The 72089-nt window shown below is 33.8% G+C and overlaps 1 protein-coding gene across 1 annotated transcript; it reads left to right on the forward strand.

The window, feature by feature from the left end:
• Positions 1-3988: 3988 nt before the first annotated feature.
• On the forward strand, positions 3989-46057 carry LOC132744923 (uncharacterized). Its single transcript, XM_060733716.1, has 6 exons — positions 3989-4060; positions 27259-27853; positions 29454-29612; positions 30628-30774; positions 37319-37388; positions 38685-46057. The coding sequence occupies exons 2-6, from the start codon at positions 27278-27280 to the stop codon at positions 42002-42004; spliced, it is 4272 nt and encodes a 1423-aa protein (XP_060589699.1). The 5' UTR covers positions 3989-4060; positions 27259-27277; the 3' UTR covers positions 42005-46057.
• The last annotated feature ends 26032 nt before the right edge of the window (positions 46058-72089 follow it).

The following is a 72089-nucleotide window of genomic DNA, read 5'->3' on the forward strand; positions in this document are numbered from 1 at the left end:
ATACTGCTTTAGAAGGCGCTAGAGGATTGAGATAATAATGTTAACAAAGTCTGAATATACTGCTTTAGACGGTGTTAGAGGATTGAGATAATTATGTTAATAACGGCTGAATATACTGCTTAAGACGGTGCTAGAGGATTGAGATAATTATTTTAACAAAGACTGAATATACTGCTTCAGACGGTGCTAGAGGATTGAGATAATTATGTTAATAACGACTGAATATACTGCTTTAGACGGTGCTAGAGGATTGAGAAAATTATTTTAACAAAGACTGAATATACTGCTTTAGACGGTGCTAGAGGATTGAGATAATAATGTTAACAAAGTCTGAATATGCTGCTTTAGACGGTGCTAGAGGATTGAGATAATTATTTTAACAAAGACTGAATATACTGCTTTAGACGGTGCTAGAGGATTGAGATAATTATTTTAACAAAGACTGAATATACTGCTTTAGACGGTGCAAGAGGATTGAGATAAATATTTTAACAAAGACTGAATATACTGCTTCAGACGGTGCTAGAGGTTTGAGATTATAATGTTAACAAAGTCTGAATATGCTGCTTCAGACGGTGCTAGACGATTGAGATAATTATGTTAACAAAGTCTGAATATACTGCTTTAGACGGTGCTAGAGGATTGAGATAATTATCTTGATAAAGTCTGAATATACTGCTTCAGACGGTGCTAAAGGATTGAGATAATTATGTTAATAAAGACTGAATATACTGATTTAGGCAGCGCTAGAGAATTGAGATAATTAAGTTAAAAGTTGGGAAAATTTCTTTTAGGCGGGGCTAAAGGAAATTTGGGAAAAATTATGTTAAAAAGACTTTAATATACTGTTAGGCGGGCTAGAGGAATTTGGGTAATTATTTTAAAAGCTGAATATAAATGCTTTTGAGGGCTAAGGATTTTAGATAATTTTGTTAAAAAAGAGAAAATACTGATTTTGGCGGGGGAAAAGAATTGGATAAATTTTTTGTTCAAAATCTGAATATTTCTCCCCCCCCTTTGCGGTGCAAAAGGATTGAAATTATTTTTAAAAGACTGAAAAAATCTTTTAGGGGGGGGGCCAGAGAATTGAGATAATTTATTTTTTAAAGAATGAATTTTACTGTTTGGGCGGGGCTAAAAAATTGGTTTTTGTTAAAAAGGGGTAATTTTAAGGAAATTTTAAAAGGGGGCCAAGAAGGGGGATATCTAGCTCGAGGGTAACTGTTTACAGCGGTAACGAGGCTCTGCCGAGTTTCCGCTAAAACAGTTACCCGAGAGCTAGATATTCCCGTCTGTACCAACTGCCGGTGTTTGATTCTTTTTCTTGCATATTACATGTCAATTATTTTCGGAAACAGAAATTATGAAAACTCATATTCTCATTACGCACTTTTTTCTTATAGTAGCGTATGAACATACAACTTCATTCATAACGGAAAAATGACGTCATCCTAAGAACGCGATTCATTCATAAAAGTCGCGCGTCAATGACGTCATTTAAAGCACGCGACTTGTCTTACATGGGGGGTGTAAGACAGAGTTTTCTAGCACCGGTGTAAACGGTAGATAATCCTGTCTGAGATGCAAGAAAGGCGAATATTGTACCCTATACATGCATGTGTTAACATTTTTACAAATAAAGTAAAAATTAATAGCTAAAATCTTTTTATCATCTATACAACATAACATTAAAGTACACCCATTTTTGTTGTAGCTACTTAAGTAGTTACGGGAAAACTATATGTTTACTAAAGTAAGTGTAGGAAAATATTTAGTGTTGTGAAATCTTTTTATAATTTAGTAGTGGTAGTTTACAGGATCGTAGGACAGGGCGGACCGTGAGACTGGGTGGGCCGAACTAGGGTGGACCTTATGTTTGGACAGGGTGGACCATATTTTTGGACAGTGCGAAGCATGACTGGAGACGAGGCGGACCGAGCTTGGTTTCAAATTTAATATTGCTTTTTTATTTATTTATTGATATCTTCATATCAATGTCATCCTAAAAACATGTATATTTAAGCATTTTCATATTGAACAGATTCATGTTTAGAAATTTAAACATCTAGCTAGTTAAACATGTATACATTTATCATGTGCGCACGACATACGGCACCCGAAGGCCTGAGAATGAGAAGATATGAAAACCCGAAGGCCTGCTCCCAATGCGAGCCTTACGGTAACGCGAGTACATGCTTTTGAAATCTTTTGCCAGAAGTATTTCCAAATTTTGGGAAATAGACCAATTGCAACTTTTCGAATAAAAGCCGAACAATTCTAATTTAAAAACGGATGCGTGGACTGGTCTCCTTTGCACTTCTATGGGAGCCATAATAGGAGAGGGAACCAGGATAAAAGGAATTAGTGCATAAAATATCGATTTTTGGTTTCCTGTCCTGTTATGGTTCTAATCTCTGTTCTCTGATGGGTGGATTCAATTTAAGAATTATATAAAACATGAAATGGCCGTATATAGTGTGTGGTTGTGTTAAGTGCGGCCAAACGTGTGCAATCCAAACTGTTCTGAAAACATGAAATGACTTATATTTATGTGCATGTACTATAATTTCTGCCAAAGACTTCGTTTCGAGGCTTTGCCTTATTCATATTATAACTTTATATTTATTATTATTATTAACATTTACCCATGCAATTTTACGTATAAAACAGCTAGCGTAAGATATAGTGAGGAAGGATTAAAAAAGCTCATAAATAAAGCATATATTTTTCCTTCTGCGCTGATGTTGATAAACTTAACTATAATATTTTTATATAATTATACCATTCATAACATTTAAGCTGTATAGAGGAATAATTATTTATTATTAAAATTATAGTTAATTCGTTACTATAGGAAAACCAAAAACTAGTTAATATACAATAAATACATATGTGTATCAATTCACTAAGCTGACAGCATCTTAATTATTAAATATATATCATGCTCATCTTTGAGTGAATTTTTTTATTGCTGAAATGTATTGAAATCTATAAAATTCTTACTGGAATAGGTCTTATTTGAATTAAATAGCGTACAAACTACATGTATGGGAATCTATGTTTCCTACTACGGGTCAAGTAAAGTTGGGATTTTTTAATGACATTATATATTCATAGTGTGTCCATTTATATTGTGTAGGATTTAAAGCATAAAATATCTGCTTTGTGTGAGTCAAATTATTTTTATTTTATATTTACAAAGAGACTGTTTAGCAATTAGATCTATCAATGTTTTCAAATATCAAATTTGAGCATAGCATATCTTTTAGACAAAGCACAAAATATATTTCTTATACAAACTAACTGGTCGAAATTGGGGAGAGGTCAATTAACGAGGAGCATGCAGTCAAAATTGGTAATGTTATATATGGATAGAATATTTCAACATGACACTTTCTACCAAAAAATCCTTGATCTAACTGCGCAAGCCTTAATGGCCCTGTGTAATTGTGTTATATTGTATGCGTATAAATTAATATATGTTAAAATGTAAATATCGATAAACATACGTTTTTTTTAAGTTTTGTACATGTTTACATGTATATGTTTGTCTGACTTTGTCATCATATAAAATAATGAATAAGTAATCTTTTCTGTGTACGATGCAAATTTTGTCTACCTTTTGTGGGCATTTTTGTAAAGTCACTCATCATCATTTTACGCTATTATGTTCTATTGTGTTTCAAATGTCACACGTGAATTGCAAGCCTTTTCTATATCGTATTGTTAAAGAAGTTAATTTTACCCTCTTAAATTATATTTAATGTACATGTAATGTTAAAATAATCGGTCAGTTATCACCTGCATAATGTCCAACTCGATGCAGTTAGTAGAATTATAATTTCATTAAACAAATTTATTCTACATTTATATATGTATATTTTTATAATACTATTACAACAAAAAAGAAGAAGAAAACAAAAATACAGTCCGCCCTGTCTCACGGTCCGTCCTGTCCGTAAATACGTTTTCAGTACGCATGCGCTATAAATTTTGAGAAATATCAGTATGGCGGAAGAAAGTCCAGGGTAATATTTTCTCAAAATTTGAAGAAATTGCAGTAAGTACCTTGTGAAGTTTAAAACCAATAAGTAAATTATTTCGTACTTAGATGAAATGATAACATAATAAACAAAAATAAGTAACTCGCCCAGGTAAATTACCAAAGTTTTTTTCAATTGAAAACGAAACTAGGAAGTAAAATAAATTTGGGGGTATTTCCGCGTTTTAAAATGCAACAAGCATTAATCAGACTTTTGTAAAGCTCTTCTTCAAATGAATTCCTTATATTAATTGATGATTGTAAAACGGCCAGTCCTATTGTGTGTGGGTAGGATTATCAAAACGCGTGTGTACCGAAAACGAAAGTAGAAATGGCAATCACAGCATAGCCTTAGGAGTTTGGCGCGTTGATTGGTCACTACCCCCGGGCCAACCCTCCCCCCCCCCGTCACCCACTCTACAACCCTCCTACCTCTCAAAATCATGTAAACTGCAGTATTTTTCATTTTATACATGTGAAATTATTTAATACCCTAGTTAGGCCTCATCTAGAATATGGAAACATTATTTGGAATCCTCGTTTTAAGAAAGACATCAATGCAATTGAATCAGTACAAAGACGTGCAACAAAACTAGTTGGTCAACTAAGAAATCTGTCATATGAACAACGACTTAAAACACTGAAATTGCCTTCACTAGCATATCGTCGATTTAGAGGTGACATGATTGAAGTTTTTAAATTGTTACATCATAAGGAGGATATTAACTATGAAGTGTTTTTTGAATTAAATAACAATGCAAATACAAGAGGTCATGGGTATAAACTGAAAGTGAAATCATGTAGAACTGAGATTAGAAAGCATTTCTTTTCTCTACGGGTTATCTCGGACTGGAACAATTTACCAGAAGTGGTTGTGAATGCTCCTTCACTTAATAGCTTTAAAAACAGGTTAGACAAATTCATGGGAGAAACACAGTATACCACCATACCGGATCAGAACTGGGTACAAAACCATGGGGGGGTTATAGAAGACGATGATGACGTCTTGCGACCTCAACTCCAGTAAAGTAAAGTAAAGTAAAGTTTTAATATTTGGTATATGCTTTTAATTCAATTACCTTCATCTCCCACAAAAAATAAAAAAAATGATATATATACATATATTTAGTAAAGGTATGCAACTCGCCGCTCATTTTTCAGCAAGGGGGTAGTGACCAATCAATGCACTGAACACCAATGTCCTCGAGTGACCAGTTTCGACGCCCTTAAGGATTGTTTTGAATGCGTCTATAAAAACCATGTGATTGTATTGTATAAAATGTTGTAAGTTTTTAAAAAATCTCTAACCTTCATGAAATGGGTAAATTTCAGCTGATTTTCCAGCTATTCCTTTTCATGAACAATCCTACTTTCACTTCTTCCAGGAGAGGCCATTTTTATTGAGAATGCCCTAAAACGACGCCATTGATTGGCTAATTTAATTACACAGTACAGGAGACTGTACACCATAATACTTTTACTAACGTTGTTCACCAATATCAAGAGCATAAACCTGCAAAGTATCAACAAGTGAAAACTAGTTATTCTATTCTTTATTTCTTTAATAAATAAAGCATAATTATCATAGGAACTCGAGAACGGGGCCGCAGATTGCGGCGCATATTTTCGATCGTGTAACTGTTTTTAAAAACGTTTTTGCTACATCTAAATATCTTTTAGTATTATCCTAGTATGGCTGCTTTTCCTTAAGTCGTGGGTTTTCCTTGAGTCGTGGGTGGGTTAAATCGTAAATGACTATTTGTATGGTTAAAAATGTATTTTAGAAGTTAATATTTCTTATAATTTGTTGTTAAAAAGTTGTAAATACTGTAATAATCGAATAATTTGGACATTTGTAGGGTTTGTTTACATTTTTTGACAACAACAACAACAACCTACTGGTTTCCGGGGTTTGGAACAGGTGCGACTTAATTTCGCGCCAAAATTGGGCCCACAGAAAGTCTCACTGAGCTTTTAATTGAAATATAAACTTACACTTGGTCATTGGCATCATGATATCTTATATCGATCCATTATCCATCTTGAATAAAATTTTGAAATCATTTGTTGTATCTCTGTCTTTTTGCAATTAGTTATGTTTGTTTATAAAGCAAAATTAACGGAATAGGATACATATGAAAACCACATTGTTTTATTAAAATATCATTTGCAATTGTTGCTACAATTTTGTTAATATATAAAAGATTTTGGAAGCAGAATGAAAGTTGCCCTGATGTTTTATTTTAGTTTCATTACAAACTTTAATAGATCTTATTGAGGACTGTTTAGTACTGAATAAATTAATCAAATCTGACTTTAAATCGATAAAGATAGAAGGCTCTAGTCATATACGGCCGTTCTCAGTTAGAATTTACACCCTTAGTTTTTACTTGTCGCCACCGTCTATCCTCATTATTGCAGGTTATTTGCCTGTAAGTCTATGCTGGTTAAAGGAGGTTGATTTTACCTTAAATAACACACAATAACTCGCCATTTGATCATGAATAATTGTTTAATAATATTCATCTAAAGTTACGAAAATGACAGGTTCGTGATTGTCGCCGACCAATTTATAAAAGTGAACGTGTATTTAGATGCATGCTTTAATTGTGTTGTTTTCGTTTTGTTTGATGCCGTATTATTTTGGAACTATTCAAGATTATAAATTTGTAAATTAGATCTCAGTTACAATAACTCATAAGGTTAGTGTTTGTCGCCGGATGGTATGAAATGTTCGTTATCATTTTAACCATATATTGCAAGTGAAGTGTTTTTATCATTGAAACAACATTACATGTTCTTTTTTGTATTAATATCACAATATAATACTTTCATATTACCACCATGTTCATAGTGTGCACACTTTTTGTATTATTTATGACGAATTTATCGTTGTGATGTGGTTTGGGTTAAAATTGAAAGGTTCGTTATCTGATTTTAAGGGTTTATGACTGCAATATGTACTTCCAGCACATGCAATGTTCTAAGATGCGTAAAAAATAGTATATTATGCCAAAAATGAAACATTTTGTAGATGTATAAACGACATTATTGAAACTTAAATATGCTGAGAAAAGGTTATTGATGAAAGGTTCGTGCGGTGATATATTTTACTCGATGCCGCATACACTATGTTTGTTTGTAAACGGCTGCAGTTCACAAACATATGTACTATGAAGTCATTTGGGTTGAAACGTTTCAATTATTTCTATAATGGTGGCTTATTATTCGCAGCGCATGTTATAAACATGATCGAGAATTCCCATCAAAATCCTTTGGCAAGTGATTTTGATACTTTTCATGATTATTAAATTTCAAGAAAATTTTCTGTTGCCTACTGAATCACAAACGATGTTGCTTTCAAATAAAATAAGCGAATTTATATTTTTATGATGTTTATCAATACCATGTCGGATTACAAACAAGGAAAGGTTCGTGACCATTAGTCACGAACCTTTCCTATGATAATTTATAAGAATAAAATAATATATCTAATCCTGTAATGTATATAATATTTTTAAGAAAAATCTTGTGATTATATCTTGTTTATACAGAAAAAGAACATCAAAAGAATGTCTGAATTTTACAAGACGGTACAATTGAAAAAGATGTAGGTAAAAGAATAAACTACGTACTCGCCTGAAAAGCTTGTTTTATATAAAAACATATAAACATTATATTTGTGTGATTATAAATTCAAAATATGAAGTGAATTTAAAACAATAATATAAAAATAGATAATAATGATGAGGGAAACACGATATATTAAAATAAACATTTAACTCAATGAAATGTTCGTTGTCTTGGGCCACGAACCTTTCAATAAAAAAACGTCTTTTTCAAGCTGGACAAATGTAGCTTTGGATTACTTTTATTACAGACAATTATGCCAAAGTCTAAACCTGAAAACATGCGGGAATTCAGTAAAAGAATAAAACAAGAAGATTCGTAAAAAATATCAAGTATATATTATTACAAGCATGAAAAAATCGTTGCTTCTTCAATGTAGTGAAATTGTAATTAACCTTTTGAAAACTAATACTTGCGTGACATTACATTGTCCAGTAGGTGAAGAAAAGATATGGCTCAACCCAAGGACACACCCTAAAAGGTTATGAAGCCAAGAGAAACAAGATATTCACGGAGGTCATTTAAATAATTGGGAAGTGACGTTACATTGAATTGGTCAATTCTTTGTTTGCTGCAAAAAAGTAGTTTCAGTGAATAACGAACATATCATTAGCGAAATTTGACACCGATCCTATAACTTGATATGCTTGCGTTATATAGCTAATATTTTATCAGGCCTCGACATTAGCGGTGGTCCATTGGTCCGAGACCACCTGATTTTTTCAAGGACCACCTAATTGTACAGGCAACTGGTCCGTTAGACCACTTGAATTTTCCAAATGGTGCAGGGCTCATCTAAGAGAATGGTTATTTGGTCGAAAAACGTGTTCTTTAATTGTCGTTTTAAACCTTTTCTCCGATGTACTGGTATATGTTCATTCATCTCATAAGTTCAAAAAGATCTTACGACATCCATAACCTTTTATTAACTCGCTAACAGTGTAGTTAAAAAAGTAGAAAATTATTTTAATAATTAAAGTATAAAATTCATTCAAATGTCTCTTGTACTGCATTGAATTTATGACATTGTATCACTATGGGATATCGGATAAACACATGAATAATGTTGCAAACAAAGGCAAAGGAAAAATTAAATATCTAGTAATCTTTGGCTACTTTTTTAAACGATCAGAGATCCATTTTTTCTTATTTAAAGTACTTTAAAAGGTTATAAATACTTTGTCAAAAATAAATAAATTTCAACAAACAAGCATGTATAATAAATCTGTGAGGAAGATAAGCTCAATTATAATGTAGGAATTTTTCTGTTTATCAATAATATGTCATTGTTTCAAAGACAAGAAAATAATAACTTAATAGTTTAATTAAAAATGTTAATCTATAAAAAGCAATTATTATTCTTATCAGACGTACCAGGAAACAGCAATGAGTATTTGAATAACAGTAAGGAAATAAGTCATACACAGATGGTTTCACTATTCATTAACTTGAGTTGCGGAAGAAGTCACTTAACCGAAGCATGAGTACTGTCATGTATTTTTCAACGAGATAATAAATACTTAATAGGAATAACAATGACTTTCTATCTGATCTAAAATTGAGATAGAAAATATACATGTTTTCTTCAGTTGTTATAAATCTAATAATAAATATGTCTCTGTCACCAATTTTAAGTGTAGTTCTTCTAAATCTGGAGTTTCCTTAAAAACAAATGAGTAAAAAAAAGATGGACCACCTTTGTTCAGAAAGGACCACCTGAATTTTGGATCCAGTGGTCCGGCATACCACCTGCTGAAAAAGTTAGTGTCGAGACCTGTTTATACTAGCTGAATGCTTCTCTTCGTAAAAAGCTTATGTTTATTTGTTATAAAAATAGAATCTAGTATTATTATCATATTGATACGTTTTCATTGGATTGAATTAGTTGTTATAGAGTTCAGAAAACATTTATAAATTGTTTTACTACAGATGCCATTCCAATTTAATATACCGGTAATTGTATTCGAATGTCTATATCCAAACCTTATATCTGAATATAAATGTATCTATATTAGCATCAAAATTTTGATTTGACAATGAAAGGTTCGTTATTTTATATACCATATCTGAATTGAAAAAGTTAGTGAATATATGATTAAAAACTTAGCACCAGCAATGTATTTGATCTGTTCTACTGCTTGATACATGTTCATCTATTAATTAAGGTGTTGTTGTTTCATTTGTTTTAGACTGATATGCTGTATTTCTATGTCTTAATTTACTATTATTTTACATTAAATACTATTCGATGCTTTATTTTACTACAAATTGTGAACTAGTATACTATAAAGTCAAGAAAGATAATGGGTTTTATACTAAATACCATTGTCTGATGTCTATAGTATGCTTTGGGGTATTAAGTGGGCTTCTTTTTTGTTTGCGTTTATGGTTGAAAGGTTCGTTAGCTTTACATAAATACTTACATTTTAGCAAGGTGATCATTTACCTAATAATAAAGCATATACATTGCATACAATTGCTAGCAGTGATACTACGGTTTTTATTTATGACAAGAACTATACTAATTACAATGGGTCGTAGCTCTTATAATAATGAGACAAATCGTAATCACAGTTAAACAGTATATCTTGATTTGCACTTTTTGCATATGAGTTTTTAAAAAAGTATATAAGCTTAATTAGGCAAGTAATTCGTGATATCAATTGTACAATTAGAAATATATGTGTCATGTGATATTTAAACGTAAATTCCAATAAGATATCATCAATGTTATTATAAGCAGCCATTTTTAAAGTAAAAGGTACTTTGTCACGAACATTTCTGGCATTTTAAAAAGGTAAAATGGATACACTTTTCAAACCGCCTATTCACAAAAACTACTTATATGATGTTGAAAATAATTTCAGTAGAACTTCACAGATGGTTTCAGATTGTAAAAAGACTAAAAGTTTTGCGTTTTTTCGAATCTGTATTTTTTATCAAATTTTGATAGGGGTGTAAATTCTAACTGAGAATGGCCGATAATGATGTTTTATAAATTGGTAAGGTAACTTGAAATAGTTCACTGAGATTTGACCAATGTATTCTTACACTACTGTTGACATACATGTTAGCCACGACTCAAGGAAAAGCAAAATGCATGTGAATGCAAAATGGTACCTATATAAAATGAGCTAAATAATCCGAAATAAGTCTTAAGAGATGCATTAAAGATCATGACAGTGCAAAATACAAATAGTTCAGCATTTTCTGGTAATTTTCATGCTTGTTCCTGTGACGTCATCATACGTCACTGGTCTATTTTTAGAAATGCCCACGACTCTTGGTAAATAAAGCATATATGGCCTCAAAAATATATTATAAATTGAACCCAATATGTCTCTTTTAAAATTGGTCAAATTTTACGTTATTATAAAAAAGACAAGGAGTGACACCCGCCATTCGCTGCAACATTTTTGGCATGAGTTTTTCCCCTTAGGCTACAATTGATTACTATTTTTTCAGAATTTTGTTCCCGTTATTTTTGTCAACTATCGAGTATCGTGCCGATATAACGTTCACGGTTTATGGTTTACACGTGTTGACATGTATTATATAATGGGCATTATAACGGGCGTATTGGTGTTTTGATTTGTGAATATGGATGGACTTTAGTAATATGGTCCAACTGATTTTGCCTAACTGATTAAAAGGAATATTAAAACATGATCCATAGATAAATATTTTAGGCACTCATCTGGTATTCATTTCTAGGAAATGTGAAAGTTTTCCATGTATTGAGTGACATAAAGAGAGTACTAAAAAAATTAAAACAAAAATCAAGCATATAAGGGGGGATAACTTACGCCGAATGTTGCGGTAAATGGCGGATGTCACTCCTTTTCTTTTTTAGCTCACCTGAGCTTGCTCAGGGTGAGCTTTTAGGATCGGTGAACGTCCGTCGTCCGTCCACAATTGCTTGTGAGCACTCTAGCGGTCGCATTTTTGCCTCAATCATCATCAAACTTGGTCAGGATGCTTATCTAGTTGAAAGCTCGGATGAGTTCGAACATGGGTCATCTCGAATGAAAAAGTAGGTCACAGGAGCTATAAATAGAAAAACCTTGTAAACACTCTAGTGGTCACATTTTTGAACCAATCATCATCAAACTTGGTCAGAATGCTTGTCTAGTCAATTGCTTGGATGAGTTCGAACATTGGTCATCTCTGATGAAAAACTAGGTCACAGGAGCTAAAAAAAGAAAAACCTTGTGAACACTCTAGTGGTCACATTTTTGACCTAATTATCATCAAACTTTGTCAGGATGCTTGTTTAGATAATAGCTCGGATGAGTTCGAATATGGGTCAAAAATCGGATGAAAAACTAAGACACCAGAGCTATAAATAGAAAAACCTTGTTAACACTCTAGCGGTCACATTTTTGCATCAATCATCATCAAACTTGGTCAGGATGCTTATCTAGTTGATAGCTTGGATGAGTTTGAATATGGGTTATCTCGGATGAAAAAGTAGGTCACCGGAGCTAAAAATAGAAAAACCTTGTGAACACTCTAGTGGTCACATTTTTGCATCAATCATCATCAAACTTGGTCAAGATGCTTTTCTAGGTGATAGCTCGGATGAGTTTGAACATGGGTCATCTCGGATGAAAAAGTAGGTCACAGGAGCTAAAAATAGAAAAACCTTGTTTACACTCTAGCGGTCACATTTTTGCATCAGTCATCATCAAACTTTGTCAAGATGTTTGTCTAGGTGATAGCTCGGATGAGTTTGAACATGGGTCATCTCGGATGAAAAAGTAGGTCACCGGAGCTAAAAATAGAAAAACCTTGTTAACACTCTAGCGGTCACATTTTTGCATCAATCATCATCAAACTTTATCAAGATGCTTGTCTAGGTGATAGCTCGGATGAGTTCGAACATGGGTCATCTCGGATGAAAAACTAGGTCACAGGAGCTAAAAATAGAAAAACCTTGTTAACACTCTAGTGGTCACAATTTTGACTCAATTGTCATCAAACTTGGTCAGGAAACTTGTCTAGGTCATTGCTGGGAATAAATCAAACATGGGACATCTCGGATGAAAAGCTAGGTCACAGGAGCTAAAAATAGAAAAATCTTGTTAACACTCTAGTGGCTACTGTTGTGATCCAAATATTCTGTTAATTGGTCTAAAAGTTTGTTTTGATGATTTCTAAGTCAAGATCCAACATGGGTCATCTTGGATGAAAAACTAGGTCACACTGCCCAAATATGGAAAAACCTTGTTAATATTCTAGTGGTCACATTTTCGACTCAATTATCATCAAACTTGGTCAGGATGCTTGTCTAGTTAATTGCTTGGATGAGTTCGAAATCGCTGTGAAACTAGGTCACCGGAGCAAAAAATAGAAAAATCTTGTTAACACTAGTTGCTACTGTTTTGATCCAAGTATCCTGGAAATTGGTCTGAAAGTTTGTTTTGATGATTTCTAGGTCAAGTTTGAATATGTGTCACCTGGGTAAAAAACTAGGTCGCACTGCTCAAATATGGATAATCCTTGTTAACACTGTAGTGGTCACATTTTTGACTCACCTGTCATGAGACTTGGTCAGAATGCTTGTCTAGGAAATTGTTTGGATGAGTTTGATAAGTCAGGTGAGCAATCTGGGGCCATCATGGCCCTCTTGTTTAATATACCGTAAATTTGACTGATTTTGAAATTAGCAGATTATATTAAATTGAGATTAGATAATTAAAGACCACCCGCTCACATAATATGAAAAGATATTCAAAAGTTGAAAGCTGGTACGGATTCGGATTTATGCGCCGCAATATGCGGTCCTGTTCCAGAGTTCCTATGATAATTATATGCGGTAAAATGATACTGTTGTATTTTTACAATGGTTTGGATGGTTGACCTCCACTGCTGAAAAAATATAGGTTGGAAAATAGCACCTTTACTCTCTTTGTCGAACCTGCAAAAAAAAAAAATAATACACTTAGTGCAGCAACTAATTAAAATATGGAAATTCAATCCATTCATATAGATAAACATATCCAATTTATTTTCAATTAACATTCATTCATGGATTAATAACCGTAAAAAAACACGTACAGGTTGCTTTAGAGTGAAAAAATGTGCCCAAAACAACACTATTGGGTAATTTTACTGCCATGTGACCTGAGAATAAGGAAATGAGGTCAACAGACAGGAAGGTATATTCCAGCACATTTTTGCAAGGAAAACAGGACATCGTAAAGTGAAGGTCAAAATTGCATTAGTGAAATCATACAAAAATCTCTTGAATAAAGTATAACATGCTAAATTTTACCTTCCGGTGTCTTACTTACTACATATTGTTACTTAACCTTAATCTGCTTTGGTGAAGACATTTTAGAAACTCTGTATACGTGATAAAGCCTGTGTATCAAGACCTTTCATTGGTTCTTGCTCAAGGCAATAATGGAATGAAACGTCTCGATACACCGGCTTTATCACATGACCAAAGTTTCCAAAATGTCTTCGCCGAAGCAGATTTATGCTTGCAATTTAAGATAAAGATATGATAATATTTGTTGTCTACATTTTTTAAGGGTATAATTTTGTTGAAATTTCGTCCATTGTATTATTTAAAAAATAATATATATAGCTTTAATGGAGTATACTGTACATACTGTATTTGGGTATATTTTGGTTCAAAACACAATGATAAGAAAATTAATATTTGGGTATGTTCTATCAATTTTAGTGAAAATGTATATTGTATTTCATAATTAAGACAGCACTTTTTAGTACAAAACATTTACCTTACGTATATTTGGGCAATATTTGGGCAAATTTTTGCAATATTTGGGTATATATTTTTGCAATATTTGTGTGTATTTGGGTATATTTGGGTATTTCATGCTGCCCCCTATGTTTATTCACGGGAGCTTGACATTCTATCAATAATTGAAAAATATGAGCAAATAATTAGAAAATAAAGGTAAATATACCCCTCTATACAATAAATAAGCATATTGACAACTCAATTAAAATATTATTCAATTATACACAAACACAATGTATGTATGGAAAATCAATTTCAACAAACCTGGTATACAAAATTATACTGAAAACCTTAGGCTAAACTCCGTTTTCCGGTACTTTCTGTACATACCTCTGGGGAATTTCATCAAATGGAGCGTAATATTAACAAATGTTTTTATCCTTTTTTAAATTAAAGGGAAATAAAACAATTATTTCTTAATTTGTATGAAAATAATTAAATATCATTATATGAATAATTCCATACAAAAAATAAAGTAAATACACAAGTTCATGCAGTTCTCGTCTGTCCGTACGAGGTTAACCTAGAATGGCAAGTTGGATTTTCTTAAGTTCTACCTGTACCAATGGCTTCATAATTTACACACTTACTAATCCATACAAAGTATATGATCTGGGCAAGATACATAACTATGGTTTCAATTTGCACAAAGTTATGGCCGTTTTCAGCACTTAGAAAATGAATAATGGTTAACCTAAGGCAGCAAGTTGGAATTATCTTATGTTCTATCTAAACTAATGGCTTAATGATTTTCACACTTATCAATACAATGTACAATTGATATTGCCAAGTTATATAAATGTGCCATCCATTTTCCCAGTAATTTCCCTTTTATCACTTTGAAAATAGGGCCTTGTATGGTTAACCTATTCCGCCAAGTTGGATTTATCAAAAAAATTCACCTAATTACTTAATTTATTTAATGATATCTTTCATTAACGGTCCTCTATTTTTTGTGGCGTTAGGCGTCTCTAGGTAAAGGTCAAGGTCACTTGTGTAAAAAAATAAATCTAAACATTTATGCTTTTACAGCCGTTATTTTTAAGTTAATATCTTTCATGTTTATAATAGTCATACCAAGGGAGGTCCTCTTCCTTTTCCTTTAGTAAGGGGTCATTTTGGTCAAGGTCACCATTGTCAAAAATAGATTTTTTTACACTTTTACATGTGTATTAACCTTATTCTATCGACAGATGTCTTGTATATTTTGTAGGAACATAAAATTGAGGTATTCTCATTTAGATGGAGGTAGGGGTCAGTTGGGTCAAAGTCACCAGTGCTAAAAATAGATTTTTACACTTTTGCTCATACAGCCTTTATTTATTGACAGATTTGTATTATAATTGGTAGGAAGATAACTTACATGGTATTCTTCCTTTGGATGGAGTTAGGGGTCAGTTGGGTCAAGGTCAACAGTGCTAAAAATAGATTTTTACACTTTTGCCCATACAGCCTTTATCAGGGTTCCCACGCTGTCCGGGAAAACGGGAAATGTCCGTGAATTTGAACACAGGAGCTCCCGGCCTTGAAAAGGCAGGGAATTAGTGTTGATACATAAAAAGTCCGGGAAGGTACGGGAATTAGTCTGGAAAAGGGGAGGTAAATCAAAAAACCAAAATGGCGGTCTTTGCACAGTATATTGACTTCCGCATCTTGAATGTTGATAATTTTTGATTTACAACTGTTTTGGGAGGCCAAGTTTGACATTTATGAGATTTATCATTTATTTTCTGGTTACTATGGCGTTTTTGTTTGGAAAATCTATGAAGACAGTCATATAGTAAAACTACAATGGTAAATGGGAACTTACAATATAGTACACAAAGGATGTGAATGGATAATCTTTAAAGCTTCTGATACGTCCGCTCTGCAAGAAGACCAGATTAGAAGTCAGACAGGAACACTGCCATGTCACTCGCGCATCACTTCCGGTTCAGGTCAGCCACCACTATTGGGATTGACTGGCAGCTACCACTACACTCCTCCCCTTCCTATTTTTGAAGTCTGGCCATCCGATCAGACTGTGAGAATCTGACCCTGCACTCAACTCGTGAGGCTACAGACCTATTTTCTGGTTTCAAACCAGTACTGGCACGGTACCTGAACCTTTTGGTACAATGCCTAAGAGTGACCGATTTTAATCGATCACCCCAGCCTCCGAAGAGACTTAAACGGGCTCCCCCTCCGAAGACACTGAGAGCGCTGGGGGATGTCTCTCAATGTACAGTCTTCTAGCATTGGCGGAGGCCACTCGGAGGAGTTCACTCCAAGTTTCGGTTCGTGCCTTTGCTATCTTGGCCGCCACCCACCCAATCATATATGGTGTGGATACTTTACAACGGGGGGGATTAAAGTAGGGGGCATCGGTTTCCAATAGAAACCGAGACTGTTCAACCAGGCGTATGGTCTCCAAGTATTTACCTGACCCACAGGATATGGCTGTAAAACCTACATAAGTGTTAGGAAAAGTACCTATCCACTTTTGCAAGATCGCTGGTGACCCCGTAAAGCAGTGCAAATGAATCAGCTGCTCCCGGTGAACTGAGGGATGTGCCGTAAGCAAATGAAGCATAGATAGAATTGCTTCATCCGCCAATTTTGAAATACTATGGAAATGAAGTACCAGAACATGTTCGGGCAAGAGATAATTGAGGATTCTCTCTACCGTCAGCATCTGGTCAGCCCACTTCTCAGGATCCTCAGTACGATCCAAGCCAATTTCCCCGAGACCTGCTACCCCTGGATATTTTAAGACCTCCCCCAGCTTCCTTAGATTGGATTCACTGGGAGTCAATCTCGGATGGAAACCAATTACTGGTACAACCCCCTGATCCACCCATGCCCGAACCCCTTCTCTAGTAGGATACTGTAACCCAACGAATATTCGCGACCAATTAATATTCGCTTTATTCGCGGATGGCCACGAAACGCGAATATTTGTTTGCGCGAATAAGTCCGCACGATTTCGCGAATAAATTGGAGAGAAATTTTTATTTTAGACGTTGTTCATGCAAAGCTACTTGACCGGATATATTCGAATTTTACGGGCACCTGTTAGGAAGTAATGAATTGTTATGAATATTGCCATAAAGCAATAAAAACACAAACTAAGTAAACTACTACTATTTTATAAATATCAAAAGAACTCTATGTCAAAATAACAATCAAAATAAACATCCACATTTTAATACAGTTTATGAAATACTAGTAGGCCTATTGTCAATCACGTTCCGTAAAGGGTACTATACGGAGCATGTGTCAGTTTTAAGTTTCTAAATATTTACACTTCTATACTAAGTATATGCATACAAAGTACTCGCACTTATTTTAAAATAAATGTTTGTCAAAAGTGGGAAATCTTATAATCGAGCATTACAAAAGGCTATTGTTTTTTTTGGATCCTATAAAATAATTGTTTGAGTGAATTGTTAAGATAAAGGTGGTATAAACCTATCGAGTATCACAAAAGGGTATTGGATGACAGTGAAATACAAGATGGTTTCATTTTACCGTCAAACTTAACAGCCTGTATAGCTCAATTGGTTAGATTGCGGACTCATATAACATAATTTTCTCGGTTCGATCCCTGATTGGAGAAGGTATTTTTTTATGAAACGCATAAATTGAATTTCTTAAAGACATTTCTAGATAAAATGAAGATGAACGATGTGTACAAGTACATATATAGAGAAAATGGTTTGCTGAATTGTGATCACAATTCACTTACCAATACAATATAAGGCTTGCGTATTGTTAATCCCATTTAAGACACCAATAATGACCTCAATTATTGAAGATTAATAGTCGGCTAATGGATTTACTGCCCCCATCTGACTTTCCAATCCGCGAATTTTTTTTCGGAAATCAAGAAAACGCGGAAATTAATATATAGTAATCAATGCACCAGCGCACCGAGCCATCTTTCTTCCAAATAAGCACCGGAGCATAGGCCCAATCTGAATTTGACTCCTGAATAACCCCTGCCCTAAGCATCTTATTGAGACGGGCTTCTTCTTCGCCAGCGAAACACACTGGTGTTCGCCGCATACCCTGTTTAATCAGCCTTGCATCACCCGTCTCAATAACATGCTCCATTTATTAGCAGTAAAATTCCCAAGGTCAAATTCATCTTGCGCAAAAACATCTTTATATTCTATAAGCAACTGAGCTAGATGACCCTGCTGCTCTTTATCAAGATGTTTACAGGATTCGGAATATAATTGCTGAAGATACGGCGGTAAAACATAATGCTCTTTACCATTAAGCTCAATGCTATTTCCTACCCCCTTATCTCCCAAAACTTGACGTATAAAATATTCCTCATCCTCCTCCCCCACCTGTTTAATATTAGATACCGGATAAGCCCTCCCTATCTCAGTACCCTTCCTATATGTTCTATATCCATCCGTGGGGTTTATGATACACATAACAGGATCAGTGAAACCTTTTCTAAGAACTCTAGGCTTAAAGGCCTTAGTCTGTTCTAGAGGTTCAATGATATAATCTGTTAATTTGTGATCCATATTGCATTTTACATGAGCCACTGAATAAGGGGGAATAACTCTTCGTTTTGCAACAGTAACTCTAGACACTGCAGGACTGGTGCACCCTTACTTGAATCAATATCTAGAGTGATGTGCATACCATCGAAAATCATAACCCCTTGACCCATATCCAAAATAGACTGACCCTTAGTATAAAGAATATCAAACCCCAATAACATTTGCTGTTCAATTGGAGCAACATATATATTCTCAGAATACCATTTTGAGCCAATCCTTAATCTTACCGGCCCCACAATAAATCCAGCCATTGGCATATCTTTCCCAGCAGTATATAACTTAACATCCTTGAGTTTATTAGGCTTATCTGCGGATGTTTCTAAATTCAAAATTTTACTATTTCATGTTTAAATGTTGAATTCTGCTTAAGCCGGTGCTAGGGGGCGTGGACGGTAACTTGCACTTTCCAGTACCGTCCATGAACAGGCTCAATCAAACCGAGCCTGCAACATTTACAATTTTGTCGTGTTGGGCTTTCTTTAGGGATTCTGTATTTATCTATTTTATGTTTAAGCTGATTAAATATACTCTCAGATATAATAGTAACCTGTGCTGCTGTATCCACAATAGCTTTGACCGGTAATTCCCCCACCTGTACCTTTAAGGAAAATTGTGACGCTGACCTGATTTGACAAACTATAACCTGCTCAGATTCAGTTTCACATTGAATATCTTCCATATTCTTACAGGGGTTCACACAGTGGTCTTGAATAGACTCATTAACCGGAGAATATTCTAGGATCGGGGGGCCACTGACTTTCCCGACCCCTCCTGGTTTAACCGTTCTTGAATAGGGGCTTTATCCTGAGGGCAATCTTTTCTAAAATGCCCATACTTCCCACAGCCATAGCACTTAAACCTTTTTATGCCACCGCAGCATCTGCGATGCGGTGGCATATAGTGATTCATCTGTGTGTTTGTTTGTGTGTGTGTGTGTGTTATATAGATTATATAGTGAACTTAAAAAATCTTCTTGTGAAAAACCACTAGTCCAATTTAAACCAAACTTGGCAGGATTGATCCTTGGGTGAAGGGCTTCCAAAGTTGTTCAAAAAATTTCATTCCATGCAGAAATCTGGTTGCCATGGCAACCGAAAGGAATTATAAGACTAAATTTAAAAAATCTTCTTGTAAAGGCCTAGAGCTTAGATATTTTGCATAAGGCTTTGTCTGGTAGACCTCTACCAAGATTGTTCAAATTATAGCCCTGGGGTCAAAATCGGCCCCGCCCCAGGGGTCATTAATTTTAACTATATGTACATATAGTAAAAACTAAAAATACCTTCTTGTAAAGACCCAAAAGGCGTAGAGCTTAGATATTTTTCATAAGGCATTGTCTGGTAGACCTCTACCCAGATTGTTCAAATTATAGCCCTGGGGTCAAAATGGGCCCCGCCCCGGGGGTCATTGATTTTCACTGTATGTACATATAGTAAAAACTTAAAATACCTTCTTGTAAAGACCCAAAAGGGCTAGAGCTTAGATATTTTGCATAAGGCATTGTCTGGTAGACCTCTACCAAGATTGTTCAAATTATAGCCCTGGGGTCAAAAAATTGGCCCCGCCCCAGGGGTCATTGATTTTCACTAGTTAAAACTTAAAATACCTTCTTATAAGGACCCAAAAGGGCTAGAGCTTAGATATTTTGCATAAGGCATTGTCTGGTAGACCCTTACCAAGATTGTTCAAATTATAGCCCTGGGGTCAAAATCGGCCCCGCCCCAGGGGTCATTGATTTTCACTATATGTACATATAGTTAAAACTTAAAATACCTTCTTATAAGGACCCAAAAGGGCTAGAGCTTAGATATTTTGCATAAGGCATTGTCTGGTAGACCCTTACCAAGATTGTTCAAATTATAGCCCTGGGGTCAAAATCGGCCCCGCCCCAGGGGTCATTGATTTTCACTATATGTACATATAGTTAAAACTTAAAATACCTTCTTATAAGGACCCAAAAGGCATAGAGCTTAGATATTTTGCATAAGGCATTGTCTGGTAGACCTCTACCCAGATTGTTCAAATTATAGCCCTGGGGTCAAAATCGACCCCGCCCCGGGGGTCATTGGTTATCCTTATATGTAAAACTTACAGTAAAAACTTTAAAAAAATCTTCTAGTAATTGACAAATGCTAAAGGTAAGATATTTTGCATGAAACATTGTGTAGTGAAGCTCTAGCAAGATTGTTCAAATTATAGCCCTGGGGTAAAAATTGGCCCCACCCCTAGGGGTCATTGATTTTCACTATGAACATAGAGTAAAAAATTAAAAAATCTTCTTATCTGAAGGTACAAGGCTTAAAGCTTTGATATTTGGTATATAATATCATCTTTGGGTCCTCTACTAAAGTTGTTTTAATTATGCCCCTTGTGTTGAAATTGCCCTGCCCCAGAGGCGCTAGATTTCCTTATATGTATAAAGTAAAAACTTGAAAAATCTTCTTCTCTGAATTGACAAAGGCTAGAGTTTAAATATATGGCATGAGACTTTGCGAAGTGAACCTCTACCAACATTGTTCAAATTTTAGCCCTGGGGTCAAAATTGGTTCTACCCCGGGGGTCATTGATTTACACTATGTATATCTAGTTGTTTGGTGGACCTGTATCAAGATTGTTTTGGATTAAACCCTTGGGTCAATATTTTGCCTTGACCAATGGGACAGTGACCTACTTTCTTGTCCTTTGATGTACAGCAATGAAATTTTGACCATGTGCACAGTTTTAGTTGTAAAATTGAACTTTGATATCAGGTGACCTAGATTTTGATAATGTGACCTACTTTCTTGTGCTTTGATCTACAGCTATGGAATTTGAACCATGTGCACAGATTAAAATGTAAAGTGGACTTTGATATCAGCTTACCTAGATTTTGACAAAGTGTCTTACTGTGTTGTCCTTTGATGTAGTCATGAAATTTAGTCTGCATGAAATATGACCTTCACCACCAAATTCACTAGACTCAAGTGCATTGATATATTCCTGCTCTGATCTTTTATTTGATTAACAATAGATTTAATCACTAATCTGATAATAAGAATTAGATAGGTCAGGGATCTATGCATTATGACAATCTTCAATTGTATAGAAACAAAAAAAATATGTTCCTACACTACTATTTAGTGTTGTATTAATGCGGTGGCATAGCATTTTTCTCAAATGCAATCTTGTTTTAGTTTTGGGCTTCTCCCTAGGAACGTTAGACTTTTGATCTACTGTAATTTTTTTATCAAGCTAATATCAAACCTATTTTCAAGGTTTTTGATAGCACTCATTACAGTATCCATATTAAAAGAGTTATCTTTCGGTGTATGACTGATACGTTTATCAGTTCTAACCGCAGCAACCCTCTCCTCTTCACGCCGTTTATCGCGTTTACTTTTACCATACAAAGCTTGATAACTTTGTTGATATTTACGCACGATCAACTTAGCTTGTTGAATAGACTCGGGGTTATGCATATAAACATAATGTCCCGCGTCCTTATCCAACAAGCTATAACAAAACCTATTCATGACTTGGTCAATCACGAATGACTCTCGTAGGTCACTATATGCTTGACCTGCCAAAGAAAGAAATCTGTCCACAAAATCATCAATCGACTCGCCCGAGTTCTGATTCGTCTGATGAAATTGTGCCTGTGCAGCACCTGGCAAAATTTGTTCACCAAATCTTGCCTCTAACTTATCACATAGTGACATATACGAGCGCCCCTCACCGTTTTTATGCAAAATAACATAATAATCCAACGCTTTACACTCTAGAGCCCAACATAGCGCATCAAATTTATCATCAGATGACCATTGACAGCGTTCTGCTAAATGCGAAAACTTTAAATGAAAAGCTTCCCAGCTGCCACGACCATCAAACATTATATTTCTTGGTAAAGCACTTGCAGGTAACTTTGACCGTAACGGCGTTCCATAGTCTTTATCATAACCACCCACCATACTAGGCGTGTTAAATTTAACATCAGGGGTTAGAACACCTGCAGTAGTTGTAGACGGCATATATTGCCTATAACCCCCTGCCATATAAGGCGTGTTATGTTTAACAGGGGTTGTTGATACATCTACATCCGAAGCAGACGGCATAAATTGCCTATAGCCAGATGGAATACTCCGGGGAAATTTCGGTGTAGAAAAATCTAACATCGAATACCCCAAAGTACCCCTCTGCACCTTAGGCATAAATTCTTTAGGCCGAACTACAGGATCATTTACTTTTCCCGAAGTCCCAGTTGGCATTAATTGTTTAGGCCGAACTACAGGATCTTGTAATGTTCCTGAGGTCCCAGTAGGCTCAACCGCTTTGTTTTCAGCAATATTCAATTCAGATGTTTCTGAATGATCAGACCCTGAAAATTCACTCATAGACCTAAATGATCTGTCTGCCGAATTGTCCCTTTCCGAAACTTCATCGATTGAAGTTCCCTTATTGAAAAGAGACTTTTCCACTTTTTCTTTTAGTGAAAAATCGATATTACCCAATTCTTCACCGGTAAAATGTTTACGACATACTGCCAACAATATTTCTGGGGTAATATTACCACCAGCTTCCCTAATTGAAAAGAGAATGGTAGCTAACTTATCACTTACCCCTGGAATCTTAGCCAATTCTTCCTAATAGAAGCAAAATTAATTGCAACTTTGGCATGAGTTGACTCTGTCAAATCTGGAAATTCTTTGTACGTCGCCATATTCAATAATAAAGCAATACAATGTTTATAGAAACACTTTATTTATAAAACTTCACAGATAATTGACAGAAAAAACACCGATTGAAAGTATCCCGAGATACCTTATAAAAATTCCCGATATAAAATTCAATTTATACCCAATAATACACAATATAAAGAAATATCGTGCTTAAAATATTCCTCTGCAATTCAATTTAATGAATTGCTAGGCTTAGGGAACAAAAATTGATACCGGTATACAATTTTTAAGGGGAAAATCCACGAGGAAAAAAAATGGAGGAAACCACAAAAAAAAAATAAACAAGAAAAAAATTGACGTGGATTCTGACTGGTAGCGTCAAAAATACAGGCCGCAGCTAGAATTAAATCACCGCTGCCACCATTATAGTAAAACTACAATGGTAAATGGGAACTTACAATATAGTACACAAAGGATGTGAATGGATAATCTTCAAAGCTTCTGATACGTCCGCTCTGCAAGAAGACCAGATTAGAAGAGACAGGAACACTGCGATGTCACTCGCGCATCACTTCCAGTTCAGGTCAGCCACCACTATTGGGATTGACGGGCAGCTACCACTACAGTCACAAATCAACCTCAAGTTTGCTTGATTGGCCTGGTTGTTTCCTTTGGCAAATTTTTGTATCCTAATTGCTCACTACCATGCTAAAAGCCAAAGGTAAATCAATATAAAATAAAAAAAATAGTATTACATGCATGAACTATTGTCAAGGCAGAGCACAGCCAATTGGCCACACCATATCTGGGTAGCACAAAATACCCAAATATAACAAAAAAATACTAAAAATAAATGTGTTTTACTAAAAAAGTGCTGTTTTAATCATGAATACAATATACACTTTCACTAAGATGTAATGAAACATACCCAAATATACATTTTTGAACCAAAATATACCCAAATACAGTATACTCCATTAAATCTATTAAATTAAAAAAATAATACGAATGAACTTGTATGAAATTTCAACAAAATTATACCCTACAAATTTAAATGTAGACAACAAATATTATCATATCTTGCAAGTACATTTGCCTATTCATTAATGAACCTAACAGTTAGATAAGCAAATGTCACTCTTTTTTTTCTTACAACATCTGAACTGCCAATTTCAATGGAATGATCGAAAGTTATAGTTGGCTAAGTCATATTATTTTGTAAATATCAATTCATTTTCTCATTAAAATCAACATTGTATACAAACCAAAATGAACATTGCTATAATTTAGTGTGTTTGGGTATATTTGGGTATTTCATGCTGCCGCCATATTTGTAGATGGTTTAAAAAAATTGTAAGATCAAATCAAAAGATATGTCATTGAAATACAAAAAAGAATCCCTAAATAACATCCAAAATGGCAAAATTGAAAATGTTGTAGACTAGGGCTTGATATATGGTACTGGAAGTGCACCCTGTAGCACTGGCTTAAGCAGAATACAATATTTTAACATGAAAGTCGTGAAATTTTGAATGTAGAAACACCTGCAGGCAGTTTTCATATACCCTTCAGTGTGACATGCTTTTGCCATTCTATGAAGCCTTAGTGGACTGAGGTCAAATGTGAGGTTACTAATTAAAGTACTATGAATATCTGGTATAAAAAGTTATCCCTTGGAAGCATTAAAAACAGCAAAATTACATGAAAATTGCAGACAACCTGCAAAAACAGTTGCTGTCACAAAGTACATTTCATTATTTATAGACACTGAATGTATTTCTTAGAAAGAATTAGATTTATGTCATGAACTACATGTATTATATTGGTGTTATTAAATGTTGTTCTAAACATTACCATGAACATATTCATAGGACAAAAAATCAAATACATGTAGCTTGAAATTTAATCTTCTAAAAAGTCCTTAAAAAATCAAAAAAGGTCCTTGATATGTCCTGGAAAAGTCCATAAATTTTCAAAATATCTAAGAGTGGGAACCCTGCTTTATATATTGACAGATTTATTGCATATTTGGTAGGAAAATAAGTTGCATGATATTCTTCCTTTGGATGGAGTTAGGGGTCAGTTGGGTCAAGGTCACCAGTGCTAGAAATAGATTTTTTATACTTTTGCCCATACAGCCTTTATTTATTGACAGATTTATTTCATATTTGGTATGAAAATATCTTGCATGATATTCTTCCTTTTGATAGAGGTAGGGGTCAGTTGGTCAAGGTCAAAGGTGCCAATAACAGATTTCTACACATGATTGGTTTTCTTCCATACAAATTAGCTACTTCACTCTCTCTAAAGTTAAATTATTGATAACAGTGAGCGCGTGGGCATTTGTGTTTATCAAGCACAGATTCTTGTTTCACCTTAAACTGTTAAACAATGATAGAAAAATAAAAATATCATGTAATTGTATTAAGTACTTCATTTGGTGTAATTCCCAAGAGCTGAATCCGTAATGTACCGGAAAACGATGTTTAGCTAGGTTTTCAAAAAGGTCAATTACAATCCCTGATATTTTAGATCAAAGCATAACATAATAATATATTGCAAATGTCAGCAAAATATTTTGACTGTGCGAAATTATTATTTTGATGGACCAGCGGGGGAGAAATATAGTGAATGAAAAGCAAATGTAGGCGGTTTTCACAGGACTATTGAAAATAATGCTTAAAACACTTTGAAATAAATAAGACACTCTTATAGATGTAAATGATTTTTTCCCCTTCAACCCCCCCCCCCATAAATGATACAAAAATAAATTGGTACGAACAATTGTTATGTGGAAAATGCTTGCAGTATTAAGTGAAATGCCAAGTTGTTAAACTCAGATTTTTATTGCCGATCACATCGAATATGGTAGCATTAACATTAAGGGTGTAACGGTATACCCTAGGACTGTGTAATTATATCATAACTGATTCCACACTGTACAGTTCACGGTACAACAAAACGCGTATACGCTAGGACACAATACAGCATTTTAAACCATTTTCAAGCGAATTTAATTATTTCAGAAAAAACTGCAGACAATGAATATAAATCTGTTTGAGAAAATCCACTGTCCTGCTAGCATTTGCTAGTAGAAGTTTGGATTGTGAAAGAAAAAATCAAACACGGCCGCCAGGGCGTAAAAGATTCTCACGATCCAACTGATGTTTCTAAATATTTGATATAAATGAAGTGACTTGGTAAAAAAATCAAACCGCAGACGCCATTTGTATTGTAGTACATGTAGATCTACTTTCAAACGGAAAAAAAAATTTCCTGCAATTTAAATGACCAAATTATTTTCTGCTGATGATTGTCGACATGCCTTGATGAGATAAAAGGTCTGTCAGGTCTTTTGAACTTTGTCAAAATAAATTAATTAAATGTCTTTGTGTGATTTTTATTTCAGCAAATCTACTGTATATCATTGATTGTTTAGTTCACCTGAGCACAAAATGTTCAAGGTGAGCTTTTGTAATCACAATTTGTCCAGTGTCTATCGTCCGTCCGTGCGTCATTCAGATGGTTACAAAACTCTTAACACTAAACTATTTATATAAGATTTTAACAAAAATGTTTTGTTTGTTTGTTTAGATATCGGTAGTTCATCAGGATGACACATCAACTTCAGTTAGAGAAGAAAAACTACAGACAGTGGGTAAAGGCTGGTTTAGGACTTGGGTATTTAAAGGAGGGACTGGTACCATTCTGTAATGACATAGCTGACCAACAACATAAGGATATCTTACAGAACATAAGGTCTACAAAATCATTACCATCAACTGTGACATGTGGCAGCTGTCAAGTTGATACTCTCAAGCCAGACCATAAGCCAGCAGGGACTGCTGGAAACAAAGTTTGTCCTCTTGGGCAAGTAAGATGCAGCTGTTGCTTTACTAAGGGCAAAACTGCTTGTCCGAACAACATATGTGGCGCCATCTATGACTTTATTGTGAAACATCATGCATCTTCACCACCTGCACCTTACTGGAAAAACAGCGATGCTCAACAGTGGTCAACAGACCCTTGGAGCATTTGTCAGTGTTTTATAAATGCTCCAGGGTACAAGCAGAAGCAATCTGCTAGTGAAACTGATTGTACTGGGTTATTACACCTATTGATAAATAACCAGTATTTTCATAGCCACATTGCATGCAATGTCACTGGAACAAACAACCTGTTTTCAAAGGTAAATCATTATTATAATTTCTCTTACTTATCTTTAATCAGCTCTATTGTAATGTCAATGATGTATATTCAGCATCAAAGTAAAAGAGAAAATGAAAATTTAACTATGAAGGTAATGGAGTAATTCACTAATGATTGACAACAAATGTATAAAAATTCACCAATCGTTTTTATTGCAAAATTTGATGTAACAATTCACAAGGCTTGTTGTTAATATTTACTGTAAACATGTACAAGTGTAGATTTGTATATAGAACTGTTTGTATACAGGCTTTTTTTCCCCTATCCCATGGGTCCATATAAGGCTCCATTCCCAATTCATTTTTAGCTCACCTGTCACAAAGTGACATGGTGTGCTTTTGTGGTCGCTTTTCGTCCGGCTTCCATCTGTCTGTAAACTTTTACTTTAAACGACATCTCCTCATAAACAACTAAGCCAATTTCATCCAAACTCCACAGGAATGTTCCTTAGGTAGTCAATTTCAAAAATGTTCAAAGAATTTAATTCCAAGCAGAACTCTGGTTGCCATGGCAACAGAAAGAAAAAACATTGAATATCTTCTTTCAGAAAACTGTAAGATCTAGAGCTTAAATATTTGGCATGAAACATCAACTAGTCAGTGTCTACCAAGTTTGTTCAAATGAATGCTTTGGAGTCAAAAATGGCCCAATCCCGGGTGGTCATTGATTTTCCTTATTTGTATATAGTAAAAACCTAAAAAATCTTCTTTTAATGCCCAAAATAGCTAGAACTTAGATATTAGTCAAAATTGACTCCGTCCCAGGGGGTCATTGTTTTTCCCTTTATCATCAGTATATAGTAAAAACTTAAAAAGTCTTCTTTTAAAAAACCCTAAGAGCTAGAGCTAAGATATTTAGCATGAGACATCTTCAAATGGGTGTCTACCATTTTTGTTCAAATAAGGGCCATGGGGTTAAAATTGCCCCACCCTGGGGATCATTGATTTTCCTTATATGTATTTAGTAAAAACTTAAAAAATCCAAAGAGCTAGAGTTTAGATATTAAGCATGAACTATCTTCTTGTGAGTGACTACCAAGTTTGTTCAAATAAAAGCCTTTGGGATAATATTGGCCCCGTCCTGAGGGGGGGGGGGGTCATTGTTTTTCCCTATATATTACTGTATAGTAAAAACTTAAAAAATGTTCTTACAGCTAGCGCTTAGATATTTATCATGAAACATCTTCAAATGGGTGTTTACCAAGTTTGTTCAAATAAAAGTCATTAGGTTAAAATTCGCTCACTGTTTTGGACGTTTCGGACATCTTTAATTTCTGATCGGTTTCAATAAGATTTATTTAGCTTTGTTTAAAGAATTTTAACATCTTGAATTATTGCTGGCATATTTTCCCCAAATGATAAATTTCACAATTAATTTTTTGTCCCAAATTGAAAAGAAAATTAAAGACACAATTATCCCAAATTTGCCATGTGGCATTTTCCCAAAATACAGGTATAATTCATAATTGCATTTTATATGTAGGTAAGTACGAAAACAATTTTCAACAAAACAATTAGTATTGCTTAACACTGTATATTTATGCATAGAACAATATTGAACTTGTGTTTTCTATTTGATAGGTGCGTCAGTATAGGAATGATATTTTTCACTCAAGTAGTATGGAATTAAAAGAAAGTGAGGCAAATACTTATATTGACGATATGATTAAAGTTTTACAAGATGGTAAGGAGCTATTCCAACGATCAGATGCCCAGATAGCGGTGAAGAAACTTGAAGATGTAAGTTAAATAAATTGAATTATGTCAGTTTGAAATCTTTATGGTGTTAACTTATAATGATTTAAGATAACAAGCCGCTTAATTTAGGACAAGGTTTAGGTAACAAAGTTTGAACTGGTAAATTATAGTCAAATTCAAAAGATAATTTCCTTAAGTTAATTGATAAAGTCACATTAAAATACATAATTATGTACCTTTTAACTGTTACAATATAAAGAAAAGAGATCTTATTGATTAGTACAGAGTAACTTACAAAATCTTGAACTTATAAAATTGGATAAACTTCTAAAATCCGAACAATTTTCAAGGTTCCGAAATTCTATATAATTCATACCTTTGAATTTCAGGACTTCTTAATTCTGAATTCCTAACAGTTTTGTGTTTAAGTTTGGGTAATATCAATTGAACATTTACTTCCAATTATATCCGAAAATTGAAAAAGGGTGTGAAGGTTTATTATACTTGAGATAATAAAACCTGAAAACATTTGTATCTTCCAATTAGCTGTGACCTGTATAATTCATACCTCTGAATTTTTGTACTTGTAAATTGTGAAGTCAAAACAATTTTGCAAAATTTAAATATCTTTCAATTAGCTGTGACAACAATTTATCTTTACCGCTATTAAAATCTCAACCAGTCAAGCATATCAAACCCTTGATTTAAGTGTGAAATTAAGATACTGAGAACATGAAACCTTCTTAAAATTCAAACTTTCGCAGCTAGTCCCAGGTTACACTGAAATATAATATTATATAACATTATGTAGAAATCAACAAAAGTAAGAAAATAAGAGGCTGATAGCCAGATATCTATAACAAACACCCTATATAACGGTAGAATTAAAAAGTCCACTGAAAAAGTGTAGGAGTTAAAATAAAGGAGCAAAGCAGATAATATTGAAATAAAGTTTGACCTTACATATAATATGTTGTATAGAAGAGTAAATATTATAATTCCCTTCGCTACATTTTATTTCTCTGAACGAAAATATAACAAAAATATTTTTCATCAGCTGAAGGAGAAAGACTTCATTATAACTACTGAAGGGTTTGAAGAAATTCTGAAACAAATCAAGGAAGAAATGGAAAATGCTCCAACTAAAGAGGAATATGAGGAGCTCAAAAATAAACTTGAAACACAGATGTCCAAACTGAAAGAGGTAAATCTTCAAGTTTCAATTGTTTGTTTCCAGTTAATATACCGGTACATGTATTACTTACATCCATAGTTTTTTTGTATGGCAGACCGGTATTATTAGCTTGTCAAGGCACGCAGAAAGGTTTGCAATCTATGTGAAATCATATTGCCAGTTGTCTGTTGTTACAAGTCTCTTTTAAAGAACCCAAAGAGCTAGAGCTAAGATTTTTAGCATGAAACATTTTCTAATGAGTGTCTACCAAGTTTGTTCAAATATAAGTCCTGGGGTCAAAATTGGCCCCGCCCCAGGGGGTCATTAATTTTCGTTATATGTGTATGGCATAAACCTAAAAAAACTTCTTTGAAAAAAACCAAATAGCTAGAGTTTAGATATAAAGAATGAAACATCTTCTTTTAAGTGTTTACAAATTTTGTTCAGATAAAAGCCCTGGGGTCAAAATTGGCCCTGCCCCGGTGGTCATTGATTTTCCTTATATGTGTATAAGCAAAAACTTAAAAATCTGCTTTGAAAAAAACCCAAATAGCTAGAGTTTAGATATTAAGCATGAAACATCTTCTAGTAAGTTTCTACAAAGATTTTTCAAATTAAAGCCCTGGTGTCAAAACTGGCCCTGCCCCAGGGGTGTCATTGTTTTTAACTATATGTGTACAGTAAAAACTTTAAAAAATCTTCTTTTAAAAAAAAACCCAATGAGCTAGAGATTAGATGTTTAGCATGAAACATCTTCTGATGAGTGTCTACAAAGTTTGTTCAAATAAAAGCCCTGGGGTTTAAACTGGCCCTGCATTGGGGTGGCCTAAATACAGGTGAGCGACCTCAGGGCCATCATGGCCATCTTGTTTCAAGTTGTTTTCGATGCCGAACAAAAAGATATACAAGAGACATTCAATTTTAGAGGCGGACTGTAAACTGTTACCAATATTAATTCAAGATTAAAGGATTTTTTTTCAGTGGAAATAATTCATTCAGCAGATGTACTTTTTTTTAAGCTCACCTGAGCATGCTCAGGGTGATATTTTAGGATCAATGATTGTCCGTCGTCCGTCCGTTCACATTTTGTTGTTAACACTCTAGCGGTCGCATTTTTGCCTCAATCATCATCAAACTTGGTCAGGATGCTTATCTAGTTGATAGCTCGGATAAGTTCGAACATGGGTCATCTCGGATGAAAAACTAGGTCACAAGAGCTAAAAATAGAAAAACCTTGTTAACACTCTAGAGGTCACATTTTTGCCTCAATCATCATCAAACTTGGTCAGGATGTTTGTCTAGGTGATAGCTCGGATGAGTTCGAACATGGGTCATCTCAGATGAAAAAGTAGGTCACCGGAGCTAAAAATAGAAAAACCTTGTTAACACTCCAGCGGTCACATTTTTGCCTCAATCATCATCAAACTTGGTCAGGATGCTTATCTAGTTGATAGCTCGGATGAGTTCAAACATGGGTCATCTCAGATGAAAAACTAGGTCACAAGAGCTAAAAATAGAAAAACCTTGTTAACACTCTGAGGTCACATTTTTGCCTCAATCATCATCAAACTTGGTCAGGATGTTTGTCAAGGTGATAGCTTGGACGAGTTTGAACATGGGTCATCTCGGATGAAAAAGTAGGTCACCGGAGCTAAAATTAGAAAAACCTTGTTAACACTCTAGCGGTCACATTTTGGTATCAATTATCATCAAACTTTGTCAGGAAGCTTGTCTAGGTGATAGCTCGGATGAGTTCGAACATGGGTCATCTCTGATGAAAAAGTAGGTCACTGGAGCTAAAAATAGAAAAACCTTGTTAACACTTTAGCGGTCACATTTTTGCATCAGTCATCATCAAAGTTGGTCAGAATGCTTGTCTAGGTGATAGCTTGGATGAGTTCGAACATGGGTCATCTCGGATGAAAAAGTAGGTCACCAAAGCTAAAAATAGAAAAAACTTTGTTAACACACTAGCGGTCACATTTTTGCCTCAATCATCATCAAACTTGGTCAGGATGCTTGTGTAGGTGATAGATTGCATGAGTTCGAACATGGGTCATCTCAGATGAAAAACTAGGTCACCGGAGCTAGAAATAGGAAAACCTTGTTAACACTCCAGCAGTCACATTTTTGCCTCAATCATCATCAAACTTGGTCAGGATGCTTATCTATTTGATAGCTCGGATGAGTTTGAACATTTGTCATCTCGGATGAAAAACTAGGTCACAAGAGCTAAAAATAGAAAAACCTTGTTAACACTCTAGCGGTCACAATTTTGCCTCAATCATCATCAAACTTGGCCAGGATGTTTGTCTAGTTGATAGCTTGGATGAGTTCGAACATTGGTCATCTCGGATGAAAAACTAGGTCACAGGAGCTAAAAATAGAAAAATCTTGTTAACACTCTAGTGGCTACTGTTTTGATCCAAACATCCTGTAAATTGGGCTGAAAGTTTGTTTTGATGATTTCTAAGTCAAGTTCGAACATGGGTCATCTTGGATGAAAAACTAGGTCACACCACCCAAATATTGAAAAACCTTGTTAACATTCTAGTGGTCACATTTTCGACTCAATTATCATCAAACTTGGTCAGGATTCTGTCAAGGTAATTGCTCAGATGAGTTCGAAATCGCATGTGAAACTAGGTCACCGGAGCTAAAAATAGAAAAATCTTGTTAACACTCTAGTTGCTACTGTTTTGATCCAAGTATCCTGGAAATTGGTCTGAAAGTTTGTTTTGATGATTTCTAGGTCAAGTTTGAATATGTGTCACCTGGGTAAAAAACTAGGTCACACTGCTCAAATATGGATAATCCTTGTTAACACTGTAGTGGTCACATTTTTGACTCACCTGTCATGAGACTTGGTCAGAATGCTTGTCTAGGTAATTGTTTGGATGAGTTTGATGGGTCAGGTGAGCGATCTAGGGCCATCATGGCCCTCTTGTTGTAGATTATTTTCGACATTAATAGCCAATTTTCTCATCTTGCAACTACTTATCACAGCCTCTTGATATTTGGTATACAACATTAACACGTGGTCCCATATTATGGGATTAGATTTCAGGCCTGTCGCTCATCCATATCCTGTTTGCCAACTTAGTTTAAGTTTCGACATTTATGGTCAATGGTAGTAAATTTTTGTAACAGTTTTCTCAGCAACTACTTATCACAGCCTCTTGATATTTTGTATACAGCATTACCACATAGCTCCATACTGTAGGGATTGATTTGAGGTCTGTTGCTTATCCACTTCCTGTTTAAGGACTCAATGGTCAATGGTTGAAAATTTAATAACATTACAGCATCATGATATTTGGTATACATATGCAATCGGCCTCTTCTGTCTTTGACCCATTTTATGAAAATATATATACCACATATCCCATTTTGAATGCTATCGTTAAACTGTTGACAAAATTTTACCGTAAAAACAATCATTTCGTTAAAGGCACTCACCTCCAGATTGTAAAATGAAAAAAATGCAGAAAAATTTCAGGTTAACAATAAATACTGATCTCTGTTTAATGAATCATGAATGAAAACACCCTAATATTTCAAGCTAAAGTTTAAATCAATATTCTTCCATCATATGTATTATATAATTGCTCAATTATAATTATGCCACCGCAGCATCTGCGATGCGGTGGCATATAGCGATTCACCTGTGTGTGTGTGTGTGTGTGTGTGTTTGTTTGTGTGTGTGTGTGTGTGTTATATAGATTATATAGTGAACTTAAAAAATCTTCTTGTGAAAAACCACTAGTCCAATTTAAACCAAACTTGCCAGGATTGATCCTTGGGTGAAGGGCTTCCAAAGTTGTTCAAAGAATTTCATTCCATGCAGAAATCTGGTTGCCATGGCAACCGAAAGAAATTATAAGAAATTTAAAAAATCTTCTTGTAAAGACCCAAAAGGCCTAGAGCTTAGATATTTTGCATAAGGCATTGTCTGGTAGACCTCTACCAAGATTGTTCAAATTATAGCCATGGGGTCAAAATCGGCCCCGCCCCAGGGGTCATTGATTTTCACTATATGTACATATAGTAAAAACTAAAAATACCTTCTTGTAAAGACCCAAAAGGCCTAGAGCTTAGATATTTTGCATTAGGCATTGTCTGGTAGACCTCTACCAAGATTGTTCAAATTATAGCCCTGGGGTCAAAATGGGCCACGCCCCGGGGGTCATTGATTTTCACTGTATGTACATATAGTAAAAACTTAATATACCTTCTTGTAAAGACCCAAAAGGGCTAGAGCTTAGATATTGTGCATAAGGCATTGTCTGGTAGACCTCTACCCAGATTGTTCAAATTATAGTCCTGGGGTCAAAATTGGCCCGCCCCGGGGGTCATTGATTTTCACTGTATGTACATATAGTAATAACTTAAAATACCTTCTTGTAAAGACCCAAAAGGGCTAGAGCTTAGATATTTTGCATAAGGCATTGTCTGGTAGACCTCTACCCAGATTGTTCAAATTATAGCCCTGGGGCCAAAATTGGACCCGCCCCGGGGGTCATTGGTTATCCTGATATGTTAAAACTTTAAAAAAATCTTCTAGTAATTGACAAATGCTAGAGGTAAGATATTTTGCATGAAACATTGTGTAGTGAAGCTCTAGCAAGAGTGTTCAAATTATAGCCCTGGGGTCAAAATTGGCCCCACCCTAGGGGTCATTGATTTTCACTATGAACATAGAGTAAAAAATTAAAAAATCTTCTTATCTGAAGGTACAAGGCTTAAAGCTTTGATATTTGGTATATAATATCATCTTTGGGTCCTCTACTAAAGTTGTTTTAATTATGCCCCTAGTGTTGAAATTGCCCTGCCCCAGAGGTGCTAGATTGCCTTATATATATAAAGTAAAAACTTGAAAAATCTTCTTCTCTGAATTGACAAAGGCTAGAGTTTAAATATATGGCATGAGACTTTGCGCAGTGAACCTCTACCAAGATTGTTCAAATTTTAGCCCTGGGGTCAATATTGGTTCTGCCCCAGGGGTCATTGATTTACATTATGTATATCTAGTAAAAAAAATAAAAAATATTTTTGTCTGAAGGTACAAGGCATAGAGCTTTCATGTTTGCTATATAATATCATCTATAGGTCCTCTACCAAAGTTATTCAAATTTTTCCCCTGGTGTCAAAACTGGCCCTGCCCGGGGGCATGATTCTCATTATGTACACATAGTAAAAACAGAAAATAAAACAAATGTTTTCTGAATGGGAGAAAGCTTCAGCTTAGATATTTGACTTGACATGTTGTTTGGTGGACCTGTATCAAGATTGTTTTGAATTAAACCCTTGGGTCAAAATTTTGCCTTGACCAAGGGGACAGTGACCTACTTTCTTGTCCTTTGATGTACAGCAATGAAATTTTGACCATGTGCACAGTTTTAGTTGAAAAATTGAACTTTGATATCAGGTGACCTAGATTTTGATAATGTGACCTACTTTCTTGTGCTTTGATCTACAGCTATGAAATTTGAACCATGTGGACAGATTAAGATGTAAAGTGGACTTTGATATCAGCTTCCCTAGATTTTGACAAAGTGTCTTACTGTGTTGTCCTTTGATGTAGTCATGAAATTTAGGCTGCGTGAAATATGACCTTCACCACCAAATTCACTAGACTCAAGTGCATTGATATATTCCTGCTCTGATCTTTTATTTGATTAACAATAGATTTAATCACTAATCTGATAATAAGAATTAGATAGGTCAGGGACCTATGCATTATGACAATCTTCATTTGTATAGAAACAAAAAAAATATGTCCCTACACTACTATTTAGTGTTGTATTAATGCGGTGGCATAGCATTTTTCTCAAATGCAATCTTGTTTTTAGGACAACAAATAAATACAAATATCAAAGCCAAGGCACTTTATTAGTTTCCCTCTTTGTTTGAATTATGAACCAGAATTCCATGGTCACAGGTTGTGATATTTGTCCTGTACTATCACATGGTAAGAATTCACAGGTCAGAACAAACCTAAAAGATCTATAAAATTATGATACAAGTATATCAATAAATAAACTTGTTATCTGAACTTGGTAAACCAGGAGGTGCTTCAGCCTCAGTATCATGAAGAGAGACTGCCTCTGAAGCAATGTTGTTAAGTCACCTACAGGTACAGAGGGGACTTTAAAGGTTTACCCTTTGTATGTTCATCCACAAATCTGGATCCCACGATCACCCAAAAAGTGATGAAAATATTTTTTGAAACTTAGATATGGCTAGAATTATGCATGTTTTTGTTTTTCTGTAATGTTGAAAAATTTGGTTGCAATGTCAAAAATAGACAAAAAATATGGAAAATATGGCATGAAATTTTTTTCATGAAACTTAATGAAATAAGGCAATACAGCCTTAATATTCTTCGTTGATAATAAAATGTACATGTATGATTGCACCAAAAATGTCAAAAATTCTTTGTAGGGAAATCGTCCATTGCAATATAATTGATTTTTAATGAAGGAAATTTGATTTGATGTTCTTGAGATGGGCCACTGAATGTTTATTACTGAAGAGAACACAATGATTATTTATATGATACTTTATGCTGTAGGAGATGAAAAGACTCAAAGAAGAAGATTCTCCTCTACAAAAACAGCTAGAATATGAAAGGGCTAAATCAGGTATGTTATATGGAATATTAAAAGGCTAAATCAGGTTTTTTATAAACAATATATGAAAAGGCTAATTCAGTTTTATTATATAGAATATGAAAAAGCTAAATCAGGTCTGTTGTATAGAATATAAAAAGGCTAAATCAGGTATGTTGTAAACAAAAATATGAAAAGGCTTAAAATCAGGTAGTATAGACAATAAAAAGTCTAAATCAATTATATGTATAGAACATGAAAAGGCTAAATCAGATATGTTGTATAGAATATCAAAAGGCTAAATTAGATATTGTGTATAAAATATGAAAAGACTAAATCAGGTTTGTTGTATAGAATATCAAAAGGCTAAATCAGGTATTTTATACACAGATTGAAAAGGCTAAATCAGGTATTTGTATAGAATATGAAAAGGCTAAATCAGATATTGTGTATCAAATATGAAAAGGCTAAATCAGGTATGATGTATAACAGTGACTCTCTGTTGATGAGTTTCAGTTTGTGTAATGTTTGCTGACTAACTGATTTGTCTTTATAATTCAAGGCCTCAGTGCTGTGTTCCTTTTTATATGCCTCAAAGAATTTCGGGCATATTATGTTATACCCCCTGGCGTCAGTCTGTCTGTCCGTCCGTTAGCAATTTGGTTTCCGGAGCATAACTTAAGTTCCATTTGGCCCACAATATTCCAACTTCATAGGATGATTGTCAATATTGGGTTGAAGACCCCTATTGATTTTGGGGACACAAGGTCACTATGACCTTTAAACTAAAAACAGTTTCCGGAGCATAACTTAAGTTCCATTTGGCCCACAGTGTTCAAACTGTATAGGATGATTGTCCATATTGGGTAGAAGACCTATTAATTTTGGGGTCACAAGGTCAAAGGTCAAGGTCACTATTACTTTAAAACTGAAAACAGTTTCCAGAACATAACATTTCTATTTGGCCCAAAGTGTTTAAATTTCATAGGATGATTGTCCATATTGGGTAGAACACCCCTATTGATTTTGGGGTCATAAGGTCAAAGTTCAAGGTTGCTATTACCTCAAAACTTAAAACAGTTTCCAGAGCATAACTTAAGTTCCATTTGGCTACAATATTCAAACTTTATAGGAGGATTGCTATTTTAAGGAGGAAATACTTTATTTAATTTATGTAATATTTTACAAATGCTTCATCCTTACTAAAAAAAACACTTTCGGGCAAATAATGTACCGCCTAGCGGTGCTCTTGTTTTAATATATTTCTGTAATATTTACTCATTGATTTGTTCTTAACAATTAGAATCCATATTATCATTTAAATTACAGAATGGCGGAAAAAGCTGATAGAAGAGTATCACAAAACCCTGCTGCAGGTTCCAACAATACCTTTACAACCAAAAAGTGAAAAATGTAGCTTTAATGAGATTTATATTAGACCCAAAATTATGAGGGAAATAAAAGGAGAAAAGGAAGAGATAAAGGAAGTAAAGGTTAAAACAATGTCTGAAATGTTCACAAAGAATGGATTCCCCCAAAAATCTGTATATGTTCTAGGAGATGCAGGGTCAGGAAAAACTAGTTTTTGTAAATATCTGGTCAACTGTTGGTGTTTGGCACAAAGTGAGCAACATGAAGCTGACAGTGAAAATGAGATGCATGGGGGTGGAAATGAAAAACATGGAGGTGACAATGAAGAACATGGAGGTGATAATGAAGAACATGTAGGTGATAATGAAGAACATGGAGGTGATAATGAAGAACATGGAGGTGACAATGAAGAACATGTAGGCGATAATGAAAATGATGACAATGAAAATGAAGGTGACAATAAAAATGAGGAGCATGAGGGTGGAAATGAAAAACATACAGGTGATAATGAAGAACATGGAGATGATAAAAAGAAACATGAAAATGACAAAGAAAGTGAAGATAGCAGTGGGAAGTATGGAAATGACGGTAAAAGTGAAGGTTGCAATGACAAGCATGGAGGTGATAATGAAGAACATGAAAAACAAGGAGATGGCAATGAAAATGAAGGTGGCGATGAGAAACATAAAGAACATGAAAGTGACATTATAAATGAAAAGGTAAACGAGAAACATGGAGGAGATATTGAAAATGAAAAACACATGGGTAACATTAAGAAACACGGAGGTGACCGTGATGACATTCAGGATGAAAGTGATGACATAACAAACTCTAAATTCAACAGTGATGACTATGAATATGACAGCAAAAGTTATGAACTTAAATTCAATGGTGTAAAAGAGATGAAAAGATTTAATTTTTTATTTTACATACCTCTTAGACAGTATCAAAGAATTGATTCTATTGATGAAATGCTTCAAAAACGTTATCAAATGAAAATGTTAAACACACTTCTTGAAGAAGAATCCTCTAGAGTTATGATTTTGCTTGATGGCTTAGATGAATGGTCATCTGAAAATGTCCCAGAACATAGCATCTTTAAAGAATACACAATAGTTACTACTTCACGGCCATGGAAATTTCATACATTAAGATTGAGTGATGTGGAGGTTGAACAGTCACTGAAACTGAAAGGGTTTGATTTTAAATGTGAAAGGGAAATGGTATGTAGGACAGTCTCACAATTAAATGTTAGAAGACATGCTAATAAAGAAGCTAGAGATTGTAGGGAAAAGCTCAAAGAAGAGTCTCTGAAAAGTTTTAAACAGGTACCAATTATGCTGCAACAACTGATATGTCTATGGTTTGATGGTAAACTCGATAAAACCTCAAGATGTGCCATCTACACTGGTATGTTAGAATTATTCTTCACCTGGAATGACATGAAAACTACAGGAACAAGTACTGGCCTAATGAAGGGTACCCAGAAAGTAAACCTCCCTCAATATTTAGCAGATAAAACCAAATTAAGATTAAACAGACATTTAATTCATGAAGTGTCACAGTTGGCTTTTGAGACACTATTTAATTGTCCTAAGAATAAGTCCTTGTCATTTGACATTTGTATGTTTGATGAACTAGAAATATCAGATGAAGTAAGAGAAAATTGCTTGAAACTTGGAATAATTACAGAAGATGAATGTCCAAGTTTGTCTGTATCAGAACCACCAAGCTCATTGTTCTCTTTTATTCACAAGTCAATGCAAGAATTTCTGGCTGCAGTCTACATTGGTATTAATTTTAATACAAATATTGGTTCATCAGGTAGTACAGGATATGTTGAATTAACCAAAAAGTTTATTAATGAGGTTTTTCAGAAATGTTCAACAGTAAATGACATATTAGAGCAGTCAAATGTTGTCATTATGCTATGTGGTCTAGAACCTAGATTAGCAACACCTGTTTCAAAATACATATATGATACTGTGTCAGAAGACTCTCGTGTTCAGGAATACAGGAGAACAATAAGTAGTGACTTTTATATGGTTGATAGTTGTATTACTGATATTCAAAAGCTTATTATTGAGTTAATAGAAGAATCAAATGCACCATGTAGTGAAGGAAGTAATCCTGTGTTTTATATAGGAGATTTGACCATTGATGAATTCAATCAGTATTGTGATATTGTTTGTTCAAGCATTGATCAGCATCAAATTGTTTCTGACTCTGTTCTGTCTATTAATGTGAAATACTTGAACACAAAAAATGTTAAATTTACAAAATATTTACCATTTTTTTATCATCTCGAAAAAATTGCAATAACATTAGAAAGTTTATCAAGTACACAAAGTGATGATGGTACACAGAGTAATGAACAGACAATTGATGAGATTAACAATTGTGTTTCTGAGACAATAAAAGTAAATACTTTAACATTAAAATCTTTGTCTCTTGAAAATGTTCCAAACACTGACATATATTACCCAGTGTGTAAAACAGTTGTTAGCAACCTGCCTAGTATGGTCAATCTTTTAGCAATATTGATGCATTCAATAAAAATGAGCCATAATGATATTACTACATTCTGTAATTTTCTTGAGGGAACCAGACATCTTGAACAAATAGATGTTTTCAATGTTTTATGTATATGTAGGGACCAGCATGATGTAAATTTATCAAAACATCAACAACTTCATTACCTTGATTTGTATGATACTGTTAGAGTGATAGATGTTGATACTACAAACCTTGAAATATTTAGATTTAGTGAGTTAAAAGATAATTATGAGCAAATATTTGATATCATTAAACAATCTTACAAATTAAAAAAACTTATTTTGAAAGGAGATATGCACTTTAAATCTCAATTATATCATGCCAATATAACAGAGAGACTAGTCAGAGTATTACCATTGTTACACAATCTCAGTAAGCTTGAGTTAGGATATTGTAGGTTTACTGACAATATAATACAGTTACCTTTAGAGATGAAGAGTTTAAAGGACATTAGGCTTGGTGATGTAATAATGAGTTTGACAACATGGCAGAAGTTTGTTGATAGTCTTCCTAGTATTCCTCATACTGTAGATGTGAGTGTATTTGAAGTATATATAACAGGAGATGGTGAAGAGTGTAATGCTGGTATGTTTATATTGACATTACAAGGACTTAAAGGAGGGAAGAGAAATGATGCTATACAGCATGTAATAAATCATCATCAGTTATTTCATGTTAAAAGTGATGACAGATATTTCTTTTATTTTTCAACGAAAAGGTGATATACATGTAATATACATGTAAAGCATGATGATTACTTTTGTTTGAATTTTCACCAAAAATGTGAAAAAGTATACATGTAGTTAACTTAGTGTTTAAAATACATTAGTCCATATTAATAGTGATGATAAATGTGTTGGTGTTGTTTTTTTCATTTTCTACAAAAATATGGTTTGAATTTTTAACATAGTGATATAGGATACTTGCAGTTAACATAGTGTTTAAACTGAATTATGTTATGTTAAAATGACATAAATTTGTTTCTAAAATGATACTTATGACAAGTTAAATATTGACATATTGTTGTACAGTTAAAGAATGAATATTATCACATAAACCGCGACGCAGGAGTGTAATCAAGCCATTTAATAAAACAATATTACACTTGTGTAATAACACTTTGATGTGACGTCATACGCGCTATATAGAAACATACCATAAAAACGAGTGTTACAGTATGGGCGCATCATTGAAAAATTACTCAGTTTACTGTTCTTAATTTATATATGTGATAAATAGAATATTATATTCATGTAGATTCAATACTAGATTTATTGAACTCGTTGAATAAAACAATATTATACAATATGATTTTATTCAACTCATTCAATAAACTTAGTAATAAACTACACTCATTCAATATCCTCTATTTATACATTATGATAGAATATATATCATGTGAAATATTTTGTTGTTTAATATTGATTTCTTGTCATTTTAACAAAATGTATTTATAATATTGAAATTGAAGAAAGTAATATGCCAATTGTGTTTATAAATATATAAATAAATTGAAAGAAATGCAGTGAAATATAATACATATAATTATTGACCTTAGTAAGGGTAAAGGTTATTTCTTAAAGATCAGGGATAGTTTTAAAAAAAAAACTGATTTGAAAAAAGTAATGTTCTAATTATAAATAGAAAATAGATTTGTAAATAAACAAGTACATATATAAATTAATAAGTAAATTTCATGAAAATATCATAAAACAAATGTTTCATGTACAAGGTCAGAAAAAGTAAAAAAATGTAACATGCAAATACAAGTTATTTGATATATAAGACAAGGGAATAGTATATATAAATACCAGTTTTATGATATACATGACATGAAAATGGTATAAAAAGTACCAGTTATATGATATATTGGACAAGGGATTGGTATTTAAATGAATACCGGTTATATGATATAAAGGACAAAAAATGGTATATATAAATACCAATTATATGACAAGGGAGTGGTATATATGAGTATCAGTTATATGATATACAGGACATTTGAATGGTATATATGAATACCAGTTTTATAAAATATAAGATAGGGGAATAGTTTATATAAATTACAGTGATTTTATGCATACCAGTTAATATATGATATATTTGACAAGGGAATGGTATATGTTAATACCAGGTATATGGATGCAAAAGTGAATGTTCTGTAAAAATACTAGTTATATGAATGTAGAAGTGAATATTCTGTAAAAATACTAGTAATATGAATGTAAAAGTGAATGTTCTGTAAAAATACTAGTTATATGAATGTAGAAGTTAATATTCTGTAAAAATACTAGTTATATGAATGTAAAAGTGAATGTTCTGTAAAAATACCATTTATATGATATATATGACAAGGATATGGTATATATAAATACCAGTGATATGATATATAGGACAGGGGAACAGTATATTTTATTACCATTGATATGATATATACTAATTTTGATTATATGACATATATAATAAGTAAATGGTATATATATTTTTTCAATAAGATGAGAAATGTTTACTTGTTTTATTTTAGTGATTCCTTTATGATTTGTTTTACGTTGTAAATATGGAAAAAAATATATTTTCTAATAATAATGCAAAACTATTGATGTGTACAAGTTTATTCAGTTAGTTAGTGTAACTCAGATTAGTGAAAGGGACTCCACTGAGAATTTTTTGACAAGATATGATGGGAATTCTATTTTCAAGGTTTCATACTATTTGATAAAAATCTATTTCAATAACTTTTGTGCAAAATTTCAGATCATTTGCTCACGTTGCTTATCTAAAATACTAGTAATCATTTAAGCTGGACTACTTAAAGAATAGGGAGAGCTTTAATTTAGTAACACAAGACTTAGTGTATAATTGGCATCACACTGGTTGAATTTCTGCATGCAAGTTAGTATCTAAAATTACTGAAGTGAAGGAAATGGGTTGAGATGCTTGTTTTATGCGGTCATCTAACATGATGAACACAACTCATGTAACTCTGATTTGCCTTATTGCATATTTATGCGCCCTTTTCGACCTTGAAATTCATGGTTAAGTTTTTGCATGTAAGCTGGTATCTCCATAACTACAGATGGGGATGGATTGGAACTTTAGGCACATATTTGAATGCATAATAGGTCACTGTTCAATGAACATTAGTAAGACATGGATTTTGACAGAATTATTGCCCTTTAATCTTCATTAGATGATAGATCTTATTAAAAAGAAATGCAGTGCTTAAGAACTAGTTATCTGCACTTCTTATCTTTTGAGTTATTGCCCTTTGTTAATTCACATATTCACAGATCATTTCTCCTAAACTATAAAAGCTATTGACTTAAAACTTCATAGGTTTATAGATATATTGAGAAGAAGTGCATTGCACAAGAACCGGTACTCTGTACTCAATGGTTTTTGAGTTATTGCCCTTTGTTAATTTTCATACTTAATAGGCTTGTCCAGAGCATAACTTGGTCTTTTTAAGTTTGATTGACACCAAATTTAGTATGTAAGACCTTTTCCACTGACCTGCAGTGCATTGCCTAAGAGTCCATCACAGAGTCCTCCATTTGATCTTTTCCATGGTACTGTACATGTATTTGAATTCACGGAAACAAATTTTTATTTTAGTGGAAAGGTCAATTTTTGGCCTATACAAATATTGGTGCTATTTTTGTGTCGCCTCTACAGAGTAGTGGCGACATATAGGGATCACTTCTCCGTCGTCTGTCTGTCCGTCTGTCTGTCTGTCCGTCCGTCCGTCACAAAACTTGTCCGGACTGCTGCTCATAAACTACTGGTGCAATTTCATCCAAACTTTACAGGCATGATCAGTACCAAGTCTAGTTGTGCATATTGTCAGCATTTTCCGGTTCAATGATTTTTGTCAGAGTTATGGCCCTTTAATAATTTTTAATTTTAAAGTTTGTCCGGACTACTTCTCTTATACCACTAATGCAATTTCAATGAAACTTTACAGGATTGATCTGTAGCTCAAGTCCTTGCGCATATTGCACGGGATTTCCGGTTGAATGATTTTTGGCCGAGTTATGGCCCTTTGACAAAAAGGTGATTTTTTCTGGGTGTTGCCAGATACACAAAAGCTTGTCCGGAATACTGCTCATAAACTACTGGTGCAATTTCATCCAAACTTTACAGGAATGATCAGTACCAAGTCTAGTTGTGCATATTGTCAGCTTTTTCCGGTTCAATGATTTTTGTCAGAGTTATGGCCCTTTAATAATTTTTAATTTTAAAGTTTGTCCGGACTACTTCTCTAATACCACTAATGCAATTTCAATTAAACTTTACAGGATTGATCTGTAGCTCAAGTCCTTGCACATATTGCATGTGTTTTCCGGTTGAATGATTTTTGGCCGAGTTATGGCCCTTTGATAAAAAGGTGTTTTTTTCTTTGTGTTGCCAGATACGCAAAAGCTTGTCCGGACTACTCCTCATAAACTACTGCAATTTTATCCAAACTTTACAGGAATGATCAGTACCAAGTCTAGTTGTGCACTGTCCGTCTGTCTGTCCGTCTGTCACAAAATTTGTCCCAACATGAAATTGGCCATCATGAGGTGACACATGTGATTACTGATCGCTCTTGTGAATAAAATACCCTCTTTCAACCGATAACCATGTATTATGAACTTAGTTATTATCATAACAAAGTTTAAATATTCATTAAAGAAGTCTAGATTTACATTAGAACTGATTACAATATTTGAGTAAAAACGATCATGTACATGTGTTATTTATTGGTTAATTAAACTTGTTGTCACAATTTTGTACCAGATGTAGGAACATAATGTTACAGCATATTTGTAAGCAATGAAATGTTTTATTGAATGTATCCGGTACATAAAAGTACACCATGTTATTAAATGTTTATTGTATACTATAAGAATATATAAATGCCTGTGTATTTCTTCAATTGGTTACACAAGTTTGATTTAAAAGCCCATTAAGCCAAAAAAATGCTATCACTTTTATATTTCAAAAATGTTTCTCATTGGTCATACCCATTGGTCATACATCTGAGCAATCTTTTTTGCATTTTAGAAACTAGTACAGTAATGATGAATAAGTATTTAATATGGAAGTCAAATTACAATTTTGTTTACATTTTGCTATCCTAATCATATTTTCTTTTCAAACCCGATATTTTGTTAGTTGGCAGGTGATAAGAATATTACGTGTCCTGAATCTATTATAACAACATTATAAAACACACATTTGCCCTTTTTTACAAACATAAAAATCTATTCATATCTGAGGCGTAATGTGCCTTTAAACTTTCCATGTATATGTAGAGTAAATTCATCTAGTATATAAGTAAACATATAATTATATGAAGATGTTATTAATTGTTTACTAGGTATATGAATGTTTATGTTTATTTCATGTTATGTTATGTCTTATGAACACATGCATCAGACATGTTTTTTTGTGACTTGGAATTTGAATATCTAATTGTAGTACATTTTATACATCATGTGCATGTAATTATATGTACGTGATAACAAATCTATACAGTATTGGCTATGTTTATGCTTAAAACAATTATAGTTTAGATAATTTAATGCTTGAATATGTTATGTCAATTGATTATAAATCTTAGGATTAAAAATGTTCATTGCCAGCAGTATTCAGTAGATCTATATTTTTTATGTTATGTTAGCATATAATTTGTTGGAGTGAACTAAACAATCTTGAAACTTTTGAAACTATTCTATTCACTTTATATGGAATTTTGTTTATTTATTGAATTTAGCTTGTTTTAATGAAGAATTGGATGTTAATAAGTAACTTAAGACTTCAGGCATTGATTGATTGATATTTTGTCTTACAAGGTTGGTCTACTATTTGTTTTAGGTTTAAAAGTTTAAATATCATCAGAATGGATGCAACAGATCCATCAATTGAATTTATCCAACAATTAAGTTGCATGTATATCAGTATAGAGAAATGTTAACAAAATATAAGCAATATATAAATCTATATGTCATGGAAGCTTTATTTTATAGAGAGCATTGTTGTTTTGCCGGTTTTGTTATTATTATGTAGAGCTACATGTATATCTAATTTAAAAAAAAAATGTTTGATTGTTTTTGATAGCATGAATGTGTGACTTCTCATAATAAAAATTGTACAGAATTGATTTGTATATTATTTATTTCCACTCTCTTACAAAACTAGTTTCCAGTAGGGTATAAAATTTTGAAATTTTACTTCCCACTATTTTCATATAAAACAAACACTACGCTATCAGTACATAAATAATGCTATGTACAATATATATGCACCGTACATTGACTCGTAAAATAAATAATAAAATAAGATAAAACACAATTGTTCGCAATGGAACTGTAACAGGAACAGTTTCCATATTAAACATAGTCAAGGTTTCAAGGTGTAGCCCTGGCCTACACATTGTACCCATCGCATATGACGTAATATAAATTAAACCGCTGGTTAGAACTTGTTACTCCACGTTTTCTAAATATTGTGTGTAATGATAATACTATAATGATCCGGCTGCATTATTAGTAAGCGCCATGTACGGTCCCATTAAGTTTTCCTGGTCTTTCTATTCATAATTCGAATCCTTTTAGTTCTAAAACGTGAATGATTGTAAATCAAAAGTAATCCTTATTATAGTTCCACACGTGTCGATTTTATAAAAAGGCTTAGAGATTCACCTAGCAATCCATTGTATTGCTACAAGTGCCCTTCCATGGTTCCCGCTGTTGCTCGCCAAATGCGACAAAATATTGATATGGCATAATCCAGTCATCGTCTCCCAGGGGACAATAAGTTTTTATGCCACCGCAGCATCTGCGATGCGGTGGCATATAGCGATTCACCTGTGTGTTAGTGTGCGTGTGTGTGTTTGCGCGCGCGCACGTGAAAAGTTGGGCCTTCGCGATTATAATTCTAACACTACAAGTGTTGAAAATTGAATACCGCGCAAGCGGGTGTTAGGGGCGTGAGGGATATTGCATAATTTCAGTATCCGTCATGTACAGACTAAATCAAACTCGAGTCTGCAATTTTCATGTAGTTTTGTTGCAATTAATACTTCTAAAGTATTACTTTTCCAGTTGTTTTTTTTTTTTTTGAAAAATATATGTTCTTTTAGAAATGATTGATGAGAGAGTTTTAAGCAGATTACGAAAGCAAGTTATCGCACAATGCAATTGATTATGTAATTAACGTTCTTTAATAATAACTAGCATTATTGTGCATATATCTATACTAATAAATGATATCATAGTGAAATGATGCCTGTAATCCTATGATATACTTAAAAGTGAAATTAAGGACACGACAACAATTCCACAATGGCCTTACGGAAATGATTTATGAGAGAGCTTTAAGCAGATTATATGAGCAAGTTATCATACATTTTGATTGATCATGTAATTAATGGTATCTGAGGCAACAATAACATAATACAAAGCTATAGTTTGTACACTTACAAATCACAGAATATACCGTATTATTGACGTAATAAGAATAAAAAGATATGGTTAGAATATGAATTGAATGAATCACCATCATGTCAGTAAAATAGAGAAAATAAGAATATTTTAAAGGCACATTGTGCCTAAGAAACCAATAAATGTTTACTTCTTTAGAAAGGGCAAATATGAGTTTGATTATATTTAAATATCGGTATAAAAGCATGCTAGATGCTTGTTACCTGAAGAAAGAAGTGATACATTGATATGATTTGTCATAAAAGAAGCTACATAAACAACAACAAAGAAAGTAGTATTTCCATACAAAATGCCAAATAATTATAACTGTATATTTGCCAAAAAGTAACGTAATAAAAGATGGTTCAGGTAATTGGCCAATGAGTAACTATTTGTAATCTTTAATTGTACACCAAATATAAAAGACTTTTGAGAAATAAAAAATAAGCATTTCTAAGACATAATGGGCCTTTAAAATAGTCAAAAACGGCAAAATAACTTCGTTTTGATTACTAGTATCCAGATAGTTGACTGTCAAATCGATATGTCTTCTTTTAGAAAATCTCATGATTGTTTTCAGTTATTTACTCATGATATGAATAATGATAACTGATTACCTAAGAGTTTGATTGTAAGTTAGTGAATACACATTAACTTTGTGTGCGTTGTTATTTCATAATTCAACTGTGCAATGATATAATCATAAGGACCTATGGCCCGTGTTATATTTCAGGAACGTTTTGACCATAGTTCATTTTAACATGCTTGACCAAAGAAGTTAAATATAAATTTAGCGGCACAGCATAAAACAAAAATGCCATTTACTTGACTTTCTTAGGTTTAATTGTCTCAAATACAACCTGAAATGGTATGCCAAAATAGTGTTTATATACAAATTGCGAGAGGTAAGTCATTGTTTAGTAATAAAATAATTCGAATCTTGTAAGAGTATTTTTTTAAATCTTTTACAGGCAATTTTAATAAGGGATGAGAAAATGTTAGTAGGGCAACACCTTTGTTATATCCTATTCCTGTCGCAGACACTTTATTTACTTTGATAAGAGAAAACACTGATTAGTTGACAGGTAATTATCCTACATTAAAAGTTTTTCCAACGGTATATTAATACCTTTTTTCACATTTTGCCTTCTGAACTCTCTAAAATATGAAATATGTAATATACCAGAATATCAAACAATCTAATTATCATGTAGCTTTAAATAGATTAGTTCGTAATAAACACAATATTAGAGTCGCCTATAAATACTTGTGATTACTTGCAGTAAAATAATTGATTTAAAGAAAACCAACCGTGACAACCGATCTTCTATTGTATTATTTTTATGAATAACGAGATACATGTAAATGTATTAGTTAAATGAAATATTCTTTATACCGAACAGAATAGCTAGAAGCTCTGAAGTAAAACAAATCAGTAAGAGTCAAAGTGATTGAAAACGACACAATCGATCAAATTCAATAGAATGAAATCCCACATATTTAAATTCATTTTAGAAGCATTATCAATATCAAATTTCTATTGATCAGATATCTTCAATTTCATGTAACGAAACAATAACATATCTAAGATTTAAGTGGTGAAATGGCGTATAAAATCTATTCGGTTGCAACAGTCATTAAAGAATATTATGGATTTTTTTCTTTCTGTTTTATATATTTTATTCCCAAAACTAATTTTATGTTTTTACGTTATTGCAACAAGAAAGCAATTATGTGTTATGTTTTCTGTAGTTGGTCCTAAGTGAGTAAGACAATTACTGAACTCAGCTCTGTTTGACCTGAAAAGCAGATCTGCAAAAGATTGAATAATATCTTTCATTGCATTTCTGTCAAAATATATCCTTGTATTAAATGATTACTTATATCTTTTTTAACAGGTTAAATTTGCTTTTTGTAAAAGTCACTTTTCATAAACTCACCGAGTTATTTTTTTAAGTAACTAATATGTTACAGTGTGACCAAAAGTATAGAACAAAAAAAAACAAGGCGGGGATTCCGTGACATTTGTGTACTGTCATCGCTAATTCTTCGTTATAAATAGCAAAAGATTAGCTTTACATCATTATTATACGTTTTGCATTGTATCTGTTATATCACTTTTTAATTGTATTATAGATACTGCAGTGTATCAAGTAATTACTTACAAAATAGGGCTATTCAATTTTTTTTTATCAAATTAGATAATAGGTTTTAAGACAGCCTTTTTACATTAGCTCTGCGTCTCGAGGCTAGTTTCATCCCTAAATTATGTCCGGAATATCGCTTCAATTTAGATAAAACAATGTAAGTATATTTGTCCCATTTGTTCAAATGCTGCATATGGCACGGTGTTTTGTACTTAAACTATATCTGATTATAAAGGAAGATAAACGAAAAACATTTTTCAAACAGAATGTGTCTCAAATGACTGATGTTTCAGATAAAAATAAGATTGAACCATTACAATGTAATTTATGGTTTTGCAACAATGCAAAAAAAAACTTTTGATGATTTTGTTAAATTTTTAAAACCGATTCAAAGCAATTTTCCAATCTTTTAATCATGATTTGTGTTTGTAATTTTTTTAATTATTAGTTGAGCAAGGATATAATGCATTCCCAAACATTTAAAGGGCGAGCAAATTTTTTGGGCCCCGAAAAACATAAACCATTTTTTTAGACGGGCCCCTTTTACCCCGGGCAACCAACGCAGGGTTTTTGGAAACCCTAGTCAAATCATCCGAACGTTACATTTCTTTTCGGGGAATTTAAATACCCAAATATACATGTTTTTTATATAACTAAACCCTAATTTTATTTTTAATTCGGAACGAGGGTTTTAATAATGAATATATGTGGTGGAAATTCCAAACAGCTGAAGTGTTCATTTAAAAGATATTAAAATAGTAGTTACCAGTTATTTTATTTAATAGACTGTGTTATCTACTGGCAATTCTCATTTATACAATTGATTTCATTACTTTAAACAGTTTGATTGTTTGTTTAATATTCCAGAGCAATGCATTAAAGTCACACAAATGTTCCAGACATTTTGTCTTTTATTTAAAAAAAAAATAGTAATAGAAACACTTTTTGGTGATCACAGTCTTTTTCAATATTTGCATTCGAACGGCTGCTCAACGGTTTCGCATATTAAATCTCATTCTAAGTAAGTTATATGGAATCTTCATGCAACAATGTACACTTTTCTATTGAATCCTTTTCGGCCGTACGGTTTACAAAGTGTAACATTAGTCAGATTTATATCGGGTTTTTATCGTCGTCGCTCCACAGTTTTTCATTTGATCTTTTCCACCTTTTTCCACGGTACTAGTACGTATATTTAAATTCGTGGTAAGCATTTGTTAATTTTAGCGGGGCCTAATCAAATATTTTGCAATATTTGAATAAAAATATTCCTCCTTTTCAAACTTGACATTCGTGCATTATGAACTTAGTTTATTATCATATTGTTTATGTTAAATATAATGGTAACATTAAGATATAAAGTTATAAAATATTCATGATTACAATATTTGAGTAAAAACGATTCATACATTGGTGTTTGTTTGATTTGGTAAATTAAACTTGTTGTCACAATTTTGTTCCATGTAAACATTTAAAGTTACACATATTTTGATAAATGAAATCTTTATTGAATGTTAATCCAGTACATATATACATACATGTTATTAAATGTTAATTGTATACTATAAGAATATATACATGCTTGTGTAATTCTTCAACTGGTTACACAAGTTTGATTTTAAGGCCCATGAAGCCGAAAGAACGCTATCACTTATTTTTCAAAAATGTTTCTCATTGGCAATATATCTGAACCATCTGTTTTGCATTTAAACAACAAGTACAGTAATGATGAATAATTAAGTATTTAATATGGAAGTCAAATTACAATTTTGTTTACATTTTGCTACCCTAATCATATTTTCTTTTCAAACTCAATATTTTGACAGTTGTCAGGTGATAAGAATATCACATGTTATAAATCTATTATAACAACATTATAAACACATTTGCCCTTTTTTACAAAAAAATATATATTCATTTAGAACTGAGGCATAATGTGCCTTTAAACTTTTCATATATATGTAGAGCAAATTCATCCAGTATATAAGTAAACATATAATTATTTGAAGATGTTATTAACTGTTTACTAGGTATATGAATGTTTATGTTTATTTTATGTTAAGATATGATATTTCTTATGAACACTTGCATCAGACATGTTTGTTTGTGACTTGGAATTTAAATATATATTTTTGTATATTTTAATACATGTGCATGATAACAAATCTATATTGCTTAAACATTATAGTTTAGATAATTTAATGTTTGCATATGTTATGTCAATTGATTATATAGAGGATATTTGTTTTGCATGTAAGAAATTGAAATATAATTTTCACTGAAGTGAACACCAGATGCCCAAAATATTTTTCCGAGTTTGGCGTTAAGCCACGAGTGAAAATATAATAGCTTTGGTTGTTCACGAATGAAAATTATATTTCAATCTTATATGTAAAAGCAAATAAATTTTCTTTTTATTTCATGCTTTTTAGTTTATTTTAAGGTTACTTTTTTTTACTGATTTTGGCCGCGTACACGTCGCAAATTCTGCCCTTGTGACGTCATCACCATTCATGACGTATTACATTATCAATTTTGAAATTAGTTCTGTTACATTTCTCTAAATTTTGTTACATTTTTAACATTATGTATCGGATGCCATCGACTTTCTTTTTCCTTTTAAAGAAGCCAAAATTTAGCCGCGCATGAACGGCATTTATTTTTTTGCCTGTTATTCCATTGTTTGTTTTTATTATTAAAACAAGCGATCATTCATATTTTTTAAACAAAATAAATAATCATCACTGTCATTTAATGTTGATTGTCGGACTTATTTTTCAGCTCAAGACTTCTTGTTTTTAATGAGAAATTCTCACGAAATGGGGCTCTCAATGGGGAAACAGATTTTAATATTTATGTTAATATTATGGAAATTTCGTTTAAACTTGTTTTTTAGCATAAAATAAAAAGAAAATTTGTTTGTTTGTTGTGTAAGATGTAATTTTATTTCATCTCGTGAACTTTAAAAACAGTATTCTCACTCGTGGCTACGCCACTCGTGAGAATACTGTTTTTAAAGCCCACTCGATGAAATAAAATTTCATCTTACACACAAACAAACAAATATCCTCTATATATCAGTGATATAAAACTGGTAATTTCACTGTTTGAAACAGTGAAATTACCACTTTGATAATTTCACTGTTTTGAATTTAAGCCCCTTACGTTGTTTCAGTGAAATACCAGCGTGCACAGTACTGGGTACCAACTTAATGACGTGACGTCGTAAATGACGTCACGTTGTATTATTATTTGGCGCGCTTTACATTCAGTATAAGGTTAAATGTCTTTTTAAAACGTTTCTTTACATATAATAAAAAGAAAATTTGTTTAGTTTAGTGTAAGATTGAAATATATTTCACCTTGTGAACACCAAAAGTTCATATTTAACTCGTGGCTGCGCCACTCGTGAAATATACCTTTTGGTGCTCACTCGGTGAAATATATTCCGATCTTACACTGAACTAAACAAATATCCTCTATATAAATCACAGTATGAATCTACCGAGGAAAGTTTGACGTATTATTGACGTAATAAGAATAAAAAGATATGGTTTGAATATGAATTGAATCATCATCATGTCAGTAAAATAGAGAAAATAAGAATCTTTTAAAGGCACAATGTGCCTAAGAAACCAATAAATGTTTACTTCTTTAGGGCAAATATGAGTTTTATTATATTTAAATATCGGTATAAAAGCACAATAGATGCTTGTTGCCTGAAGAAAGAAGTGATACATGTAAAATTATTTGTCATAAAAGTAGCAAAATAAACAACAACAAACAAAGTAGTATTCGATACAAAATGCCAAATAATTATAACTGTACTATTTGCCAAAAGCAACATAATAAAAGATGGTTCAGGTAATTGGCCAATGTGTAACTATTTGTAATATTTAATTGTACACCAAATATAAAAGACTTTTGAGAAATAAAAAATAAGCATTTCTAACACAAAATGGACCTTTAAAATAGTAAAAAAAAAACGGCAAAATAACTTCGTTTTGATTACTTGTATCCAGATAATTGACTGTCAAATTGATATGTCTTCTTTTAGAAAATCTCATATGATTGTTATCAGTTATTTACTCATGATATGAATAATGATAACTGATTATCTGAAAGTTTGATTGTAAGTTAGTGAATACATATTAACTTTGTGTGCGTTGTTATTTAATAATTCAGATGTGCAATGATATAATCATAAGGACCTATGGCCCCGTGTTATATTTCAGGAACGTTTTGACCATAGTTCATTTTAACATGCTCGACGAAAGAAGTTAATTATAAATTTAGCGGCACAGCATAATACAAAAAATGCCATATACTTGACTTTCTTAGGTTTAATTGTCTCAAATATAACCTTAAATGGTATGCCAAAATATTGTTAATATACAAATCGCGAGAGGTAAGTCATTGTTTAGTAATAAAATGATTCGAATCTTGTAAGAGTATATATTTTTAATCTTTTAAAGATAATTTTAATAAGGGATGAGAAAATGTAAGTAGGGTAACACCTTTTGTTATATTTCTTTCATGATCCTATTCCTGCCGCAGACACTTTATTTCCTTTGATAAGAGAAAACACTAATTAGTTGACAGGTAATTATCCTACATTCAAAGTTTTTCCAACGGTATATTAATACTTTTTGCACATTTTGTCTTCTGAACTTTCTAAAATATCAAATATGTTATATACCAGAATATCAAACAATCTAATTATCATGTAGCTGTAAATGAATTAGCTCGTAATAAACACAGTATTAGTCACCTATAAATACAAGTGATTACTTGCATTAAAATAATTAATTTAAAGAAAACTAACCTTGACAAAACAGCTTCTTTTGTATTATTTTTATGAATAACGAGATACATGTTAATGTATTAGTTAAATGAAATATTCTTTATACCGAACAGAATAGCTGGAAACTCAGAAGTAAAACAAATCAGTAAGAGTCACAGTGACTGAAAACGACACAATCGATCAAAATTCAATTGAATGAAATCCCACATATTTAAATTCATTTTAGAAGCAGTATCAATATCAAATTTCTATGGACCAATTTCATAACCAATAACATATCTAACATTTAAGTGGTGAAGTGGCGTTTCGGTAAAGAATATTTTGGGTTTTGTTTTTGTTGGGTTTTTTCTTTGTTATTTTACATATTATTCCCAAAACTGATTTTATGTTTTTACGTAATTACAAACAAGAAAGCAATGTGTGTTATCGAAGAAGATGCAAATAGATATGAGTGCATTTTCATTTTATCCATGGCTGAATCAAATGTTTTCTGTAGTTGGTACCATGTGAGTAAGACAATTACACTATCTTAAAAACTGAACTTTTCCTATACAGTCAGCTCTCTTTGACCTGAAAAGCAGATCTGCAAAAGATTGAATAATATCTTTCATTGTATTATTGTCAAAATATATCCTTGTATAAAATGATTACTTATATCTTTTTAATATTTTTGTAAAAGTCACTTTTTATAAACTCACTGGATTAGTCTTTTAAGTAACTAATATCTTACAGTGTGACCAAACTCATAGAAAAATCAAGGCGTGTGGTCATGTGACATTTGTGTACGGTCAGCGCTAATTCTTCGTTAAATATATCAAAAGACACAATTAGCCTCACATCATAATAACACTGTTTGCATTGTATCTGTTATATCACCTTTTAATTGTATTATAAATACTGCAGTGTATCAAGTAATTACTTAAAAAATAGGGCTTTTCAATTTTTCTTATCAAAATTAGATAAAGGTTTTAAGACAACCTTTTTTACATAAGCTCTGCTTCTCGAGACTATATTCATCCCCATGGAAATTATGTCCGGAATATTGCTTCAATTTAGTATATTTGTCCCAAGGATACAATCGTGTTTTAATGCTGCATATGGCACGGTGTTTTGTACTTAAACTATATCTGATTACCAAGGAAGATAAACGAAAAACATATTCTTCAAACAGACATTGCTCTCAAATGACTAGATGTTTCAGATAAAAATAAGATTGAACCATACAATGTATTTATGTTTTGCAACATGCGATAAAAACATTGATGAGTTTGTTCAAAATAAAACCAATTCAAGAGCAGATCTCAATCAAATAGACCATGATTGTAAGTAGGTATCTTTTGTAATATTAGTTGAGCGAGTGCATTTACTGTATTACTGAACACTTGAGCAGGAAATTGCTTGCTCTATAACATTGTTATATTTAAGGCTGGCCCCTATCCCGGCAACCCACGCATGTGTGTTGCAACTGAGTCTATTACCGAACGTTATAATTCTGTTCGTGAAGTAAATATCAAATATATAAAACTGAACTGACTAATGTATATTAATTCGAAACGAGGGTTTTAAAAATGAATATATGTGTTACCAGTTATTTTATTTAATAGACTGTGTTATCTATTGGCAATTCTTATTTATACGATTGATTACGTTACTTTAAACAGTTTGATTGTTTGTTTAATATTCCAGAATATCGCATTAAAGTAAATCAAATGTTCTAGACATTTTGACTTTTATTTAAAAAAAAAAGACTCGAATAGAAACACTTTTTGGTGATCACAGTCTTTAACAATACTTGCATTCGAACAGCTGCTCAAAGGTTTCGCATATTCTAAGTACGAGTAAGTTGCATGGAATCTTCATGCACAATGTATGACTTGCTCGTGTGCCATGTCCTGTTTGGTGTCCTGCTTAGCTCGTAAACGGTGATTCTGTGGTGGAGGATGCGTTCATTGAATACAACCCTTCATTGTTGATCTTCTGTTTCATATTTTGTATGACTGACAGAAACGTAAATATAATACCGTGCAGCTCTTTTACTCTTCCTGTTATGTTTTTCAAAATTACATATATGTGTACAGTGTAGCATCATGGGAATGGGATAAACCTTAAACAAGAAACTGCAACTTGTCTTGGTCATTCTGAATCATTGGTTCCAATACAATATTTTGCTGACTATTGAATACTGCTTAAGCTGGAGTTAGATATGTTGCTTTTCACATTTTTTCTTTTCGCTTATGAATAGACTCTATCAAACTGAGTGTGCAATTTTCATCTTTTAAATGAAACTTTCCCCTTTTACAAGTTATTGTCTTGAAGTTTGAACACTACATAAGCCGTAGCCGGGGGGAATAATGGATGTTGCACCCTACATTATATCTCATGAAACTGTGTCTGCTTAAACCTTTCTAATCTGGTTTAATTCCTCTCCAGATTATCGGAATTGATCCTTTGTCATGCGAAGAGAGTTATGGCTTTGATGCACAGCATTTTTTTTCATCAGTTTCAAACTGCAGGACAAATGAATCAGTTTTTTCAGTTTACGTCATGTAGGGTAATAACAAAGAGCTACAATTTCATGTCATTGTTGCAGCTGCGTGCATTGAACGTTTAGACCTGCATTATAACATCGCATATCTCTTTTGTAGCTTAAGAGAAACTAAAGTGTATCAAATACATCGTAATTACTTTCTTGTATTCATTTTTTCTATCTGTTACAAGACGCCAATTGCATTGCCTTAGCGACACGATAGTGTTTCATCTCTATAGAAATTCATGTCCGGAAGATCGCTTCAATTAAGATAAAAGAAACAATGTTAGTATATTTGTCCCAGGGATACAATTGTATTTTATTGCAGTGCATGGTACTGGAATTTTTGTACTTAAACTGTATCTGATTACCAACGAAGATAAAGGCAAAACATACACTTCAAACAGAAATTGCTCTCAAATGACCTGATGCTTTCCAGATAAAATTAGATTGAACCACATTTTGTTTTGCCGCATGGGATAAATCATTTAGGAGTTGTATTTGTTCAAAATAAAACCAATACTAGAGCAACGATCATGATTGTTTGTGTGTAAATTTTTCACATAGAAATTCTTATATACAAAATATGTAATTACTTGTAATTAGAAAGTGTTGAATTTCGAATTTGTTTGATGCCTAATGACTTATTTGATGTGTGTCTGAAATAATGTTTGTGTTGAAAAAAAAAATCTGGAAACAAAGTGATCCCTCGGAAGCATAAATCACAACAAAATAACATGGAAATTGCAGACTTGGTTTGATTGAGTATGTACATGAGGGATAATGAATAAGTGCAACATACCTCACGCCCCCCTAGCAACGGCTTGAGCAGTACCCAATTCTTGAAGTTTTAAAATTGGATAGTATATACGAATATTAATGAACTGACTTCAAACAATGGTACAATTATAACACGTGGCATTTCCCAAAATCGTTCTTTATTGACATCGCATGTCAAATGGCATTTATAACGTCATCATAGACATGATAACTGTATACTTTTAAATCGTTTACTTTTCATAATATAACATGCATTTTTGTATAACATTGCCTATTGCAATGAATTAGGATTACATGTACTTTCAAATAACCTCATTATGTTTATAACTTGCTTCAATCACTAGAAATAAATGTTATACAAACATATATATTTACGACTTGATTCACGAATCTAAATGATTCGGAACGAACATTCATGAGTTATTTTGAGTTGATTATTTCACTATTTAAGATGGTATGCATTGAACACAGTGTTCGTTTAACGCTAAAATGTTTGAAAACTACATTCATTTCTAGTACTGTACTTTAGCAAGCATGCTCCTTGATTTCAATCAAATTCATTTGCAACATGTATTCTAAAATTATCAGATTAAATTAGAATATTTTCTTTTATCTTCGAATAAGTTTAAATAAGGTCCAATCCTTACGTGCTTGTTGAGTGTATACCAATACTCCTTACTTCAGAATTGTAATTAGATTGTGTAAACTGATCTGTCTTTTGAGATTTGGTTATACATCTGTGAGTTTTGCTCTTCTCAATTCTGCCAATAAATGTCTAAATTCCAGTGATTAATGATCACATCACGTGATTTACTTCTAAATTTGTATTCTGTTAATAGTTTTTGCGATAGAAAATTAGTGGTTTGTGGCATGTAGATTTTCAAAGAAAATATAGGCCTCTTTACGTTCATCTAGGCTTTCTACACTGAGTTTTTTTTTATTATGAATCTTACCGACATATTTTGGACAATGATAATAAATTTACGGATTTAAAATTTTCAAAGGAAATAATGTTGCGGTCTAGTGGGCCGGGGACTCTTTAAGTATACAGGATACCCTTTACTCTAACTGTATATTAGTACTCAGGCTTTCAAGGTATAAATACAATCAGGGTACAGAACTGATGTAGTTTGTAGATCTCCCACTCATCTGATAGTAATCAGGCAACACCGTTGAAAACAGTTATAAAATTTATTCAACAAGTTAGTATTTCTAATAACAATAATTGTTAAACAGACATGAATAATTTATATCAGCAAACAGCTCTCATTATAACTTAAGACAGCTCACAGATCACCTTACAATAATTTAGTACTGATACACCTTCAAAATAATATTTAGCACTGATGACCCACAAATCTCGCGGTGAACGTTAGTTACTAGACTTACTTCAATAAACAGTGTAGTAAAATTCGCTACCAGTTACTTTTAAAATGTTATTATGTAAAAGATATATAAAAATTCAATATTGGTTGTATAAAAAATATCCACAGCTCTGTATTTCACTTAACTAGATATAATCCTAGTATTTTAATAAACTTGACTTGTTACTTAAATTTAACATTAAAGTTAAGATTTCAGCAGGCAAAATAACGTACATCTATTGCCAAGAATTTCTAAATAAACGAACGTAGTTTTACGTTGGAATTTCTGGTCAAAACTGAGCTTGCTGAGAAAATTTCAGAGCCTTTATATACTAGACCGTTCACCCACAACCCAAAACATGGTAGAAATGGTAAAAATCAACCAATTTTGGTCAATTACTTAAAATAAATGTTCAATTCGCCCATAGTCATTCAACCATAAAGGGTGAATCATCCAAAAATGGGCGTATCACCCAACCGTGACGGAAAGTCTTTCTAAATTGTAAACTTACAAAAATAACATGAAAAATACTTAGGTACAATTATATAGTAAATAAAACAAACTTATTATACTCTTATTATACCTTAAACAGGCCATTAAAAGTGCGTTTCTGGTTTGACAAAGACATTTCCCTTTTCAGGTTTTGTTTACTTTTCGTTACTAAGCTGGGTGACCTTGGTAACACCCATAATGCAAGAGTAAAATGGCCGTCAGTAGAACAAAGTTTAACATGTGATTTCAAACTTTAGATGCATACTTACTATAAAAATGGGATAAACAACAATGACTTAGCAAATTGAAGTAAAAGTGATGTCCTTACATAATGGACTACATAAAATCTTACGGAAAATTGTGTCAAAGGAATAAATTGAAGAGGAAACTGGCAAGTCGTGAATTCTAGTAACAATTCAATTTGTACATAGGAAATCAAACAGTGCAGTGTTAAACCAGTTTCATTACCTGTGTAATGGACTTACGTGTTTTGTATTTGTACTAAAACACTGTCTATTGTGCATTTAATGGCTGGTAAAAATCAGCAGCCGTAGAATTAACATGAAAATTGATGTCACATATATGTAAACAAGAATAAATGGTAAGTTGCATGTTATTGTTAAGAAAGTTAATTAATTCCTGTTAGTGTTAAACACGGGGTGTTTCATTACCCCCTCCTTTATAAGGCTAAGCTCCTGCAGCCTTAAATTAATTTGAGTATTTAAACTTAGTTTAATACAAAACTTAGCACTGTAAATGTTCACAGATTAAAGCACTTTTAACACAAAGTCTGTATCTTATAACATAATAATGTCTGTATCTTATAACATAATAATGTCTGTTATTAAGAAAAGCTATTCAGGAATTCTAGTGTACAAAGTACACATATAGAAAGATTATAATAGTCTAATTATTTATCACTGGTGTCCAAGCTTTATAATTAAAGCTTATTTTATCACATAAATATTGTTTATATATCACTAAAATGTTTTTGTATGTCGATACACATTAATTAAAGTTATTGCCGACATAATACAGTTCACTGTCACATGGTTTAATAAATTTATCACTGAAAACTTTAATAAAATTATCACTTTCGACTAGTTCACTTTAAAGTTATGAATGTTTTAGTCACATTTTTGAAATTCAAAGTCACTACTGTTTTGAAGTTCACGTAAAAGGTTTAAAGATGCGCGTTTTGTAATAACGACTTTTTCCCAATACCCACATAATGCAAAACGAGACCATGGCAATATGTGGACCTACCATACACTTCATGGCAGGCGATTTACCCATGTAATGCCTTAATCCAAACGCCTGGCAGAACATGGGCTCACTTTAATACAAAATAGTGAGCGTAATAACACTGAGCTTGCAATACAAGCGATGAAGAATTAAAGTTTCTTAAACATCAAAAAGTTAAAACACTATTTGGTTTAATTAAATATATTCCCTATTGCTCATTTACTTTTTACAGATGAGACCACACTTCTAACAGATTTGTTACTTGACTTGTTCTCTTTCAAAACAGGTGTTGGAGGATCTGGTTTTAGTTTGGCCGCTTGATTTCGTTCCATTTGGTTTAACTTTCTTTCTATTCTAGATAATTCACTCACCACCTTTTCTTGAGTTTTTTCTTGGCACCTTAGGGCCCTAGTGTTAGAATCTATTGCATTAGTTATCATTTTGGCGGCCTCCAGGATGGCTTTGGCAATTTCACTACCTTGCTGTTGGTTTTGATCATTGGATGGAGCTTCCGTTGGTGGTGGAGCGGCTGATGTTGAGGCAGTAGTAACAGGTGTAGGTGCTGACTGAGTGGTAGAAGGCAGTACATTGTCGCATCTTGCCCTCTTTTGTGCTGGTTCATTGGTGAGACAGCTGTTGACATTCTGTGTCTCGGCAAAAAGGGGATCACTTCTGTCGAAGGATATCAAGCCTGGCAGTATGTTGAGAGCCTCGTTTTCATCCAAGCACGGGGTCGAAATAAAATGTGACGGAGTGGCATGACCAATTACTGGTGTGGTCATGCTGGGCCTTGGCTGGTTTAATGGCTGTTGTCCCAGGAGAGAAATGACATCAGTGTTGTTGATGGTGCTTAAACCAGCAGCTAATGTTGATATAGGCTGGAAGATAGATCTTTGCTGGGTTTGACTGAAGGTTTGGTTTAGAGTTGACGGATTAATTAAGGGAGTCTGTTGTCGGGTTGAAAGAAGCGTGGCTGGATCGGAAGTGGTTGTTGACCAAGCACTAGTAGAGGTTGTTGTAATCTGCAGTGGCTGGCTAAATACTGGTGATGTTAAGCTGGCAGGAGGATCATTTACAAGCCAACGAGGAATAGCAAGCCCCCCAGAATTGACGATTTCATCCTCGTCCTCCTCGAACAGCCCATCAGTGTCATCAAGAGGGTTCTCTCTAAAGTTTCGGCTGAACCACTTGACTGACTCCTCTTTGGACAACTGAATGACATCTTCATCACCTACATAGTACGGGTTTGATGATTTTCTGAGAACCTTAGAATAATCAGGCACCCCTCGCTTAGCCTCCTCCTCTCGGTGCCTACTGTACTTCCTTATATGGTCAAGCAGAGACTGCTTCTCCTGGCATCTAAAGGAACAGAGTGAACAGGAAAAAGGCACCTCATCAAACGGGACATGATGTTTCAACACATGGCTTATGACCCTGCCCTTACGATCAATCTTCGGGCATCTCTTACACTGGTAGGCTCTGCCTCTGGCTTTAAATTGGCTCAAAGATGACATGTTAGCAGCCTAGAATAGAAAGATGGACCAATATTTAGGGGGAGTTACAAACTTTAAACTTTTTGGGTCACCAGTGCTTGAAAGGTACGCGATTTATCCCTGATTCTATGAGGCCTTTTATTAATCGGATATGCCTTTGACGCTTTCGCTTGACACATAGTATTTGCATAACCATCTTGGCTCTAAACAGTATATACCGCTGTTTTCCCATTTTGGACATTAAACGCAGGTGGCTGCTTACAAGAACAAATTTTCACTTATAGATAATGGTAAATAGAGCAACACTTTTCACTGTATGTCTCATCTTTCAGACTTAACATCGCAAAATCATGCAGGATCGCACACAAGGCCTTATTTATAAACATATTTATTTGTAACTGTTAATGTTAAATTTCCAATATTACTGTTTACTCAATGTTACTGTTTACAATGAGATTGATTCTCAATATTTATACCTTTTACAAAATTGAGATTGATTCTCAATATTTATACTTTTTACAAAATTGAGATTGATTCTCAATATTTATACTTTTTACAAAATTGAGATTGATTCTCAATATTTATACTTTTTACAAAAATTCTCTTCGACATCCTTTTACATTTCAAAGGTAATCAAGTCGAATAAGTCACAATTTATATCACTTGTACCAATATATGTCAACCTTAAAAAAAATTAAACATAGGTTGAACAACACTAAATTGTTTATGCAATCAAATGTTTATTTCATCACAACAGTTAATATAGTCACACATAAAAATTAAACATTATTCAATTGTTCGAACTAATATTTCTTGATAATACTAGCACTTCAGTTGTTTAGCAAGCTTGGAAACCCATCTTGGAGGTTGAACACCTTCATACCGTTTCAACTTGTTGTGATGCAATATTTTCTTGGTACCGTCTTTGTCCATTTGTATTTCAAAATTCAAGGGAGACAATTTATTTGTTATGATGAAAGGACCATGAAATCTTTTCTCTAGTTTTGGCGTGATGCCAACTTTTCTTATTTCGTGGAGACACCACACAATATCACCTTTTTCATAATTATTCAGCACAACATTAGTATCATAGATTTCTTTACTGCGTTTAGCCTTTTGATGAAGATACTTTCTAGCAACATCATGCGCAAACAGCATTTTCTTTTGAAGTGTTTCTACATAGTCACAGTAGGTAGGACTTGACTCATCAGTAGCAGACAATGCTTTCTCATAAATGATGGTTGCTGGCAGTCTTATTTCCCTGCCAAGGCAAAGCAAATTAGGGGTCATATGGGTTGCTTCATGCGGTGTAGATCGATAGGCTCCGGCGAGGCACCCCAAGTATAAATCCCATTCTTCCTGTTCATCTGCTAAGTAGGCCCGAATCATTTTAAGCAGCGTTCTATTAAATCGCTCTGTTTGTCCATTGCAGCGGGGATTTCTAGGGCTTGTACGTGTTTTCTTGACATCCAAAAGTGAGCAGAGTTCACGAAAAACCTTACTTTCAAAGGCCGCGCCTTGGTCACTATGAATTTTAAGGGGTGTACCCCATCTAGCGACAAAATCGTTCATTACTATAAGTGCGCATTCCTCAGCCTTTTGATTAGGGACTGCTAGTACTTCAACATATTTAGTGAAGTGATCAGTCATGACCAATATATATTTGTTTCCTCGAGGGGTACGAGGGAATGGACCTAAATAATCCAGTGCGAGGGTATCCCAAGGGGCGCCACTTTTTATATGGCCCATTGGTGCTTTTGGTGGCTTGGCTGGAATTTTGTCAGCCGCACAAATATCACAACGCTTAATGTACCATTTCACATCTTGCTTCAGGTTAAACCAGTAATAATGTTGACTAATTTTTTCTTTAGTCCTTTTAACACCAAAATGGGCAGACAGGACACTGTTATGCATCTGAGCTAAAATGTCTTTCTGCATTTCCCGGGGAGTAATGAGCTGTATGAACTCACCTGTCCCATTCCTTTTGCTATAGGATTTACATAAAACTCCATTTAATAAAAATAATTTGTCCCACAATATCCAATAATGCCTAGTACTTGGACTCATGGCTTCCATATCTGATCTTACAGGTTTAGCACCTTGCAATTTTGAAGATAAAATTGGTCCTATATCTGGGTCATTACTTTGTTTTATGGCTAAATTTTCCGGGCTTTCTATAAATAACCAAGTTTGTGATGTCGATTTACTGTTTGATGTCGAAGGGCCTTGTTCTGGCGTGTTGGTTTTGGTGGCACGTACAATTTCAGTTAGGTCAGTGGATGAGTTGGGCTCAATACTACCCTGGTTATCTGCTGGTACCTGCTGGGAGGGCTTTGTATAAAGTACCATTAATTCTGCCCGTCTCTGACACTTTCGGCAGGGCCCACATTTGAGAGGCTCACTCATATCAACTTCACTACATGTGCAGTCTCTAGGAGTAGAACACCTTGAGAGTGCGTCGCAATGTCCCATTTTCTTTCCTGGGCGATATTCAACCGCAAAATCATAAGCAGCAAGGATTTCTATCCAGCGAGCTATTTTCCCAGAGGGCTCTCTTAAGCTAAAGAGCCAAACTAGCGCCTGGTGGTCTGTTCGAACTACAAAGTGGCGACCTAAAAGATATTGTCTAAAGTACTGTATAAAGTATACAACAGCCAAAAGCTCCTGCTCTGTAATGCAGTAATTCTTTTCTGCTTTGTTCATACCCCGGCTTGCGAATGCAAGCACTCTTTCACGACCTGATTGAAGCTGAGATAAAACTCCACCGATTCCAATGCCCGAGGCATCCGTGTCAAGATAGAAAATTCCCGCATCATTTAATGGGTAGCCCATTATCTGTGGCCCCATGAGAATTTTCTTAATAGTATTAAAGGCGTCTTCACATGCTTCAGACCAAACAAAAGGGGCGTCTTTCTTAGTTAAGTCTATAAGAGGCCTGGCTATTTTGGCGTAATCTTTAACGAAGCGACGATAATAGGAACCGGTTGCTACAAACTGTTTAGTTTGTTTAGCATTTGAGGGTCTAGGCCATTCAGCAATCTTCGCTATATTTGATGGATCTGGTCTCACTCCATCTTTTGAAACAACATGACCTAAAAATACAACCTCAGTTTGCAGTAAGTGACATTTATCTGGTTTGAGTTTCAAACCAGCTGCATTTATTCTGTCAAGAACCTGTTCTACGCGCTGTATGTGTTGATTGAAATCTGATCCGAAGACGATAATGTCATCAATATACTGTAACCCAACGAATATTCGCGACCAATTAATATTCGCTTTATTCGCGGATGGCCACGAAGCGCGAATATTTGTTTGCGCGAATAAGTCCGCATGATTTCGCGAAACCTCGGCAAAACGCGAAAATTTGTATTCGCGAATATAAATTGGGTTACAGTACACCAAACACGTCTCCCATTGCAAACCTTGTAAAGCAAGTTCCATTGTCCTTTGAAAGGTGCTGGCTGCATTATTCAGACCAAACGGCATACGGGTCATTTCGAAATGGCCGTACTTACAACAGAAAGCACTTTTGGGAATATCATTTGGTTTAAGAGGGATTTGGAAGTAACCACTGGTGAGGTCGAAGCTGCTAAAAAGCGTTGATCCAGCTACTGCATCTAAGCAATCTTGGACTCTAGGTAGAGGAAATCCATCCGGCTTGACCAGTGCATTGACCTTGCGATAATCAACACAAGGTCGTACAGCTCCGGATTTCTTCCTTACCAGAACTATTGGCGAGGCCCATGGCGATGTGCTTTTTTGAATCACACCCTTTTGAAGTAAGTCTTCAATAGCTTTCTTTTCTTCTTCTGCATAAGCTAAAGGAACTCGCCTTGGTCGCTGCTTTATAGGTTGGGCATCACCTGTATTGATAGGGTGTTCTGCTAAATGTGTTAGTCCAATATCCCATTCAGATTTTGAAAATATATTCTGATACCTTTTTAGTAAACCCGCAATAACTTGCTTTTCATGTTCTGTTCTTCCAACAATTGAAGTTTCATAAAGCTGTTGCAAATGGTCTGGTACATCCTCTACTTTTGCTTGTTCAAAGGGTATCTTTGCACTTTGTTCAAATTCTTTACTCATGGTCACTCTTCTTGTTGTTTGAAGGTTATTGATTTCATTACGATGTTCTTCTGCTACTAAAACACTTACCACTTTTTGTATCTTTTCAGCTTTTCCAATTTCAGCATTTTGCTTAAGAGTAACCAAAGAAGGAAAAGGATTTAGAACACGTACCTTACATGTAGGTGCTTGATTGATATTCACAAGAGTTGAGGCCAATTGCAGGGGATAGGTCTCTTTAAAATGATCAGATGGTTCTACTATAAAATCTGCATCATTATTGTCATCCCCATCAAAACGTTCAACATAAACACTTATAACAGATTCAGTTTGACCTGGAAGATTGATATCATTAGCCACAACTACTCTTCTAGTTTGCTTTATATCACCTACTTGAAACACAGGTATATCCATACCATTTAGGACAATCTTATTTCTCGAAAGCAAAATATCTGCAGGTCCATTCTCGCCACCAACCAAGATGTCATATCCCAACAGAGCATCATCCTCGATCTCTGCAATCATAACATCTCGCTCCAGGTTAAGTGGGCCTAACTGCAGCTCGAATTTTGCCTTACCTGCCCCCTTTATAGGTGCACCACCAGCACCTACTATTGATGACGCATGATCAAGTACTGGTCTGCGGTCATCAGGTATACTATCAAATACCTTCTTTGAAATTATTGTTCTTGATGCTCCGGTATCGGCAGTAAATGTGATCGGCTCACCATTGACTTCTCCCGATATATAAACTCCATCTGTTAAGTGTTTGCTTACCCTTTTACCTAAACTGATTACCTCCCCTTTTCGTCCCTCACTTTTTACACTGCTTTCTAACTGATGGCCATCTTTTTCTATTGGGACCTCCCTCTGGCCTTCAGGGTGGGTCCTTGGCCGTTTAAAGGTTCAGCTGTTGTAAACATTTTACCTTCTGCCTTATTGCTACTGTAAGCATTACTCTTTTGTGGGCAATCTCTGGCATAATGCCCCATTTGTTGGCAACTGTAACACTTCACTGTGCTTCTATTTGATGTGACGTTCTTATTATAATGTGAATTGATATGAGCCTTACCTTCTAATTTCTCTAGTCTGTTAAGAAGCTCCTGTACTAAGCTGCTCTCAGATTTATTTTCATACTTGGGTTGAACACTAGTCCTACGACTTCCTTGGTAATTTTGACTTATATTTACCTGCCTATTTCTGGATTCATCGTTATTCGAATCTATGGTTTCACCTTGACCAAAGGCTCTACGTGTTTGAAAACGATTGCGCTTTTCACTTCTACAAATACCTTTAATTTGTATATGGTTCACTGCGTGATATACGGCTTCATCTATGCTATATGGTTCTTTATTAAACTCAACAGCAAACTTAACTTCATCGTCATGAAGACCATCTAAGAAACGTCTTAATAGATCTTCTTCGCGCATTCTTCGATCGCGATAGCCGTGCGCTTTATCATATAGCATTTTCAGCTCAGCCGCGTACTCTTCTACAGTTTCATTTGACCTTTGATTTCTCTGACTAAATTTTGCAGCGAATGATCTGGATGTTTCGATTACTCGAAAACGATTATTTAGCTCTTTCACTAACTCGTCATAATTGCTAAGTACCGCGGGTGGAAGCTGAGTAAATGCGAAACGCGCCGCATTGCCTTCTAAACGTGGCAAAAGCTGATCTAATTTGTCATCATCATCCCATCTATACCTATATGCAATAGCCTCAAATCTGGCAATCCAAACTTGCCAGTCTTCCTTACCATTAAAAGGCAATATTTTAACACTATCTCGAACTGGTGCACGGGAATATGGTGTACAAACAGGACCAATTCTATAATTATAGGGCTGTGCTTGCATGTTGTCTGCTGGGGTTCGAACCTGACTAGAGTTGTAATTGGCATTCATGTCTGTGTAATTACTTGAGTAATAATCATAAGCAGGCATTACTGTATTTGGCACATTACATGATGGCCTATATTGGCTTCCATAGTAGGATCTTGGCCTATCATTACTTGGTTGATTACTGTTTAAGTTATAGGAGGGTTGAAAATGGTTATCTAAGCTAGGTGTTATATCAGGGTTGGATGTTTGTGTTATTACAGCAGAGGTTTTGCTAACTTGACTTTGCTTAAGGGACTTTAATTCATCAACTACATCCTTCAGTACACCTGATATGTCATTAAGTATCACTTGAGTGTCTTTGCTCTGGCTTACTAGTTGGGAAACTGAGTCTACCTGTGCTTGAGGACTTATAGAACTCCTAGAGGTCTCAGACATTGTATCGAAATCATGCACACCATCATTGTGCTCATTAGAAGGGTCTACTTGTTGATGGTTGTTAACTGTACTATTAGCACCTTGAGTAAAATTAAAGAACACCTCGTTTTCACTATCTGCTGATGCTTGGCAATCCATTATAATGTCTCCCCCACCTCGGGGGGAGACATATTGTTTTTGCCCTGTCCGTCCGTCAGTCCGTCCGTCCGTCAGTCCGTCCGTCCATTCTTCGTTTCCGGACGATAACTAGAGTTCCTTTTGACCTACAGCTCTCAAACTTCATAGGATGAATGGTCTTATTGAGCAGATGATTCCTATTGTTTTTGGGGTCAGTAGTTGTCAAAGGTCAAGGTCACAGTGACCGTTGGTCAATCTCTCGTTTCCGGATGATAACTAGAGTTCCTTTTGACCTACAGCCCTCAAACTTCATAGGATGATTGGTCTTATAGAGCTGATGATCCCTATTGTTTTTGGGTGTCAGTAGGTCAAACGAGTGGAGTCATCCCAACACACTACAGTTATCATGATTTGACATACATTGAAATTTGAGTTGTCTTTCAATAGTGTAAAAAATCTGACAATATGAACGTTTGTTTCAAGTATCATCAAAAATCCTTCAAAGGGTTGAAGTGTTATGGAGCAGACACAATTTCCTTTAATTTCGTTTGTGAAACTATATATGATATGACATTCAAGTGTCAAGTAGACCTTGACCTTGGAACCAGCCATACGATACATGTACTCTACACGTTCTCTGGATGTGGTGAATTTTTGTTTCAAGTATCTACCAGAGAGGCTTCATTGTGAAAACGAGTGGAGTCATCCCAACACACTACAGTTATCATGATTTTTACATACATTGTAATTTGAGTTGTCTTTCAATAGTGTAAAAAAAATCTGACAATATGAACGTTTGTTTCAAGTATCATCAAAATCCTTTAAAGGTTTGAAGAATTATGGAGCAGACACAATTTCATTTAATTTCATTTGTGAAACTATATATGATATGACCATCAAGTGCATTTCGTTTGACGCCCGCCTGCCATACGCTGATTGAATAACAGGATTTTCAAAATTGAATACCTGGTTAAAAAACAAACAGTTAGGAAGCATCTTCTCATACAACCTTAACAATAGAAACCATCCATAGACAGCCTTCATTGAAGTGACTACCGGGTATTTACATTATCTTATCTCCATTTCCATTCCTGTTTCCATTCACAGTTATTCTCAGCAGTGGGGGAGACATGCGCTTTTTTACAAAAGCATCCTCTAGTTGGTATAGTTCTCGAAAATAGCTAAGAAGACGTTGATTCGGATCACTGGACTCTTATAATAATAAGAATCCCACTTCTGACACCATAAAATTGTGTTGCGGTCTAGTGGGCCGGGGACTCTTTAAGTATACAGGATACCCTTTACTCTAACTGTATATTAGAACTCAGGCCTTCAATGTATAAATACAATCAGGGTACAGAACTGATGTAGTTTGTAGATCTCCCACTCATCTGATAGTAATCAGGCAACAACCGTTGGAAACAGTTATAAAATTTATTCAACAAGTTAGTATTTCTAATAATAATAATTGTTTTAAACAGACATGAATAATTTATATCAGCAAACAGCTCTCATTATAACTTAAGACAGCTCACAGATCATCTTACAATATAAAAAAAATTTAGTACTGATACACCTTCAAAATAATATTAGCACTGATGACCCACAAATCTCGCGGTGAACGTTAGTTACTAGACTTACTTCAATAAACAGTGTAGTAAAATTCGCTACCAGTTACTTTTAAAATGTTATTATGTAAAAGATATATAAAAATTCAATATTGGTTGTATTAAAAAATATCCACAGCTCTGTATTTCACTTAACTAGATATAATCTAGTATTTTAATAAACTTGACTTGTTACTTAAATTTAACATTAAAGTTTAGATTTCAGCTGGCAATAACGTACATCTATGCCAAGAATTTCTAAATAAAACGAACGTAGTTTACGTTGGAATTTCTGGTCAAAACTGAGCTTCTGAGAAAATTTCAGAGCCTTTATATACTAGACCGTTCACCCACAACCCAAAACATGGTAGAAAACGGTAAAAATCAACCAATTTTGGTCAATTACTTAAAATAAATGTT

This window comes from Ruditapes philippinarum, unplaced genomic scaffold, assembly GCF_026571515.1.
Source record: "Ruditapes philippinarum isolate M1 unplaced genomic scaffold, ASM2657151v2 ctg1305_1_1_1_1, whole genome shotgun sequence".
Taxonomy (NCBI): domain Eukaryota; kingdom Metazoa; phylum Mollusca; class Bivalvia; order Venerida; family Veneridae; genus Ruditapes; species Ruditapes philippinarum.

What these genes read in the sequence shown, in the direction of transcription:
- LOC132744923 (XM_060733716.1), top strand. Translation starts at nt 27,278, where the DNA reads ATGACACATCAACTTCAGTTAGAGAAGAAAAACTACAGACAGTGGGTA. An exon ending in CAAACAACCTGTTTTCAAAG is followed by an intron (nt 27,854 to 29,453) that starts GTAAATCATTAT and finishes TCTATTTGATAG; the next exon opens with GTGCGTCAGTATAGGAATGA. An exon ending in CGGTGAAGAAACTTGAAGAT is followed by an intron (nt 29,613 to 30,627) that starts GTAAGTTAAATA and finishes ATTTTTCATCAG; the next exon opens with CTGAAGGAGAAAGACTTCAT.